Below are 58,459 nucleotides of genomic sequence, written 5' to 3' on the forward strand. Positions count from 1 at the left end.
AAAAAAAAAATGCAATACTTTTATAAATATTATGTTATATTATTGTTTCTAATGATCGAAATAATATAATTTTATTTCTTTACCTACTCTTTTTTGGGGTTTTTGCTATGTTTTTATTAATAAATGGTGAGCAATGAGGACGATATCCTGAAAGAAAGACTAATATGAACACCTAATACAGCGGCCCCATTATATTTAATTTGAATAAGGTGGTGAAGAAGAGACTAAACAATAGTAATTTTTTTCCTCCGTCTTAGTCTCTCTTTGGTTTGATTTATATTTATATTTATCTAACCTATTTCTATTTTATATGTATTTATTTTTATTTATTACAAATCAAAATAAATCACAAATCACAAATGGTTGAAAAGCTATTTGTAATTTGTGACCATAAATCATTTCTTTTGATTTGTGCCCTTGCTTTTAATTATGACGTGGAGTAATGGTTTAAAATAGAGGGTAAAAAGGTCTTTTGATCTTTATAAAATGAAAATATAATTAAAACTCTTTTGATTCTTACCTATTTAACAAAAATCATTAATGAAAACCATTTTTATATTTTTAGAAAAATAGTTTTTTAACTACTTGACAAAAATGGTTTTTTGTGAGAAATAGTTTGGCATCTCTATGTGCAAAGGGGCCAAGGGGCTTGGATTTCTAATTACAATACAAATGACTACTTTACCCCTCCATATTAGGACTTTAAGCACGTGCTCATTAAAGTTCAGTGCAAAAATAACTGAAAATCAATTTTGATAAATGATTCTTGATCTCTTTTTGATTTTTGTGTTTTATCCATTTTTTTTTTTTTAAATAGATACTGATGCGGTAAAAATTGACCGGATGATCTTCCCTGTAGCTCCTGGTGCTTTGGTCGACCTGCACAGAAGAGATGACAGGGAAGAGCCGGGCTGACCCAATGGGGGACTCTCCGATGCCTAAGTCAGATCTTTCCACAACAGATGCTCAAGAGAGTTTTTCTAGTAAAAAGAGTGATTGATCCTTTCCCTATGAAGGCTTAGGAGTGATTGATCCCTCCCCTATGATGGAGGCTTACCTTGGTATTTATAGGCTACTGATGTAGAGAGAAGGAGGGGCATTTGTGAAGAGTCCAGTTTAGGCATAGAGTCCATGAGGAGAGTGTCACTATGATTCTTGGAATATTCCAGGTTCCAGGTCATATTCTCCATTGATCTCGGAGGTGCAAGTAGGGGTGGACGCCTTTGATGACGTGTAGTGGATAGAGTTCTACTACCCCATGATCAGGGATCAAGTCCTTTGAATGTAGGAGTGGATGTGTGCACGTTTCTGGGTGCATTACTTGACTATGCCGAACCGAGGTGACTGGTAGCACGACCTGATGGAGGGCCAAGGTGGCAGGACAGCCTGATGAGATGCCAAGGTGGCATCATGGCTTGATGGAGGGCCGAGGTGGCAGTACGGCCTGATGGAGGGCCGAGGTAGTGGGTCAGTTCTGTTCAGGTTTGCATACACGCTTCAACCGTGCTGAGGAAGGGGACATATTTTGCCTCATCAGATAAAAACTTCATAAATGATATCAAATGCAGCCAAAGCCATTTGTGTGAACAAAAATAAAAAATAAAAAATTATACAAAATAGGGTCTTATTCTTTCCTCTCCGCCATTGCCCAATGATTTCTCCCATTATCCGAACCCCTACTATTTCACAAAGATCTCTTGGTTCACTACGTAATATATCCCAAATTTTGTTTTACTTCTTTATTTCTAGAGTTTGAAATTGAATCAATAAATTTAAGGTTAGGGGTTTTAGTTGACTTCTATGGCTCGTATGAGAGGCTCTGTTTTCAGCTCAGATTGTTGCATTTTTATTGTAATGAAAGAATTTTCAGTGACAATATGATGGTGGTATTGTTTGAGTGGACACATTCCTATCTTTCCTTTGTTTCGAGAGGTTTAAACTCAAGAAATTTTCTGGGTTCATGAGTGGGCTTGGAGAGCACCATTTTAACAGTAGTTGCTCTCAACTCTGATTCTCTACTATGTACAGCGAATTGGAAGGGAAAAACTTCAAGCTGATAGTTTAAGTTTATAACTTCTATTCTTGCTCCTACTGAAATGTGATGATTGCTGTCACTTTTTGAATCAAAGCGATGGTCATTGGTTTGTAATACGCGATGGCAAGAGGGCCGATGCACTTGCTGGACTGTGGCGATGGACCAGTGTGATTGAAACAGTGAACGACGGATGGGTATGCAGGATTGGCTAGCAGAATGCTTGCAGTAGTGGGAAGGTTGTGATAGTCAAGGACAAGGAGTGCTGTAGCAGTATTGAGCAAGTGGAGTACGTCCACTGCTTGAGTGCTGAAGCAGCCGTGAGGGTGATAGTGAGGTTTGATGGGACAGCCATGGCTTGCACTCATGGTTTTAAAACTCGTACAGTTTTCCTGGATCGATTAGGTGGTGGGTTGAAATCGTCTGTAATTCCGATCTCGTATAATTTTGTGTAATACCATCTTCAAGCGGTGACACGTGTATTGATACCAATACAATGGTCCAGATCTAGTACAACTAATAAAATATTAAATCAGTGAAGAGACATTTAAATCAGATCTAGACCATTGCATTGGTATCAATACACATGTCACCCCCTGAAGGTAGTATTTTACGGAATTGTACGAGATCGGAATTGCAGACGATTTTTTTCCATTAGATGGTATTTGGTTCGGTAAATCAAATGGTGTATGTATCCGATATGAATGTCAATCTTTTGATAGACATTCTTCTGAATTTTATTTTTTTCTGAAAAATCGTTTGGTTGCCTTAAGGCTAGTACATGTTTCTCACAGGTTGAGATATTGGCTTTCGTAGAGAACGACTTTTCGCTTTCTCCTTTTATACTAGATGGTAAAAAGGTTGCTCAAATTTGAGTTTAAGTGTTAAGGTAAACTCAGATTTGGAATACATTCTTTGTAATATGGTCATTCATGGGAAGTAGGATGTTCACTTATGAAGGTCATCCTAGTAGAACCAAACAACTCCAAAATTAAGAATTGTCATTTTAAAGAATGTCATCCCAAAGATTTACTGAACCAAACACCCCCTTATGGTATCGGCTAGGATCGGCCTTTTTTTTTTTTTTAATTAAAAAAATTTAGAAAAATGAAAGAAGGAATTAAATTCCCATCTCTGAATTCACCCAACCCTACACCTTGATGGGGCGATTATGCCGGTTGAACAAAACACAGCAATGGGGCGTCCAAAAGCTAGTGAACTAAACTGCATCTTTTATGAGGCGATTATTCCGGTTGTAATGCCTCTATAAAGACCTTTGAAGCACCTTCCACCGTTTTAGTCTTCTCAATTGCTCGAGAGACTTGTTCCTGATCATATCCCTCACTCTGTGCTGTGATCTCGTGATTCCAATCTGCAAGTGTCGATTTCCTCATCACGGCTCGGGGTAGAAGAGATCTTCATTCTACCAAGCTGCTATTGTCACTGTTCTTTGATGGACTCTCACAATTTTCTGAATCTTCATCGCCTTTCCTTCTCAATCTTCTGGCGTTTCGGCACTCGTGGATCATCTGAAGCTGCGAATTTCCTCAGCAATTGATTATGAAGATGCCTTCGTTACGTGCTGCACCACGTTAGGTTCTATTACAACTAAGTTTAATTCGTTCGAAGAACCCTCGATTTCCGCTTGAGCTGTGGTGATTTCCATTCTTCAATCTCTCTCTCTCTCTCTCTCTCTCTCTCTCTCTCTCTCTCTCTCTTGTTCGTCCTTTATGGATTTTAAGTTTTAAAAAATATTTTTTAACGGATCGGGTAGGATCGGCCGATCCTAATCGGTATCCAATACCCAAGACGATACTGATACCCATTGCAGGATCGATCAGGTATCGGGATCGGTCTCATCCGATACTGATCTGATACCGATACTTGATTCCATGCTTGCACTTCAAGGGCTGGTATGCATTGCATAGTGACATCTCACACCCTTGATAAAACTACTGAAATAGAGGAATCAAAAATTAAAAATTAATTCCGCAAATAGGCATACCAAACTCATTTGTTATTTGATAATCTATTATATATATATAGGGAGAGGGATAGGTCTGCTAGCATAGTACCTAGGAATTAGGAATGTTAGCGGGATATTCTCCACAGGATTTGATCAACTTGAATTAAACAATTGGATGGAGAGAAGATATACAAACTTTCAATCCACTATTGCTACACCTTTCCTCTCCCTCTTTCTCTCTCTTCTCTCACTCTGAGTCGGAAAAGCCATTCCTTTTACTAGATCCAGTTGGAGAAAGCAAACTCCGGTGGGATCTCCAGACAAAGAGATCAGGCGAAGTTCTTCTGTCCCTGAAAGCCTCTCACCATTATCTGAGATGAAAGCTTTGTTAGAGCGTGAATGAAGCTCCTGTTCTCCATTTAACTAAAAGCCGAACCTCCATTATTTCTCTCTCAAGTTGGGGAACGAAGACTAAAATCGTTCAGCCTCAAGTGTTTACGGTTTAGGGTTTAGTCTTTCTCCCTAAAATCGTTTTACGTGAATGAAGTAATAGAGGATGAATACAAACAAAAGCTTTTTTGTTCAAAGAATCAACCCTGAACGGATGAGGATGAACCCACTCTGAAAAATAACGATTTTATTTTTTCTTTCTCGTTCTCTAATCTCTATTCAATCCTTTTTTGAAAGGTTAGAAATCGAGTAAAAGGAGTGGTTCAGATCTTCTCTGCCTATTATCTGCGTTTTGTCTGCTCCAATAATTCTACCATTGAAGAAGCTATCATACCTTCCTTGTCATCGTCTTCGTCGATCCGTTCTCCACCTCCACCAACTGTGTTTTTGACTCACGAGGAGTTGAAAAAAATCGCTGCCTACAAAGCCATGGAGTTAATTTTTGAGTCAGGGATTGTTTTGGGGCTTGGAACTGGCTCGACGGCCAAGTGTGTGGTTGAGGGGATAGGGGAGCTACTGCGAGGGGAAGCCGGAGATAGTGAGGGAGAAGAAGAGTGACGGTAGAGCATCGGTGCTGGGTAGGTTAGGTAAGTGATATGCTCAAATTAGCCACCCAATGAAGCAAGAACATGTGACATCCAAGGGAGGGACACATGACGCCCAACCGAGAGATACCCACTATGACCATGACTCCGAAGATCAGAAGAAGGAGGGGGCTTGAGTCCCCCTCAACTGATAGAGGCACGCAAGGACTCTAACCACGTGAGGAGAAGGAGATACTTGAATAGGAAATATTTCCCACGAAGATAGGAAGACGTATCCCAGAAGGACTCGAAAGAGATAATCCTATAAGAAGGAACGCCAAAGGACATAACAGGTAGAAGGACTCGAAAGAGGTAATCCTATAAGAAGGAACCCCAAAGGACAGAACGGGTAATTCAATACACTCGCACCATTACTCCTGAAAACATTGTTCTGCGAGTCTCTAACTTGGGCATCGGAGGACTAATCCTAGAGCCACCTCCTAGCCTCTGCCTTCTGTGCTTGTGCAGGATCGACGCTCAGCCTCATACAAATTCTCGGTAGTAACAGATTGGTGCCGTCAGTGGGAACCGATAGGGTAATGGTGGATATACCTACAATCGTAAGAAAACAAGAGCAGCACCGAGCATAAATATGAACGAGGGAGAGCCTTCAAAGTCTCTCCCCCCTAGACGACCATCGGTGAGGAACGGAGAAACAATGACCGAGAAGGTTCGACGAGGGACTAGTGCTCGGCCAGACATTTGGTGCGTAGAGACAGTAATCCCCCACCCCCTCCTAGGGCGCAAGAATATGTGACTAAGGAGTAGTTCGATGCCCTTCAAGAGAAGTATGAACGAATGGCTGAGGCAATGAAGGAGGTCTCCAAGGCCATCTCTCAAAAGACCAATGGAGCAGCGAGAGGCTCCCATGTCTAGCTAGAGCGAGTTCAAGACGAAGACCGAAGTAGCTCAAGGTCGATAAGATCCTATAGGAATCCTTGAAATTGAGCGACAAGGGAAAGCCCTGCACCCAAAGAAAGGATGCGGCGTGCCACAGGGGCCAGGCATGAAGAACCACGTCAAGGAGACGGTCAGAGACATGAAACCATAGGGTTGAAGCAGATGATCCTAGACTTGAAGGACGAAATTCAAAAAGTAGTAGAAAACCAGACAGGCACTCGTGAGCCGGACCTTACTAATGACACGGCTTTAGCTGATGAGGTCGTGAGGGATCCGTTCCCGGTTGGGTTTCATCTGCCCAAGTACGACATGTACGACGGGTCTGGGGACCCCATCGATCATCTGGAAGGATTCAAGGTCGCGATGCAATTCCATCGGGTCTCGAAAAACATCATGTGTCACACATTGCCTTTGATATTTAGAGGAGCGGCAAGCCTATGGTACAATCGCCTGCCAACGAAATCAATTCATAGCTTCAGTGATTTGAGCTACTTCTTCGTGAAGGGATTCTCCAATAGCCAACCCCTTCAAAATACCACACTGAACTTGACCAATGTCAAGCAGTATGAAGGGGATTCACTGTGAAATTACATAAAGCACTTCCAGTAGGAAAAGATCATGATCAGAGGTTTGGACCCAAAGGAAGAGTTTACGGCCCTGTTGGGCGGTGTCAAAGACAAAGAGCTAAAAATGTCTCTGGCGAAGCATACATCAAGGAATCTAGCTGAGTTGAGGGCTCAGTGCGATAAGTACATTTCGATGGAAGAAACCCTTCAAGCTGACCAAGAAGCTGAAAGGAAGACGGGGGGAAAAGGACCTCAAGAGGTGATGATAAGCCATCCGAGAGCAAGAGACGAAAGTCCAAACGTGACCAGACAACCAGTCCACCGAAGAAGTTTGAAAGGTACGAGCCCCTAAATCGAAGGAGGACGGACATGCTAACGCAGATAAAAGACTCCCCGGACGTCAGAGCCATGAAGTGGCCGAGAAGATGGGACGACATCCCGAGAGACGCAATATTTGCCACTTCCACAGAGACCACGGCCACGACACCCAAGATTGTTGGTACCTGAAGGGAGAAATAAAAGGAATGATCCAAAGAGGATATCTGGGCCACTTGTAGATCGTAAAAAGGAAGACACCCAAGATGGCAATGACCGTAAGGATAATCGCCAAAGGGATGACAGAGGCCGCCGTGAAAGAACGGGGCCAGCCCACAGAGGCAACCAGGAACTGCAAAGGGACCAGACACCGAAGGAAGCTGACTGTCGCCCCCAAGATGATTATAAAATCTCAACCAGGGTTATAGCCACTATCAGCGGAGGCTTGGCCACTGGAGAAAGTTCTATCTCCATCTGGAAAGCAAAGGCCTATACGAGAAGCGTGCATATGGCCGAATGGTCAAACAAGAAGGCAAAGACAGGGACAGTTATCTCCTTCTCGGATGATGATCTGGAAGGGGTGCAGTTGCCGCATGATGACATCCTGGTAATCACCATGACTCTAGCCCACTGTAGAGTAACAAGGATCTTGGTGGATAATGGTAGTTCAGCTGAAATCCTATTCCTCAAAGCTTTCATGAAGATGGGTTTGGACAAAGAAAAGTTGAAGAAGGTTGAACATCAATTGCAAAGGTTCTCGGGTGCCCCAGTCAAGGTAGAAGGATCATTCGAATTACCAGTAAGAGCCGGCATAGGGGACCGCCAAATAACAATTATGATAAACTTCCTAGTAGTAGACATCACTTTCGCGTACAACGCCATCCTAGGAAGAGTCGGCTTAAACCTGCTAAAAGCTATTGTCTCCACACCACACCTTAAGATGAAGTTCCTAACCAAAAATGGGGTTGACAAATGCCGAGGAGATCAAGAAGCATCCTGGAAGTGTAATGCCACAACCTTGTGGGGAAAAGAAAAGGCAGGCGAGGCGCTCCCGATAGAAGATCTGCATGATGACACCAACTATCAATGGGGAGAACTGGCTGAGGAGCTGATCCAAGTCGACGTCTAAGAAGGGGATAATACTTGCCAATTCCAAGTTAGGGCCTTAATGCCAAGGCAACAACGAGAAAAGGTTATCTCATTCCTCCAAGACAATTTTGAAGTCTTCGCTTGGTCAGCCTCGGACATGCCTGGAATAGCCGAGAGGTAATAGGCATCGTCTGAGTGTCGACTCGACTAAGAAGTCGGTACAGCAGAAGAAAAGGACCTTTGCCCCTGAGAGTCAGTAGAAGATAGATGAAGAGGTAGAGAAGTTACTGAAGACCAAGTTCACCCGTGAAATCCGATACCCCGAATGGATATCCAATGTGGTGATGGTCCCGAAGGCACATGGGAAGTGAAGGATCTGCATCGACTTTACGGATTTAAACAAGGCCTGCCCAAAGGACAGCTACCCCCTACCCAAGATAGACCCGCTCATCAATGCCACTTTAGGACATGAGGCTTTGAGCTTCATGGATGCATACTCAGGATACAATCAGATCAAGATGTGTGAGGTTGATGTCCCGAAGACATCCTTCGTAACCGAAGGAGGGCTATACTGCTATGAAGTAATACCCTTCGGGCTAAAAAACGCAGGAGCCACTTACTAAAGGTTAGTAAACAAGATCTTTAAGGAGATGATCGGCAAGACTATGAAGGTGTACGTGGATGACATACTTGTGAAAATCCAGAAGGTAGAACACCATATCTGAGACTTAGAGCAGGCATTCTAAGTATTGAGCAATACAGCATGAAGTTGAACCCAATAAAGTGCACATTCGAAGTAGCGTCGGAAAAGTTCCTCAGCTTCATCGTCTCGAAAAGGGGGATCGAAGCCAACCCAATGAAAATACAAGCCATCTGAGATATGAGATCACTGCAGAATGTAAAGCAAGTCCAGGAGCTGACAGGCAGAGTCACCGCCTTAGGACGGTTCATGTCTCGGTCAGCTAATAAGGGCATTCCTTTCTTTAAAACCTTGAAGGGATCCAAAAAGTTTGAGTGGACGGATGAATGCAAGAAGTCCTTCGAACAGCTGAAGGAGTAATTAGTGATGCCCTCGCTACTGACAAAGCCAAACACTAGGGATACCTTACAGTTATACCTAGTTGTATCAGCAGTGGCGGTAAGTGCGGTACTGATAAAGGAAGAAGGAAGACAGCAGCGACCAATATACTATGTTAGTCGAACCCTTTTGGATGCAGAAACAAGATACAGAAAGATGGAGAAGGTGGGATACGCCCTTGTGATAGCAGCAAGAAAGTGAAGGCCCTATTTTCAATCACACACGGTATGTGTGCTCAATGACCAACCCCTGAAGAAGATACTACAGAAGCTAGATATGTCTGGCCGATTGGTAAATTGGGCCATAAAGTTGGGAGAATTTGATATCCAATATAAACCGAGGACCGCAATAAAAGTATAGGCCCAAGCGGATTTCATAGCGGAGACAACGCTCCCAGATGAACCCCAGGAGCTTGTCGATGCTCGGATAGAAAAGACTTGGACATTGTATGTGGATGGTACGTCTAACAGAACGAGAAGCGGCGTGGGGATCATACTAATCAGTCCTAAAGGATTCAAGGTCGAATATGCCCTACGGTTAGAGTTCAGTGCCTCTAATAATGAAGCTGAAAACGAAGCACTGATAGCCAAAATTAATCTGGCATGGGCTTTGATGGTATAAGAGTTTGTGGTACACAGTGACTCGTAGCTCATGGTGCGACAAGTGAATGGAGATTATAAACCAAAGGAACAAAGGATGGCCAAATACCTGAAGATAGTGTGAGAGAAAGTGGCAGCCTTCAAGGAGTTCAAGGCAAAGCAGGTGCCATAGGTGGAGAATGCTAATGTAGATGCATTGTCCCAATTGACCACCTTTGACTTCATGGACCTCATACGTTCAGTATATTACGAGGTCTTACCTCAACCAAGCACTAAAAGTGCCTAAGAGGTGTTACCCGTTAGTAAGAACGGCCCTAGCTGGATGGATCCCATAGTTAAGTACTTGAAGGATGGAGTGCTCCCTGAGGAAGGGGACGAGGCGAGGAATGTACGAATGAGGTCAACACGGTTCCTATTGAAGGACGAGACACTGTACAAGATAGGGTTCCTCACATCATACCTCAAGTGCTTGGACCTTGTCGATGCCGAATATGCTCTTTGAAAGGTGCACGAAGGGATATGTGGGCAACATTTGGGAGCCCGGGCCTTGGCCCACAAAGTGTTGAGGCAGGGCCTATTCTGGCCGACCATAAGGAAAGATGCGAAGGAGTTCGTCAAGAAGTGCATTAAGTGTCAAATGTTCACCCCCATCCCTCAGCAGCATGCCACCGAGCTTTCCTCCCTGTGAAGCCTGATACCGTTTACCATATGGGGAATGGACATCCTGGGCCTGTTCCTCCTAGCCATAAGGCAAAGAAAGTTTGTTATGGTGACCATAGACTACTTCACAAAGTGGACAGAAGCTGAAGCACTGGCTATGATATCCAAAAAGAATATAACAGACTTCTTTAAGAGGGCGGTGGTCTATCGATTCGGGATCCCCCGGGTGATAGTAACAGATAATGAAACTCAATTCGCTAACCCAAATTTTGGTTTGTTCTGTGAGGCCCTCAGCATTGACCACAGAAAAACATCTTTCAATTATCCATAGACCAACGGATTGACAGAGGTAACCAACCGTACCCTGCTTCAAGGAATAAAGAAAATACTGGATGATGCCAAGGGGTTATGGGTAGATGAGCTACACATCATCCTTTGGGCCTACTACACAACTGAAAGATCAGCCACCGGAGAAACACCCTTTAATTTAACTTACGACACCGAAGTTGTACTCCCAGTTGAGGTAGGAGCCATGACCTATCGAGTTCAGTACTATGATGAAGAAGAAAATAACAAAGGGCTTCGAGCTAATCTGGACCTCCTGAATGAAGTACGAGAAGTCTTGCAGAAAAGGATCGCAGCCTACCAGCGGAAGATTGCAAGGCATTACAATTCTAAAGTCTAAAGGAACGAGTTCAGAATGGGCGACCTCATCCTAAGAAGGGTGGAGATATCTAACCTGAAGCGTTGAGGAAAGTTAGCTCCAAACTGGGAAGGGCCTTATAGAGTCACCAGGGTAATACGACAAGGATCCTATCACCTAGAAACTACGGGGGGATGTATACCCCGATCGTGGAACTCGAAGAACCTAAGAAAATTTTATCAATAGTAATAGCGTACACATTTACTTAGAGATTTTTTATTTTCTTAATATTTGTTGCTTCTTAAAGTAGTCTCAATTTGTAGTTTTCCACCCCCAAGCATTTCGGAGGATTTTTATTACGAAAGATATATAATATGGTTTACGGAAATTGATTTTGGACAACGGTTTCAGTAAAAAACATACCTTGGTTGGGGGCTCAGGTTAAGACCGAGCGAACCCAATCAAAGGTCCATACCTCGGTTGGGGGCTTAGGCTAAGGCCGAGCTGACCCAACCGAAGGTCCATACCTCGGTTGGGGGCTCAGGCCAAGGCCGAAAGGACTCGATTGAAGGTCCCTACCTAGGTTGAGAGCTCGGTCCAAGGCCAAACAGATCGTCAACAACACCCCCAAACGTTCGCACATAAAGAAAGCTCCCTCGGCTGGAGCTGAAGAGATATACAACACTTATGAAATTCTACTTGTGTAAGAGCTCCCTTTAAGGCTCCCGCCATCAGACCAAAAACGCAATACGGCCATCCCTCGTACCTAAGATCGGCCGAAGCATATATTACACTTAGGAAAAAAGTACTTGCATAAGGGTTTTTGACCTTTACACAGCCACTCGCTGGCTGAAGATCCCTTAGCGGTCCCTCGGATTCGAGATGCAAAGAAGAAAAAAGGCACAAACAATGCAAGGAGTAAGAGGATCCAAACAAGAGGCATTCATTCATTGAAAATCCCGAAGGCCGAAATTACATTAGAAAAGGCTTGAAGGCCACGGACAAAAGAAGAAGAGGGCCAAAAACCTCCAAATACAAAGTTGGGCCCGAAGGCCGAAAGAAGTATTGCAGAAGAAGCCTCATGGGGCATCCGTCGGGTTTAAGGCCTCGTCCTCAGCAAGGTGGAGAGTCTCTCGATCAGAACCATCGTGGTTGGGGGTCAGAGGCACCTCGCGTTGTAGCTGAACCTCTTCTTCCTCGCTACCGTTCTCGTCATCGGTCAACTCGGAGCAGTTGGGGCCACCTCAATACCCTCCTTCTCAAAAATGAGCCGCTTGTCTTTAAAAGAGACCTTTGGGTAATGTTCGAGGATCCAGTCTCGGACCTCGGTGGCACCCATCATAAACCCAGGAGCAATGGTATGCTTGACTTCCTCCCGAAAGTCCTCAAAGGCCTTGTACCTATCGGCCCTCAGACCTCAGCCTACTGAAGCCTCACAGCTATCTGTGACTTCAGCTCCGTGAGCTTCCGATCACATTCCTGGCAAGTGTAGAGAAGATCGGCCTCCAGATGCTCCACCTTCTCAAGGAGGACAAAACGCTCATTTTCAAGGGTAGACTTCTCACGTTGGGAAGCCTCGAGGTCTCGGGTCAGGGCCTCGGCCCGGATCATCAGTTGACCCACTTGGTTCTGAGCCTGGGAAAAACACTAACGATCAGTGCAAAGCAATAATAGTAAGTACGAGGCCGAAGGCAGAAGCTTACCCCCGCCATAAAGATGCAGATGCTAGTGATTATGGCTACGGTCCCCTAGATTTGAGCCTCAGTAGCATCTTTGGGAAGGCTGCCCTTCTGCACCAACTCTTGGGCTACACGCCCGACAGACAGAGTATCGTCCTCCTTTATAGACCATCGGGGGAAGAAGCCAACCTCGGCTTGAACCTAGTTCACCCTTGGACTTCCAAAGTCGGCCACCGGGGAAACAGCTCGGGCAGACGACACATTATGGCCCGAAACAGCGAGGCCCTGAACTGCATTGGAGGTAGGACCTTCAGCCGTAGCTCTCTTCTTGGACGGGGGGCCTCGGAGGTAGAAACCCCCTTCTCCTTCTCCTTCTTCTTTTGATACTACTGCTGCTGCTATGCCTCAGGAGCCCTGGCCTCCTTTATTTGGGCCTACCTCTTTGCGGCAGCGACCCTTGCTTCGGCCCTTGAAATTTGCACTGTAAAAGGAAACAAAGAGAGTTAGTACGAAGGACGAAGATCCAAATCCAAATGCACTTTGACAGGCCTAAGACTCACTCAGGCTAAGCCCAAATCTGAACAAGACGGCGTTCGATTTAAGACTATCAAACTCAACCGGAGGACAAGTGTCCTGATGCCTCGCCATTGCCATCGACTCCACGTCTGTCCCAAGAAGGGTAGGAGCATAGTTCACCATCCTCAAATCAGGGATGTCCCAGACAGTGCTGAAGGGAACCCCTCTGATGACCTCACAAAGAAGAATTTCTCCTTCCAACCATGGATCGACATAGGATAATCATTCAGCAGCCAAAGGTCTTTCCAAGGGCTGAAATAATACTAGCTCGAAAACCCCTTACTAGCTTGAAGGAGGAAGCAATTGACAAAGAGGGGGAGGGAGAGGGGCCTTTAATGCCTAGAAAAGAGGACGATAAAACTTAGCATCTGCCGCCATCCGTTCGACGTCAGTTGGGTCGGACAAATCCCGTAGTGCCGAAACACTCGGGCAAAGAAAGGGTGGAAAGGAAGCCAAAGGCCAGCCTTAAAAGCCTCCCTACATAAGTACAGATCTTTGGGATTCCTATAGCTGGCTCGGTCTATTGGTTTATGTAGTCAAAGCATGAAGGCATCCGAAATGCTACAGGAGGCCCTCAGTTCCCCCAACTCAAGCTCGTCCATGGTGGAAACGACGTTGCGAGCTTCCACCTCAAGGGAGTCCTGGGTTTGGGCACGGGGACTTAGCACCCTTTCTCTAAACCCCTCACCATTTGAGCCGCCCTCAGACCCAGATGATGAGGTCACGGACAATGAGTTACGGTGCGAGGGCAAGTCTGGGGAAGAGCCCAAGGACATCCCTCGGATCCCCCCATGGCTTCGACCCCTTCCGTTAGACATAGTCCTCTCGGAGGACAAGGAACTGTACCCAAACGAACTGGACATGGCACTTACTTATGAACAGGACGACGAAAAGGCAAAGAAAACTAAGACCGAGGGGAAACTCTCCAAAGGAAACACCGAAACCGAAGGAAGGCTCTTCGAAGGAAAAACAAAAGTGGCCCACAAATGGACTCCCACTCCTTATAAACGGAAGAAAAACTGTACAACTACTCGAGCATTAATGGCTTCACCACATCATCAATAGTGATTCTCGAGGTTTGCACGAGTCAAGGGTAGGACCGAAGGTCCCCACCTCGGTCGAGGGCTCAGGCCAAGGTCGAGCGGACCTAACCGAAGGTCCCCACCTCAGACAGGGGCTCAGGCCAAGGTTGAGCAGACCTGACCAAAGGTACACACCTTAGTCAGGGGCTTGGGCTAAGGCCGAGCGGACCTGACCGAAGGAATACACCTTGGTTGGGGGCTCAGGCCAAGGCCGAGCGGACCTGACTGAAGGTACACACCTTGGTTGGAAGCTCAGGCTAAGGCCGAATGGACATGATCAAAGGTGTCGGGGCTCAGGCCAAGGCCGAGCTAACCTGAACGAAGGTCCCCACCTCAGTTTGGGCCTCAGGCCAAGGCCGAGGGGACCTGACCGAAGGTACACACCACAGATGGGGGCTCAGGCCAAGGCCGAGTGGACCTGACCAAAGGTACACACCTCAGTTGGGGGCTCCGACAAAGGCCGAGCAGACCTAACCGAAGGTACACACCTCGGTTAGGAACTCATGCCAAGGCCAAGGAGACCTGACCGAGGGTACACACCTTGGTTGGGGGCTCAGGCCAAGGCCGAGCAGACCTGACCGAAGGTCTTTGCCTCGGACAGGACGAAGGCTGAAGCCGAAGGAAGAAGACCGAAGGAGCATTAAAAAAAAAAAAGTGGGGGAAAGGACATGGTTACTCCCACTAGAAGGGTTTCCTAGTGGCAGTAAAGGGGCTTCTGATATGCTCAAATTAATTACCCAATGAAGCAAGAACATGTGGCATCCAAGGGAGGGACACTTGGCGCCCAACCGAGAGATACCCACTACGACCATGACTCCGAAGATCAGAAGAATGAGGGGACTTGAGTCCCCCTCAACTGAGGTGCACAAGGACTCTAACTACGTGAGGAGGAGGAGATACCTGAATAGGAAGTATTCCCCACGAAGATAGAAAGACGTATCCCAGAAGGACTTGAAAGAGGTAATCCTATAAGGAACCCCAAAGGACAGAACAGGTAGGTCAATACACTCACACTATTACTCCTGAAAACATTGTTCTGCGAGTCTCTAACTTGGGCGTCGGAGGACTAATCCCGGAGCCACCTCTGGGCCTCTGCCTTCTGTGCTTGTGCAGGATCGGCGCTCAGCCTCATACAAATTCTCGGTAGTAACAGACAACAAGTATCCAATGATATTGATGTAATCTATCTAATCCAATGGTCTACATTCGCTAGTATACCCAATTCTTGCTTAACTTGCTAGTATTCCTGTCATTTTCCCATATATATATATATATATATAGTAACCAAATGATTATTATTTGTAATCTATAATTTATTAACACAAATGGTTATACAAATATAAATCATATCAAAGAGAAACTTAGTAGGTTAGTTTGTATTTTAGTTTTAAGGGAATTCTTCACGTTGCAGTGACAGGTCCAATTTGTCATGGGGTCACCAATTTGTGGATCACATGGGTCTCTCCTTCGTCTTTCAATGGCAACTTGGTAGCCTTTAGGAACTCTTCACTAACTCAATGTTCAACTTCCCAATTAATTCACCGATTCAAACGTTCGTCAACTTCGATCATGGTTGGGTCTTGGGGACTTGAAAAGAAGTGACCAATATCTTCTAGATTTTGTCCCGACAAAACAATCTTTTAAGATGCAAAAGCCTCAAATATTTTTAGGAGAGGAACAAAAATTCCTTCTTTCTTCTTAGGTGAAGAGAAACTAAAGAAATCTAAATTCCTAAAAAAATGATAACCACAAATAACTGAGTGCAAGTTAAAAGATTATTAATTGGATTTGACCATAACTACTAGCTTTACTAGAGAGAGCCCACATGAGGGACTGGGGAAAGATTTAAGCCCCATTTCAGTATTTCATTTCATTAGTTTTTTTTTTTTTGCCTCATCTATCTTCATCATGTGTATGTCAGGCAAATGGTTGCATGGTGATAAAGATTAAGGCTGTGTTTGATATGTATTCTTGAAATGCATTCTAGGTCAATAACGTATTTTGAAATGCTGAAAACAGTATTTTTAGGGTTCAACTTTGAAATCTAAGCACGTATCTTTAGGTAATTAAACAACAATTTACTGATTTGATTAAGTCGATCGATAAATTCATATTATGTAACAAAAAAGGAAGGTCCTTGCAGTATATGTCAATCTTCTCTTCTGTGTAATGAATTAAAATTATCACTAGCTGAATTCAATGGTCACACTAGTGAAGCAAAAAGTGAAAACTGGAGAGTGATTACTAGTGAGTAAAATTAAGATTATGATTAAGGCATAAGTGGGAATATAATGTTACATGCCATCCATACATAAAGAGAGCATAGCATTATTAGTTTATTACCCAAAAAGGAGAAAGGCTGACGCAGCTCAATAGTGGGCATTTCTTTCCCCTTAAAAAAGTATATGAAGAATTCGAAAGTGCTTTAATTAAGTGATATTTATCAATTTAGTTAATCTTTAACAATTAAGCATGAAGTGACTGGCATAGGAAAAGATCAAGTAATCCAGGGGGAATCAAAATCAATAATTAAATATAGTATTTATATGGAAGAGAGAACATTATCCGATGGCATGTACCTGCACTAAGACACGGCCGGTGAAAAAGGATTCCGTTGAAGATGCTCATATGTACTCTTCTATTGGCCGCAAATGCTGGTGTGTATGTGCACTATCATGTAGCATTCTCTTACCCTATTTTTGTATACAGAAAAATAAGAACTGTACTGCAACTATATATGTATAAGGCAAGGGAACCTTGTTCGTCTTGTGTTCCCATGCTTAGACACACCCAACTGGATACTCCGCAGCAGAATAGCGATTTACAAAAGAAAACAAAGAAGAATCTCACACACACATAAATTTACGTGGTTCACCCAAGGTGGACCGCATCCATGGTGGAGTGATAATAGAGCTTTCACTATTTCAATGAAGAATTACAAAAAACCCTCACAACTCTACCTTCTTATGAGATGACCCCTTATATATATATATATATATTGCGTCTTGCACATTACTTAGAGCCCTAATCTCAAAAAGTACAAAAATATCCCCAATAAACGCTCGATTCCTAGTAAAAATTTCTAGTGTGAGATTGTCGTTATTTGGGAAAAATTACCAATACTCACTGGATTAAATTGAGATCAGGCTTCACCAATAACAGACTGGGCAGGGTTCTTTTCTCCATATGCCTGTATATGTACGTAGCTAATCATTCTGGAGGAACATATCCATCCATCCATGTCGGCTGCAAGCACTGCCTACTCTTTTGTTGTTTAATGTTTGGGAAAAAGTTAGGTATGCTGCCGGTATACCCAGATGTGTCTCTCTCCTCCTCCCCTTTGAAAGTCCCTTATGCCCCTCCCATCCTAGCTCTCCCATTGGTTGAGCTGCTAGCTTCAGGTAATTTGGCGGCATACCTAAACCTCTTCGCTATATTTGTATTACCAATATAAAATAAAATGTTTATCTATATCTCTCCCAAAAAAAAAAAAAAAAATGATTCCAAGAAGTTTATTCATCCACAAAGGGCAAAAATGATTTTACGATAGGCATCTCTCAAATTGATCTCTTTAAATAAGAATGGAAATCAAGAGGCAAGATGTCGAGTCCACATCCTCTGCAGTGAACGGTGAGGTTCGATGAGTATAAAATACTTGAGAGCATCTAGACACGTATCCCAAGAGATACCTTATGACACAGTCAAAAAATCATTTTTTTTTATCAGGAATTCGACTGAGATGGACCCATTCAACCAATGTGTATTAGTATCAATCGAGAGTGATTGATACACCCGATATCATGTTCTGCCTCTCTCTCTCTGTATGTGTGTATCGCTATACAAACCAAATATTGTTCTTTAATTCTGGTTGACGTAAAAAAGATCTTTGTTGAACAATAATCTAATCTATTTGTTCTTTATCATTTTCTTTATTTTAATTTATTTTATTAAATGATATGTGGTAGTGTGCTACCTAGTTAGTACACCAGCCCAGGTCATCTACACTAATTTCTTAGGTGTTTATGCTTTCTCTTTGTATTTATTCAAGTAGATATCGATCATCACCAAACAAAATATTGAATGACCTTATTCTATTTTAAATTTTCAAATGTCCTACCTTATACACGTGTGTTTTCTTAGATTAGCTAAAAGGATGCGATTCTAGATGGATTAATAGTTGAAGAATAAATTACACTTCAATTCCTATTATCTGTATGTTGCAAAATGTTTTCTGTGAGAGAATGTGGCTTCTGTTCACGCACAGATCAATAGGGGCACATGAAGAAACATCAATATGGATGCCATTTTAAATTTCATAGTGGCAAGGTGATCATTTCGCCCCTCATATATATATATATATATATTTGGGCAAAGGGGTCGCACTCCTCCTCACTTCACAGAAACCATTTTCCGACATATATCAATTCCAATAAGGCCCTTACCAAAAAAAAAATCCAATTGGACAAACCCTAAAAGATTGAAGGCACATCAGATGGATCGATATTCTTTATTCTTTTTCCATTTTGTGGTGATCAGATATAGCAACAGCTATTTATAAGTATGCTTTTGTAGTGGAAACCATCTTACCGGTGGAGTTAATTGAGAGTTGTAACTTGTTCAGTGGAGGAGGAGAAGAAGAATAATAAGCTTCCACAGTTCCACCTACGGAACAATCTTACCAAATAAGTATAATGAGAGATTCAATAATTGAAACCATTTATTTATCTATTTATATGTCTTTACCCCATCTTTGTCCATCAACCAAACAAAAATATTGTATTAGCTAGTATTGGGAAAATGATTAAACGCTATTGATATTGATAAATTTTTGGGTTAATTACAATAGCCTCTCCTCTTTCGGAGAGCTGACAATTACATTATACCTCCTACAGTTGACGATATTAAGTCAGAAGATGTAAATGACAATTTTATCCCTATAAAAAGAACACATCTAAATGGAATATAGCCGTTGGATCTGAGATAGAGATATTGTGTGATCTTCACCGTTAATACTAGGGTTTCATCATTATGGGAAACAACATAAGGGCTTCAATGGAGTTTTTACACCTCTCGGGGAAGAAGCAAACGAGTAATTAAAGGGAACAATTTATTAAAGATTTGTATTGATCCCTGAACCAAACGCAGATAGGTGATCCAAAATTCTAAACCCTACACTCAAGAGGAAGGAGAGAGAGAGAGAGAGAGAGAGAGAGTTTACATTCTCAGTTATTCAGGTTCTTACACCATTGTCGGACCTCTCTAGAGTGTTGACGATTGTTGTCGGAGGCTTCGTTTACTGCCATTGGAGTGACGGTTCGAAGAATGCATGTACTTAGGGTTATTCAGTGATTGGGGAAAAGGGAAGTTTAGTTACATCGTTGAACCTCTCCAGAGTGTTATGGAAGGTCAACTGAGGCTTCGTGGTTGGGAAAAAAAAGGTAGAATCTTCGATTTGGATTGAAAGGGTAAAATAGGTAGTTTAGGTATCTAAAAGAGTACTTTTATCTTTTTAAAAAAAAAAAAAAATCTACCACATGACATTAGTCTTAACTGTTTATGACTAATAGAATTGATGCACCGTCAAATACAGCGGTACAAAGTAATTGTTCAGGAACTGTTATAACATTTAAGTTAAACTGCAGGGGAGGTTATTGTAATTAACCCTAATTTTTTTTCTTTGTAACATTTTTTGATACACTTTCTTCTCTCTAATTATGTGGGTCACATCTATATGAATCATGAGACATCCATATTATGTATCTACTATCTTGACGTTAATAATATAATATTGTGTAGATCCTTCCCCGTTATATTTGCAGAGATAATAAGTAGTGGTAGAATAAGGAGAAGAAAAATTTGGGATATAGCATGGGAGTTTAGAGTTTGGAGTATGAAGTTTGACAAACGATTCCGGAAGAGCTGTCAGGGAGTCAGGACTCGGGGGCCTCCTCGTGATCCATTGGTGGGTGGGTCTTGGTGAACCAAATGGCACTGATGGTGACATAAAACAGCCACCATCATGGGCGTCCAAGTTGGACTTCACATGTTGGATCTTAATTTCCAATATCTCCCAAACAAATATTATAAGTAGAAGCTCTCTCGTCCAAATTGGACTTCACATGTTGGACCTTTCCAACATCAAATATGGTATGTGCTCTCTCTCTCCCTCTCACAGAATTATCGTACCAAAAAAAAAAAGATACACTAGCATTATGTATGGTTAAAATGTCTAGTGATCCTTTGTATGTCTCTTGTGTGACTTGACAATATATAATTTGACTGTCCAGGCCCGGATTTCAAAATGGATCGACTCCTCAATCGTTGGAGAATTGACGGATCCAAGAAAATATGAGTTTTAGTTAATAAGGTATAACAATAATTTTAACTCCTCACTCAACAATGACTAATGGTAAGGAGTCTGAGTATAATTTGGTGAAACAGAGGAATTGGTCTTATAATTGTGATATTCTCCAAGGGGTAGCGTAGTAAATTTTTCAATTTAGTATTATGTAGGGGATGCCTCTCTAATAGTGGCATTCTCTAGGGGGTAACGTTGTAAATTACCCTTAAAATAATGGAAAAAAAAATGTTGTCTAGTCATGTTCCCTTGTGCTCACACACAAGGAGGTGAAATGGCTACTTCATTCCTCCTATTGGATGCCCTTGTGTGCCCCTCATTGTCCCCCACACTGATATAAGAATCACACAACCGGATAACAAAGGGTTTCTTAGCCTTAGGATTTTCTCTATGCCTTCTCACATAGATATTGTTTATTGTTTTCTCTCTCTCAAAAATATAAATACAAAATTATAATGTGTCTTGGCAATATTGATTTTTCATGTACGGTCAACCTCTTTTCAGCATTGGTTTCGAGTCTTTCAACGTTGGAACAGTGAATGCTTGCTGAGTTTGCTGTTTTGTAACTTAAGCAGTATAGTTAAACAATAACAAATTCAGCTTTATCCTAATTTAATAAGATTGGTTACTTTAATTCATTAAAAATATATATATATATATATATATATATGAAAAATGAGAATAAGAAGAAAGTAGCAGAGCACACCATCATCACACAATCTCAATTACATGAGATCAATTACATAGATCTTTATTCTTCAATAGGCCATATCCAATATCATACTTGAGATGAGACCGAGACTATACATGACATTCTTCACCACTTTACCTATTGTCTAGGCATACCCCTAACTCTCTCATCATGTTACATGTACACTACCTACCTCTCTTTCTTCTCACAATATCAATATTGATATCGCCAACCGACTTTGATTTTTATCAAATACTGTTTTTTTTATTATCTAGAATTGGACTGATGTGGACACATTCAACTAATGTGTATTGCTATTGACAGTGCATGATATGGCACCCTTTTTTTCTTTTTTTCTTTTTTTCTTTTTTTTTTTTTTTTTTTCTAGGATTGGACTGATGTGGACCCATTCAACTAATGTGTATTGATATCGACAATAATTGATATGGCACCCGATACCAATAATCTAATACTTTTCTTTTATTTTGGTTGACATGCAAAAATCTTTGTTGAACAATAATCTAATTGTTCTATATCATTTCTTCTTTTCTATTTTACTTAAATTATTATTTTATTGAATATAACATGGTACCTAATTAGTACACCAGTCCATGCTATCTACATTAATCTATTGTTTTTAATCCAGTGGTTATGCTTTCTCTTTGTAGTTTTTTCAAATAGATATCATCACCAAACAAGATATTGAAGGACCTTAATTATTATATTTCAAATTTTCAATTGTCTTATACAACCTATTTGTTATTTAGATTGGCAAAAAGGATGTGAGTCTAAACGGATTAGTAGTTGGAGAATTAATACACTTCACTTCAATTACCACTATAAATATGTCAATACCAATCCCTTAAGGATTGAGGGCACATCAGATATGAATCAATTATTTGTTCTTTTGCCCCTTTAGTGGTAATCAGATATGGCAACAATTATTTATAAGCATACTTTTAGTGGAGACCTGATTGGTGTAACTCCCTCAGTGGAGAAAAAAAAAATTATAAGTCTCTTTTTTCTTTTTTAAGAAAATATTAAAAAAGAAAAATCTTGTCAATCTGATACAACAAACCCATAGGCACAGTCCAATGTGAAATGATCATGCTTCCTCCCTGTTGTGTGCACTGAAGATGATCCCACATATGCATGCTCTCATTGGCTCACGCATTAGACATTTCTTATGCCAAATCGACAATTTTCTTTTGCTCTAAAAAAAAATTAAGATAATTAAGAGAAAGTATCAGAAAGGGTAATGTGATCAACATATGGAACCTTTTATTTAATATTTTGTAAATAGGTGGATCTCTTTATTAATGGGTAAGATTCTACTCCACCCATAGAGAATCTTACATAATAACAATAAGGGGACCATAGAATAAGAGATTCAATAATTGAAACCATCTAAGTTATCTATCAACATGTCCAATTATTTCCATCACTTCATCTTAATCGTTCAACTAAAAAATAAAAAATAAAAAATATATAATGCATTTTTTTGGTAAATAAAAAATATATAGTATTACTATTGGGAAAATGATTAAGCATTTCTTGTAAAATAAGGAGAAGGATTTGGACTTGGCTCTGAATGACAAACGAACAAATCCCCAAAAGATCTACAAGCAATGATAGAAAGAGTTTAGTCAGACCTGCTACTTCTTGAAACTGAGCAGAGAGGAGGTTGAGTCAGGCATGGGCCTGCTTAATCAACCTATCGCTTCTCTCGGATGTTGTCTCATAGCGTAAGGATGGAGTCTCGCTCAGTCAGAAAGATTTCTACCCCAAAAAACAAGAAGCATGTTGCGTGGGTCTGGTCACGGGAGGTGACCTAAACCATTCACCATCATGGGCGTCCAAGTTAGACTTGACCAGTCGGCGACCTTTCCCTCATTTAATCAAATCAAATATAGTACATAGTTGAACTTTTTCCACATTTAATCAAATCAAATATAGTATGTATCCTCTCTCTCTCTCTCTCTCTCAAAAAGTATATGTAATTTTGGGCTAAATCTCATGGTGGATGTGTATAGTAGATACTAGATAGAGTCTGTCTGATTTACCAATATTCAATTCTTTAAAAAAAACTTTACCCAAAAACAAAAAAAAAAAGATTGACAAATATTTAGTTTGAGTGTTTTAATTTATGAGTTAGGGATTTCGAAATGGACAAAGCTTTCCTCGCGGAGGAGTAGAGAATTCTCTTCTTCAGTGGTAATGTGACCATGTGACTGGACTCTTAGGATGTCATTAGTCATTATACCCCCATCACGTATTGATAAAGTTCGAAAATATTTCTCCCTAATGCAATTCAATGGTGCTGATGGGAGTTGATGTAGAGATTCCCTCCACACCTACAATGTAGAAAATTTAGTCATTTCAGTATCCAAATTCGAAGCAATCTACATTATGAAAATATAAATATGTTAAAAAGGCTAGGGTTCCTCACGCTGCTAGTGGGGGGATCTCCCATACTCTACCATTGGTGACGTAGGGAATGGTATCATTAACAACAGACCCACAAGATTAGAAAAATAGGCAAAGTAATTAAAAAAAACATCTAAGAAGGTTTACGGTACATTTGCTGCTAAGAAACGTTTTCCTATATAATGTATAATACATATTAAATTTATGAATGGTTAGACAATCAAGGTACACCCGGACATACACAAGAGACGCATTTTCAATCTAAGATCATTCACTACATAATGGTCAAAATAATTATATCATCTTTTCATGTGGTATGATTAGGGTATTTTTCTTTACTTACGACTAATCGAAAGAAATTTTTTCTAATCTAATATTATAATCTAAAATGCATCAATATCCCAATTCTAATTCCATATCTAACTTTGTATTCCTTATCGATTCAATTATATGAAACGAACATGTCGAAAAAAACTTTTTGCCAATCTAATATTATAATCTAGATGGATACATCAATATCTCAATTCTTCCATAACTAATCACATATTCTTTATCGATCCAATTATTTGATTGGATGCAAACATGAGCCATGTGCTCCCCCCCCCCTTTTTTTTTTAACAATCTATTTACATCTCTAATGAGGGCTCATCTTCAATAAAATAATCATTTTACATACTTCTAGTTGTTGAAAGATAGATTTGATGAAAGATTTGTTAGGAAACTAGAAAACATGTCTAAGAGAGTAAGAGATGTGGAAGGTCATTGTTTCCTCATTTTCTTGGCAACTCATAGTAGTCACAGTCCAGGGCATTGTAGACTTGTCTAAAGTCACAACCATTCAGAAAAAGCTACTTCTCTAATATTAATCATGAAGAGAGAAGGATATCCAACAGTTGAGTGGAAGGGGCATGATCATTTCACCTCACCTGTGTCTAGGCATAGAAGCATGATCGGATAGCATTCTTTTCTCCAACTAATAATATCTCCAAGAATTCAGCTCAAAAACGTATGTTGTAGTTTAGTTGGTTTCAGAAATCAGATCGGAATCGGCTGATTCGAATTTATGCCTGATTTTTTTTACCTTTTTTTTCCCTCTCATCATCTTGGTCAATAAAATTACAAATGTGTGAAAATCTTTGCTTCTTCGCAATTTTATTTTCTAAGGTTCCATTCGATTGTGGTCAATTCTAGATTAATTCTGACAAATTCTAGCCCACTTCAAATCAAAATCAATGGACACTGATCCCATGTTGAATTCCAAATTTTGAAACCTTACTTTCTTTCACTTCTTACCCTTTCCATGTCAAGAGTAGGTGAAACGACATACAATGTATTAAATTAAGCCGACACTTAAATCCAAACACAATATACCATTTAATTAATTTTAAACTAATTTAGACCAGTGGAAGGGTAAACTTTTAAACTTCTCGACATATCACATTGGGGACACCTCACTATGCTTAGACTAGAAAGGAACATTTTGCTTTTGTGATTGTAAAGTTTTGTGTTCCTTTTATGATCATTGGATCTTTTATTTTCTCATCCTTCTCTTATAATTAAGAATCTAGAAAGAAAGGGAAAGAAAAACTGTCTTTAAATGGGAAATGATTATTATAAGAACATAGGTAGATGCTATGAGGTTTTCATCAATTGTGAGATTGGTGCCTATGATTGAACCGACAATGTAATCCATTTTATTTAGATTGTCACTCCTTGAATTATTTTCCAACCTATTTGAAACCTTGCTAGCTTCCTCTTTTCTAAACCATTATTCCTTTCAAAATTGTGGAAAGAGTTTCTTCCACTCATCCTTTATCCTAGGTATTAGGTATTAATGGGTGGGATGAGGATCATAATGATGTTAGGGGAATTTTTGAAGTTTCAGGGAAATTTATATCACGGGTTTTTCTTCACCCATAGTGGAGCTTCCTCCTAAAATTATCATGAGGAATCTTGTCACAAGGTCAGATAAAGCATGTTTTCTTAGGTAATTAAATAAAGGAAAAATCTTGTTAATTATATCTAAGATTGGTGAAAAAGAAATTGTAACCTTATGTTTTGTCCCTTTAATATAACAATTTTTTTTTCTATGAAGATAAATCATGTCATTCACATGTGTGTTCATAATATGTGCTAGACAATGACAACCTTTGATAATGATACACCGATGAGTTTTTTTTCAAAATAAAGTAACATGAATCAAGAAAGAAAAGAAATAAAAAGGGGAAAGCATAAAAATGATATTTTCATCATAACATTGTTGTGCGTTTTCTTGTTGCTAATTATTAGTGTCATTTTTTCATTTTTCCTTTTCTTTTGGGGAGGATCACATAACTATTATGGGGGATGGTTTTCAATAGTGGGTACTAAGAAAACTCCTCCATCTTGAGCTATGTGAAAGACTGATTTACATTTGGATCGATAAGAAAACTTTAAATTGCACAATTGTCAAATTTGATATTCCAAGTCAACCTTCTTGAAATTAATATGCATTGTGTTTACCATAAAAAAAAAAATATATATATATATATATATATTTTTTTTATAGTATCTTTTTGTCCTCAATATCTTAAGAGCATCTTATAAACCGAATTCTTTTATAAGATTTCTGTTTTAGGTAAACAATTCTCCTATAAGATTAGTTAAAAAATGTTTTTTACTAGCGTTTGCTACAATTGGTCATGTGAACGAAAAACCTATTAGGAGATACTGTCGGAAAAATTTAAGAAAAATTGTTGGTAAACAACTTATTGACATGATGATCAGTTAGTTGGGATGAACCCATGAGGCAAAGATATTCTCTCCTTCTAATAGGCACATTAGCCATAGATGGTTAACCTAACCACCAAACCCTCAAAAAAAAAAAAAAAAAAAAAAAAATCATCTACAAACTAATAAGGGTTAGTGACATGGAGAGAAAAAAAAAATATATCCACTACACTGTTGGAAAAATAGTACATATTTTATGAACTCATAACATATAAAAATTTCATTTTTTTTTCCTTCCTTTTAATTTCTTTTGCAACCAAACAAGTCCAAAATAGTAGCATTTTTTTGTACTTTTATATGTAAACAGTTTTTTTTTTTTAATCAAAACTTACATGAAAACATATAGGATTATTAAGAAGCACAGTCCAAATGGAAATGGCAGAAGTTTTAGCAAGCAAAATAACCTTAACTGAAAAATAGTTCTCTTACTAAATTGGTAATTATTTTCTGTCTACTGAAGTAATTAAAAGAACCTACCCCCCCCCCACCCACAATCCACTCCTAAAGGAAATTTGGTTCAAGCAAATCAAAGAGGATCAATATGACATTGCAACATTGGTTATCATAGACTTGTCCCAATGAAATTAAGGTAGGTACATATATCTAATGTGGAGTATGGAACTGAACACATGGAAAGTTCATATATATATGGTTGATTAAATCCATGGATGTTTGAATTGGACATGTCATCCTTTTACCTGAATCAATGACTAATACGAAAGCCCGATTCTTTTGATAAGGAAGGAATTCATAAAATCCATCTTTTCTTGTTCTATTAGAGAAAGGAAGGAGTTTCATTGATGCAATCTCCAACAAAAATACAACTTTTACTAGGACAATGCATGTGGGGGTGAAAACATAATATCTCCACATAGATATGAAATAAAATAAAATAACATAAAATTTCTTTTTCTTTAAGAAAGAGCAAAGACTTTATTTTCGTTTAGAAGTTAAGACTTGGGCCAAGCCATAAATTCTGAGGCAGAATTATAACAACAAAAAATTAGCCTGCCCTAAAAATATCATTCATTTGCCCATCATGTTCAACCCAAAGGAGGATAAATGAAAGTTAGGCCTTTAACTTAAAGTCTCAATATTTTACCAAATCGTCCGGGCTAAATTTGTTTCATATCGGCTGGAATTAGTTTAAATCAGCTATAATCTGCCCTAACCCTAGTTTTCAGACATGGATCATCTTATTCAAAATTGGTTAAAATCGTGATCAATCTTGGCTATTTTGATCAAATCGTTGATCCAATTACGATTTTTGAATCCATGTTCTACTATATATCAATCAATGACAAAATTAAATACTCATTTGGGTGTTACCTACTAAATTCAAAAAATGAATTTGCATTTGATTAATGTGAGCACCTGACGCTGAGGTTGTTATCAGTCTCCGACTGTGGTTAATTTGTTGGTGATGAACTGGGAAGTAGTAGGTAGGTAAGTTGTGACTTGTGACCTGTGACTTGTTAGATTGAGAACAATCAGTAACACCTTAAGACAACATGTGTATTGGACTTTGCAGACACATCTAACTTTTTTTCTTCTTCCCTTTTTCCTTTTCTTTGGGGGAAAATAATCCTCTGTTTTTCTCATCCCTGTTTTTCCTTGTTTTGTTACTTGCAGAACGCGACACGTGGACAACTTTAAGACCAACGCACCGGATGTAATAATCCTCATCCAATCTTGACCGTTGGTCTCCTTATTGTCCACGTGTCGCATTCTACAGGTAGAAAAACAAGGAAAAACATGGATGGGAAAAATAGAGTATTTTGATCCTTCTTTGGGTGGGGTTACAGTGCAAGATTTCACTTTCTTAATCCAAAATAAATGGAAAAAGTTTTCCTTCTTCTATGATGAAGTGTTTACTTTCTTACCAAACAAAGATTAAGGGTCTATTTAAGAATGTATCGTCATAAGTACATGTTGGAGATCTAAAATGTCTTTAAATGTTTCAATCACCCATCCAAATCCAATAATGGTTATTGGTGGAAGAATTCTTCCTTCATGTAGCTTAAAGAAAACTCAGTCTTAAATAAATAAAATTAAATATTCCTTCACTCGAGAGAAGAAAGAATTCCTCCTTCACCCATTAGTGATGTGATCCTTTGATTAAACTTGTGTCGCTTCTCCGGTGGTCGGTCACATTTATTACATCAGATTGATATGTATTTAGCTATATCCAATCCGGTTAAGATCCATCTGATTATTATTTCCCACACATATAAAAAATGGAGAGTGTTTTTCTCCAAAAGCATATGCTATGCCGTTAGGAAATACCTGTTTAGAGCTCTCCTTTTGGTATAATTAAATGGGGCCAGGGAAGTCATAACACGGGATAGAAGAGAGAGATAAACATAGCTACATGAGGGTGTAGGCGCATCGTAGGGTACATTACCAAAGATAAAACATTGTCCCATGTAAAAAGGCAAAACCTATATGGAATAGCTCACCTTGACACATGGTAGATTCAAGTGGAAAATATGTTGGAGATAGGCAAACCTGATGGTCCCCCACTCATAGAAGTAAATTTTCAACCAAACATAGTGTACCAAGTGGCAAAATAGAAATTTGAAAATCAGAACTATGAAAAAGAGTATATAGTGGCCGTTAGAGTACCATAATCATATAGGTAAGGGAAGGGTAATTGATTGAACTAGACATTGGAATGAAAATTAACACAATATTGCTAATCCAAGACTTCTATTAGGTAATCATCGGTTATAATTATGTCAAATCATCACTTTACATGGCACAATGAGACACCATGATAATTAAGTTTATTTGGCGTAATTCTTCACATGATGTTGAACTAATTATCTGCCATATTCTTGTTAAATCACTATTTTTGGTTTTTTTCAAGTTAAAATCTAAAAGCAAAATCTTGTTCATCGGCTACAATAAAATTGTTACTTAACCTTTTTACTCTTCTAGCATGACACGCTTATTATTCCTTTAGTGAGGATAAGTCCCGTTATTTCATATAAAAACTATCTTAAATTACTTTCAATTTTTTTGAAGACCTTTATTTACTGTTTTATCAAATAACTTTTGAGAATAAGACAATGGATTATTCAAAAATTTACAAAAAATAAAAAGACAATTAAAAGAAAGTTATAATTTCTTTTTTTATTCACCACTTTGATGGCAACGACACATTCCCAAAACCCAAATCACTATCCATAATTTGTTTTTTCTTTTTTGGCCCCACCCATGTTGATAGTATGGACCATGTGCCCAAACACATAAGGATGAGACAAATGCCTTCCCCTCATGATTCCCCACCCATGTTGACTCTCGTGTTAGTGCAAAGGCCATGCTACTTTTCAGGGATCTCTCTCCCATAAATATGGCAAAAGGTTTTATACACGATTGTGTCTTCAACCATTGAATAAAAGAGAAAGAAATATATAATTATATTTATGCCCCCTACCCTCATCCAATGTTTTTTTTTTTTATTTCTGTTAAATCACTTCTAATGGTTGAAAGCATGTACACAATTGTACATAAAACTGGGTCGAATAAATAAAAAAGGAAAGATGTATTGATCGTTTCTAGTAGGGATTTTTTTGTTGGGGCACTTGTTAATTACTATTACTATAGTTCTCCTACTACTTTACTAAGTATATATTTGTTACTATTACTACAGTACTACTAGTTGAGACTTGGGATTGCTTTTGCGGTACTTAGATACTATATATTGTATTCTTATAAAAAAAAAAAAAAAATACTATATAGAGTATTACTACTTTACCGGCTAACCATCTTTGTTGGGAAAAAAGAAAGAAATAAAGCAGGGTCAGTATTACTCTTCCTATTAATTGAAAGATCTTTAATATTCTTCCCTCAGTGTTCCTTGGAAACATCATCCTAACCCTCTAATTTACGAGAGTGTATCAAGTCATCTCAAGAGAATCATTTTCGTATGAGGCTGATCCACATTAATAGAAGTTACCTAAGAACCAACTCTATGGTGGATTTCATCTGTGTAGGTAAGTCCTTGTATGAGAACCTGATCCTCACTCCTAATGTACGTACATAGTAAAGTAAAACTCTAAATCGAACGGTTTTCATCTTGAGATCATTATTATGAAAACGCTTAGATTGACTAGTCAAGTCATTATGGAAGAAATCTAACAAGGAAAGCAACCAACAACTGTAGAGAATGGGGGAAGGACTAGACCCGAAATTATAGGAAATCATCACTGATTACCATGTCACCTTTTTTTTCATTCTTTCTCTTTTCAGCTTTCCCTTTAAGTTTATTCGACTTCATCTCTTACATTATCCATTAGTAGATTCCACTTATTAAACATTTCCCTACAAATAATAACATGGAAGAAGAGGGAAGAAAATGTAATGGTTAAAATAAGGGGAAAAAATTGTTCCTTGATCGTGTGGTCCTTGCCATAGTGTCGAAGCCAATCGAAAATCTGAATTTGATTCACATCTATATCTAATTAGGGGTATCCATATATGATTAGGGATTCTGATCCATATTCTAGTTTGTGTCTAATTCATTTATAGTTCTATCATCCAGACGGGTAAGATTTTTTTTTTTTGACATAAAGGTGGAAACATTAATGAAGCCTGAAAGGTGATATGAATCCTACACCCAGAAATAGAGGGGTGATCCCCTCTCATGAAAAATGAAAATTTTATTTCTATTATACTTTTGTACATCTCCCATTGCCCCACCTTGCACAGAGTTGAAATCGTATGTAATTCCGATCTCGTACAATTCCGTACAATAACACCTTCAGGCGGTGACACGTGTATTGATACCAATACAATGGTCAAGATCTGGTACAACTAATAAAACATTAAATCAGTGAAGAGACATTTAAATCAGATCTGGACCATTGTATTGGTATCAATACATGTGTCACCGTCTGAAGGTAGTATTACATAGAATTGTACGAAATCGGAATTACAGACGATTTTTTTCCCTTTGCACAAGGCCTCGTTGGTATTTACGAAACCGTCTCTTAATTAATTAATTGATAAATTGGTAAGAGTCAAGTTTGGTCTTGACAAGTGTTGAAGGACCTCACGTGGGTAACGCAACTCATAATAGATTGCCACGTGGTCCTACCCAAAAGGAAAAAGATCATTATTATCACACCATTCAGATTAACTGAAACGTTATCTCGAATCTCATTGAAATTCGTGATGAGTAACCTTTTCGACCGTCCAGATGAGTGGTGGACCCCACCCAACTTATCATTAGACACGTGGAGAATTAATACTCGTTAATCCTTTTCGAACCGTCATATTATGGGCTCAGTCTTCATTCTCCAAAAGACCGGAGTCAAAGTGTCAAACTACGTTGACGACGACGGTGTATTTCATATTTGTTGGAATAAGAAAAAAAAAAACAGAGAATAATCTTTCGTGGCCACCAAACAGAAAGAAGTGATTCTGCCTCTAAGAATAGAAAGCAGAACGGAAAAGAAAAGAAAAGAAATTTTAGAAAGCTCGGGAAAGAAACAGGACGAGAATAAATAAGAAAATCTGAGTGGAGTGTGGAGTTGTACCTGCCAAGTACATGTTCCATTTTGTGCTGTTTATCCGGGAAGTTGCCTTTCGTGCCTCAACCTCATTTCCGAGGCCCTAGATAAATTGCAGAGTTAGCGAAAGACGAAGAACTGGTTCACTGGTGAGCCTCTCTCTCTGCTGGTACTGTTTCTTCTCTTTTCATCTACTTCTTTTTCTTCTCATTTCGATGTTGTTGGCCAACGAATAATCATCCTCTGTGTATCTTGTTCATGGTTTGGTTTTTGTTGTTTTAGGTTTCTTGGATTCTCTTTGAGTTCTTCATTTCTGACACTGTAGAAGTAGAGATGGCGGATAAAACTGAAGTTTTGGAAGCTGTGGTGAAGGAAGCAGTGGATTTGGTACTAGATCTGAACTTTAGGACTCTTGGTTGTTTTGGTTATGATGATTGGAGGTTGTTTTTCGGTTTTTGGATGATATCTTGACGGATTTGGATTTCCTGAGTGCAGGAGAACTTACCACTGGAAGAAGTTTTTCAGAATTTAAGATGTACCGAACAAGGTCTCACCACTGAGGCTGCTCAGGAGAGATTAGCGATTTTTGGACACAACAAGCTTGAAGAGAAGAAGGTTTTGTTCTATGTTTTTACTCTACTTCTAATGCTTCTTCTCTTTCTAAGAATTGTCGGCATTTTCTGACTGTGATTTGAGATTTTACCTTTCTTTCAAGTATTGGTGCTATGATTTTTCTTTCCTTCTCAATTTTATCTTTCTGGTTTTTGTTTTTTCAGGAAAGTAAATTCTTGAAGTTCTTGGGGTTTATGTGGAACCCTTTATCATGGGTTATGGAAGCAGCTGCGATTATGGCCATCGCCCTTGCTAATGGAGGAGTTAGCACTGACATTTTGCTTTGTGTGCTCTTTTTGGTTTGGGGTTTCGAGGGGGTGGGCTTTGATAGTTTACTTAGTGACTCTCTTTATTTTTGTTTCTTTTTCTTTGTTTGTCCCGCAGGGAAAACCTCCAGACTGGCAAGATTTCGTCGGTATCATTACTCTGCTAGTTATCAATTCGACTATAAGTTTTATTGAGGAGAACAATGCTGGTAATGCTGCTGCTGCTCTCATGGCGCGGCTTGCTCCCAAGGCTAAGGTAGTAGATAGAAGCCACATCTTTCGTTCCAAGTAGTTCTGCTCTGATCTATTTTGTCTACACTGTTGGTTATTTGAGGTTTCCAGTTCAAATGGGCTGGAGTACACCTCTTCACTCTAAGTTAGTTGGCTTTCTTGTAATGTAAAATACAGGTCCTCCGAGATGGACGGTGGAGCGAGGAGGATGCTGCTGTTCTTGTCCCTGGCGACGTAGTCAGTATTAAGCTCGGGGATATAATTCCAGCAGATGCTCGGCTCCTTGACGGTGATCCGTTAAAAATTGATCAGGTTCCCAGAAGTAGAACCTTGCTTTCTTGTCCTCGATGTCATTATCAGTTTGATCAAAACAATCTTCCTTACAAATCTCCTCCTGTTGGTTTTGCAGTCTGCCCTGACAGGGGAGTCCCTGCCTGTGACGAAAGGCCCGGGTGATGGTGTTTACTCTGGTTCAACATGCAAGCAGGGAGAGATTGAAGCTGTGGTCATTGCCACTGGTGTGCATACTTTCTTTGGAAAGGCTGCTCACCTCGTGGACTCTACAAACCAAGTTGGCCATTTCCAAAAAGTAAGCAGATGTCTGACTGTGTAGTTCCCACCAATCTGCTATTTGCAGTCTATCACTGGGTTTAGTCTCATCCTTTTATTTATATTTCATAGGTCTTGACTGCAATCGGGAACTTCTGCATTTGTTCAATTGCTGTTGGAATGTTGGTGGAGATTATTGTTATGTATCCCATTCAGCACCGGAAGTATCGTCCAGGAATCGACAATCTACTTGTACTTCTGATAGGAGGGATTCCCATTGCCATGCCTACAGTTCTTTCAGTAACAATGGCAATTGGTTCCCATCGCTTAGCTCAGCAGGTAGGATGGGTAGACATTTGAGGATTTAATTGTCCATAACCCATTGTGGGTTCACTGTCCTGAATAGATGAGATATTCTGTTACTTGATCAATGCAGGGAGCCATCACAAAAAGAATGACAGCTATAGAAGAAATGGCGGGCATGGATGTGCTTTGCAGTGACAAAACTGGAACTTTGACACTGAACAAGCTCAGTGTTGACAAGAATCTTATTGAGGTTGGTTGATGGGTGATGCTTGCTGTGGTGTAGTTCTGACTGATGGTGTACTTTAAATTATTCCCTAATCCATTGTGGTCATGGATGGCACCTAGGCGTGCCAAGGCAATTGCCAGCCCCCTAGGTGGGGGCCAAGGCGAGCACCGCATTTCACATCCAGACCATATTAATAGTTGGTTATATGTTCGATATTTTTATAAGGTAGTAAAGTTTTATTCTACGGCTTATAGTTGTTTTGTAATATGTTCTGTGTTTTTTCTTGTTTTATCATTTTGTAGTTATTTGGTATGACACTTATTTAGTACATTATTTTATAGTTCTTCTATTCCTGTGTTTAGGCACCTTGATACTCAACGGGGTCCGGAGGCCTCGAGCATCAAGGAGTCAATAGTAGCCACTAGCTACATGGGTGATGCCTTGACAATAAATGTCTAAACCTGAATTACATTTACTCAGGTCTTTGCAAAAGGAATTGATGCAGATACTGTTGTTCTGATGGCGGCCCGGGCCTCCAGAATAGAAAACCAGGATGCCATAGATGCTGCAATAGTTGGGATGCTTGCTGACCCTAAGGAGGTGAAATTATTAATCATCTGGATTTTCTTTGAATATCAGGGATAATCAGTTCTGCTTAGCATTTACATCTTTCTACTTTTATCATCAAAAGGCACGTGCTGGCATTCAAGAGGTCCACTTCCTTCCATTTAACCCAACAGATAAGCGGACAGCGTTGACATATATTGACAGTGAAGGTAAAATGCATCGGGTCAGCAAAGGTGCACCGGAACAGGTAAAAACTTTCCTACTGATGAGAATTCCGTCCTAGTTTATTGGTTCTTCATCCCTGTTTATGATATGGTTTCCAGATTCTGAATCTTAGTCATAATAAGTCGGATATTGAGCGGAGAGTGCATTCTGTGATTGATAAGTTCGCTGAGCGTGGATTACGATCACTTGCAGTAGCATACCAGGTGATAATCTTTTCTGTCTATTTCCTATTTCTTATTTGATACGTATTACCTTATTCTGTTTTTCATACTGTATAGTCTATGTGTTTCATTGATGTATAGGAAGTTCCAGAGGGAAGAAAAGAAAGCCTAGGAGGTCCATGGCAGTTCATTGGTCTTATGCCTCTCTTTGACCCTCCTCGACATGATAGCGCAGAGACCATAAGGAGGGCTCTAAACCTTGGAGTAAATGTTAAGATGATCACAGGTGTGTTTTATCCCCCAGCATTTTGACACCTGGAGTGACCATGTAAAAGAGAGTGAAATGATATATCACCTGATTGCATTATCTGGGGAAATTAACGTTCATGGTGCTTTTTAAATCAAGGTTACTAGCTTCATTGAATGGGTGAGTGCTGTTCATAGTTCATACCCGTATTTGGACTCCCCTTGGATATCTCAACCTGGATATGTCAGAAATGCTGAATGGCTCTTTGTTTTTTTTTTAAGCCACACATAGCAAATAGAAAGTTGAATATATGACTTTCAAAAAATTGATGCCTTGTATCGCAAACTCCTATTGTTTAGTACTGAATGATAACACTATTCAGAATAAATGAACTTAATACTTAATAGTGCAGAAAGAATTTGCAGACAAGGTAATTTTTATGTTCCAGAGGTCTTTCCTTCTCTCTTGTGATTGATCTGCTTTTGGAGTTCTGCCAAATATTGGAGCATAGTTTAAAATGTTGACAGCGTTTTGTGGGATTTTACCAATTGTTGTGGTTTACATAGACATAACTCCTAATAGAAGAAAAGGGGTGGCAGGTGGGTGGGGTGGCGTGGGGTTGGGGGGGTGGGGAGACAGTAACGTGAGTAGTTCAGGTGTCACCTAAAATGCATCTCATGAAACTTTCTGTTCTAACAACAAGATTAAGGTGCTTTTCATTACAAATAGTCAAACCATTTGCCTTCTTGGGATCATGCATTGAAGATTTATAATAATGACCCCCTCAAAAATCCTTTTATCTGCACTGATTAGAAATAACTGTTTGTGTCTGTATTGGTCATGATGTGTTAACTTGGAAGTGTTTTGACCTTTGATTCATTTGGACTGTCTCTTTGATTATGGATGACTCTATACATATGATTTTTTGGGGAAAACCCATTCTCTTTCCTGAAAATTTCATACTTGATGTAAATTTTAAAAGTTAAGTATTGTACTTGATAAAGATTGATTAAATAAATTTGAACTTTTTGGGTTGACTAAATAAAGTTGAACTCGAAACGGTTCTTTTTTACATTTTATTGAACAAATTTGTAATATTAAAATATCAGTGAAAGTGAGGGTAAGGATAAACTTTGTGATTTTCTGTGACATTATTAGGCCCAGTCTACAACTAGGCTGAATTGTGGCATTTTTGTCAGTAAACAAAATTTTATTTAAATTTAGGGGGAAGATTTTATAGCTTCATGTATCTGACAGCTTTCGTGAGCCGTCAACATTGTAACCATTCGTTAGGACTCATCAAACCGGTTTGTTGATTTAGAATCTTACTTGGAAGAGAAATCTCCCTTTATTTGTGTAATGTATCTATCAACCCAACTTCATATTTCATTCTCGAGCAACTAGTTTAGATACTGTTTTTTTTAGGCGGCAGAACTTCTCGATCAAATACTCTTCCCCCATTCGTGCATTCCCTATCTTCTTCAACTCTTTCGGCGGCTTGCCACTACACACAGTTCCGTGAGTGCTCAAATGGTGAGTACGGCTTCTGACATTAGGTTCACCTGTGGTCATTATGTCCATCCCTCCCTTTCATCCCATCTCTAATCCTATCTGCACCCTTCCTTCTTCTACTCTTCTGGAGGGCTTGCCACTATTATTTATTTGAATTTACTCCTCCATAACTTCTACTGTACATGAAACATTTTGCCTTAAATTTATGTTAAAATGTATACCTTTTGGGTTGTATCACATTTAAGGACTGTTTGTGATGTTTCACATTTGTCATCAATTGGCACACTTACAAGTCCATGAAAGTAGGGGCATCTTTCCTATCTCATCAGTCAAGTTTCAGTTCAAAATAATAGAGAAGGCGTCTTAAAGTGAGTTTTGAAGTTACAGAAAATTATCGAAATGCCATATGATTTCATTACAGTGAAATGGCATCGTCATAATTTCATGGTACTTTAAACCTACTTGTCTTCCGGGTTCCAGCACTTGTTTCAGGTTGAAATTTGAATATTGATATGGGTTTGGGGTACCTTATCACATGGGCCCACCCATGACCATCAAAGTCTGCCATGTGGCAAGAAAAACATGGCCATGTGACAAATCGGACCTCATTAAGGGTTGTATAATTCCCCCCCCCCCTTCTCGTTTAATTTTTGAGCTTTGTATGGAAACCTTTTGGAAGTTGAGATTTTTTGCCATGGTTTTCTATAGATCTCTTGAGGGTAAAAATTTAAAAAGCTGTCTGAGCTCATTAAAGTATCGGTGGGCACCTAGTTAAACCTGTGATTTCACGGACCAGATGGTTGGACAGCAGTTGGACCGTTGCCCCACAGGCCTGGGCGCTCCATCTCAACTTCCTGAAGGAGGCCTTTGAAAACCATTGAATGATCAACTGACCATCCAATCCAGATGATTGGACCATTGATATCATTCTGACTGGAGGTTTGACAGGCAGACTGCTGCTGCTGTTTAAACCGTATTTCATTTTGTGAAGAATTGAGCTAACTACCACCTGACAGTACAATGACATCTTATCCACTGCTCGTGCTAACATTTTGGTTCATTTGTCAGTGCATGTCATATATCTGATTAATTTTGGAACACATTTGGCTTGACCCGACTGGGACTGCTATGCGCCAGGCTTGTCCCTTTTTACAAACAATGATCTGGTGTCTGCCTAGATATTTTCCTCTCTATACCTTGCCTAGGTTGGTATGGACTTGAACCTTGAGGCTGTCTGATGCCTCGGCCGACAATACTGCTTGAAGCTAATAGCTGACGTCATTGAATAATAACATTATGGCATAACCTGGTCGATTCATATTTGTAAAGCATGTGACTGATGATCATCTGTCCATTGTATGACTGGTCGATTCATATTCGTAATGCATGTGACTGATGATCATCTGTCCATTTCCTTGTGATGCTTGTCCACGTATACTTCCCGTACTTTCAAATTAGTGGATTTTTGATAGTTCTCCACAGGTGGGGAATGCCCCAACTTCAAGTGCGGTTTTGCATATTGGTTGATTTTTTAATTTTTTTGGGGATTCCTATCAGGTGATCAACTAGCAATAGCAAAGGAAACAGGACGACGTTTGGGAATGGGAACCAACATGTACCCCTCATCTGCTTTGCTAGGTCAGAACAAGGACGAGTCAATTGCTGCTTTGCCAGTGGATGAATTGATAGAGAAAGCTGATGGTTTTGCTGGGGTCTTCCCTGGTAATATTTCAATCCGTTCCTGCATTTGGATTATAATACTTTCACTTGGCATGTAAACTTTTAGTTGTTAATTTTGAGTGCCCAAGGCTTATTTATTTGCATGTCCTTGCTTTGTTTGACCTCATGATTTATGTTTTTTTAGAGCATAAATATGAGATTGTAAAACGCTTACAAGCGAGGAAACATATATGTGGAATGACTGGTGATGGAGTCAATGATGCTCCTGCTCTTAAGAAGGCTGACATTGGGATAGCAGTTGCTGATGCAACTGATGCCGCTCGTAGTGCTTCTGACATTGTACTGACAGAACCTGGTCTTAGTGTTATCATCAGTGCGGTATTGACTAGTAGAGCAATCTTCCAGAGAATGAAAAATTACACGGTAAATTTCTGCTATAGCCATGCCCAACATGATTTCGCCTGCTTGACTCTTTTTTCTCCTTTGTCATCTTGATTATAACAATTCTCTCAATAAAAAGAGATTAGCTCTGGCTTAATATAAGGGTTGTTCTTAATTGATGTGGTTTTTTCCTTTATCTTTCTGCAGATTTATGCTGTTTCTATCACGATACGTATTGTGGTAAGTTTATCGCAGTTGTTTAAGATTCATTTGATTGGATTTTTAGACATTCTATTCCTGCATGTCTGGTGTAAAGGTTTGTGAGCTGACCAGTTGGCTGGGCTTTTCTGGAATTTGATCCCTCCCCCAACCCAATAGCTTGGTTTCATGCTGCTGGCACTCATATGGCAATTTGACTTCCCACCTTTCATGGTGCTCATCATTGCGATTCTCAATGACGGTTAGTTTGTCATCCCCAGTATCCTTCCTCCACAAGGCATCATTGTGATGTTTACATTCTACAAAATTTCATTGCAAGAAGCTTCTTCTTGTACCAGCGGGTGTGTGTATTTTTTGGTCTCTGTCTATTTTGTTATTTGCATGCTAACTTCTTGCTTTTTATGATTGATCAGGTACCATAATGACAATTTCTAAGGATAGGGTAAAGCCTTCTCCTCTGCCAGACAGCTGGAAGTTGGCTGAAATATTTGCAACAGGCATAGTTCTTGGTAGTTACTTGGCAATGATGACAGTAATTTTCTTTTGGGCTGCATACAAGACTGATTTCTTCCCGGTATGATGACTTCTCCGTAGATAACATAAAATCTGTTATGTTGAGCTATTAAATATAAGGCAGACTTTGATTTTCTAGATAATGGATGAAATTTATTACTGCACCTCCTAGAGGCTTCTCCCCCCCCCCTTTGTTTGATGGATATGTTGGAAAACTTGATGGTAACTTCTTCCCTTTGGACAGAAAGTGATGCTGTAAAGCCTAGGTGGCGTTGCATCATACAATGTTGTTTATAGGTAGGATTAGAGTGGCTTGAATTTATAAAAATTTTATACAACAACTACTCAAGCCTTATCCCAACTAAAAGGGGTCGTCTGCACTCTACAGAGATTCTTCCCCTCCAAAAGAAAAAAAAACAGTAAAGAATACTAAAAGCTGCCATGATCCCATCCATATGCATCCAGAAATATCATAAACATTGTAGTAAGCTAATACCACCAACCTTGACAAAATATTATAAAGGTTTAGTAATGCGGGATGATGATATAAGCTGATAGAATACAACCCAGAAAGCAAGAATCCTAGAGAAGGAACTACACATCTAGTCCGGTTAACCCCAATAGGATCTAGGCAATACTTTTGATGTGGCATAGCTGCTATTCTCGTGACTGCACCTACCAAGGTTGGGAATGAAAATCGGCTTTCTTCAAAGATGCCTACCAAGAAACTTTCAACTTAATCCATCTAGGCTCAGTATGCATGTATACCCCCATTGATTGGAAACATGCCTATTTTCTTCAGAAGCACCTACCAGGTAGCCTTCATCATAATCCAACTAGGCTAAATTTGTATGTATACCCCCGTGGGCAGAGATTTGTTATAGAGAATATCATTGCCAGATTGCAAATGTTCCCCTTTTCTTTAGGCTAAAAATCTGTTATTTATTTATGTTTATCTTTGTTGTTCTACTGCCATATTAGTTTACTGCAAGCAGTTTATGAGGATCTACCTAATAACACATTTATCATGGCGTCTAGGTGAGGCCTGGACACAAGGCGCTCGCCTAGGCCACACCTTGACAACTATTCCTATAACTTGTCTTTCTTTTTTTGTAAAATTTTCTAGAGAACATTTGGGGTTTCTAGTCTTCAGCAAAGTGCTCGAGATGATTTCAGAAAACTTGCCTCAGCCATATATCTTCAAGTGAGCACCATCAGTCAGGCCCTCATATTTGTTACACGAGCTCGGAGTTGGTCTTTTGTGGAGCGCCCAGGGTTATTGCTTGTAGTGGCTTTCGTGGTTGCCCAACTGGTTGGCAATCTTCCCTCCCTTTCTTTGCAAGCTCCTCATTACCTTCATCATGGTGAGTAAAAATGAAAGAAAAGCTAAACCTTCACTTGTTTTTTGACAGATAGCTACACTTATTGCAGTCTATGCAAACTGGGGGTTTGCAGCAATTGAGGGAATCGGATGGGGTTGGGCTGGTGTGGTTTGGCTTTATAATATTATCTTCTACTTCCCTCTTGATTTCATTAAGTTTGTCATCCGATATGCTCTGAGTGGAAGAGCTTGGGATCTTGTTATTGAGCAGAGGGTATGAATCCTGTTTCCTGTTCCTTGTTAGCATTTAACCTGCCAGGATTTCTTCTTAATGTTTTGTAGTGGATTCCTCTTTGCAGATTGCCTTTACAAGGCAAAAAGATTTCGGGAAGGAAGCTCGTGAACTAAAGTGGGCACACGCTCAGAGGACTCTTCACGGTTTGCACCCACCTGAGACCAAGATGTTCAATGACCGCTCCAGTTTCACAGATCTTAATCAGATAGCTGAAGAAGCCAGAAGGAGAGCTGAAATTGCAAGGTATCAAACTGATTATTTGCATTGTTAAAGAAATGGAAAAGAAGAGGCAGCCGGGGAGAATAAGAAAAATGAAAATAAACTTTTTATCTTTTCCAAGGCATGAGAATCAGAAGCACCAACTATTTAGTTGGGATTGTCATTTTGTCTTAGAATGTTTTTAAGTCGTTACATTGGCTGGCTAATATGGCAATGCATGTTAATTATGTGATTGCCCACCGATGTTAATATGGCTCTTGGGGTTGATATTTCAACTACTCTCATTTCTTCTTTCCGCCCCGGGGGTTGGGGGGGTGTTGAGTATGAAGTGATGTGAGTCATCATTCCTCATGCCTTAGTAGCGTCACTTTTTTTTGGGGAGGGGGGGGTGGTTTGGTCTTAGAAAAGCATTCAAGGTTCTAAATCAAAATAGAATCGGGTCGGACTGACTTGGCCAGACACGGTCTAACTTGATGTGCTATGAATCGGGTTTATTGGAATTGGCGTTTGTTAATTCTGAGGCATATCAGCCGATTCCACCAATTTCGGTCCGCTTTTTAAACATGATAGTATTGGTACTCTTTCACAATTGGAAGGAAAGACTGAAAAGGGGGGTGGGGGTTAAAGAGAACGTGATAACTAAAGATCATTAATGTAGTTGGGGTGCTCCTACTGGTGTACACTGATTGGTACAGCAATTTATAATATCTAACGTATCTTTGTAGACATTGAATCACTTGAGCTTTTGTAGACTCGATGTCTCTGATCTTAACATGGCATGAATGCAGGTTGCGAGAACTCCACACATTGAAAGGACACGTTGAATCAGTGGTGAGATTGAAGGGGCTAGACATTGACACAATCCAGCAAGCATACACCGTGTAACAGCAGCCCATCTGTCTGATTCGGTATGATATAATTATCCTTATTATGGGTGCTGGGTGCATGCGAAGTTTTTCTTACAGTTGTGCATATGCACTGCCCCTCTTATTTCAACACCCCCAGTGCCCTGTACCCCCTTTTCTGTAATCTGTTTCAACTTTTCTTTGTTCATATAGCTTTATATCCCACCCCAGAAAAAGAATGTGCCGGAGGAGGGGGATGTGGATCGGAATTGTACGTCTATACCCTATAGTGAGATTTTTTCTTTGCTGCTCTAGGTTTATCTCTCAAACTTTCATGTGAATGTGGTGTGAGCCAGCTCATTGGGCGTAATGTGTTTTGGGGATTTTAGGATAATGTTTTCTTTGTGTTCCCTGAAACTAATGTGAACAATGCTGTCCACTTTTTTTTTGTTTTCAAGTCAAGCCCCAAGGAGGGTTGAACTCGTCACCTCTTAATTCTGTGGTGTTTGTCTTTGCCAACTGAGCAACACCCCTTGGGGTTATTGTCGTCCACTTAAAATAATCCTCAAACTACCACCAGGTAGCAGGATGATTTCTGTTGAATCAGATTGATTTGCTCGCTATGTAGGCATTAAATGCTTCTGATCTCTCAAATCTGACTTGTTATTGGTATTAGAAGCTCCCAGGTCGGGTCACAATGGCTCAGATGAGGCTGGCTTGGCTGCATTGATGGTAGCTAAGAGAACCTTTCCTGTTATATTGATTCTTGCGGAGAAAGTAATTCGGTTGCCGGCTGAGTAAGGTGGCCAGTTTTCTTAGCGAATGGTGGGTTGTGCCGTTGTGGACTGGATAAGATGCATGGGTGAGTGCTGATTGTCTGGCTCGACACCCATCTGGTTGTAATAAGATGTCAATCTGTATCTGGAACAGCAGGTTTTGTGAGGGATCGTGCGTTTTGCTTTTTTGCTTTTGCTGAAGTTATGTGGAAAATCTCATGGAATTGTACTTGGAGTTCTAACAGATAAATAGTCACTCATATGGGTGTTTAGTGCTTTTCACTATTTACAGTGAAAGTTGAATGATTCTTATTCAATCTTGGTATGATTCAATTTATGCGATTGTGGGGTTAGTCTGGATTATAGACCCATGGGACTAGTCAATACCCATCGTTAAAAGAAAAAAAAAGAAAGTAAAATTATGCTTCTATGAGAAGGAACCCCATGCATCAACTCCATAATGAGGTCTCTGATTTTGGTTCTCCATAAAGTATGCTAGTGTCATACCTTCGTCGTTGCTCCTGACTTATGGGGGCCATCGCACGGGAGTTTTCGGGTCAAAGATCTGAAAAAAAAAAAAAAGTCATGATCTCTTCGCATAATTTTGTGTTACTAGAGCTGTTGATAGACATTTTCTGATCTCGAAGGTCAGTGATTTCGGTTGTCTATAAGTTGTGTGCCTCCTTGTAGTGTTCATGTTATTATGAAGTGCCCTTTATGTACTTCACCATTTCATGGTCTATGGTTCTGTCGTTTATCAATCCCTCTAAAATTGCGGCTGCTTTTCGTCAAGAGAATGGAGACTTGGATCTTCTACTTCTAGGGCTCCTTTTGAGATGGTGGAAATTCATGTAAAAATCATGTTGGGTTTATTGATTTTTATTTAGACCGGTTTAGTGGATTGGTTCAATAGTTTAGATAGACTAATGAAAAAAGAAAATAAGTGAAGTATTTATCAAAGAAGAAGTTAGTTGTTGAAGCAAGGTGGAGTGTGATCAACAAAGAAAAGTTGAAGTCATATAATGTTTTTAAAGAGACACTTTGTCAAGTGTGTAGTTGATGTTTCTTCTAAAAGAAGAAAGGAAGAGATATAATGAATAGGTTTTCTCTACAACAAAGAGAGAAAACAAGTATGAGTCTACAAAATGGGTGTTTAGAGAGTTTGAGGATGATAGAGGAAGAGGGAAGGTCAGTGAGTGAACAAGTGAGAAAATGGAAGAGAGAGGTGTACAAGGGACTTAGGATTGGGGGACAAATTGCAAGCTTGTAAGCTTTCTCTTTTCTTGTTTTTGGTGGAAAATTGATCTCACTTCGTGGATATAAGCGGTTTTATTGAACCGGGTAAATCTCTTGTCCCTTGATTTTTTTTTTTTTTTTTTTTTTTTTTTGTTGATTTTCAAATTCATGAGTTACTCAAATCAGAAGTAGAAAGTTCCTTCGAATCCCAACAAATTGAATATTCACCCCAAGTTCAAGATTTTCTTTTGGATGTTTATGCCTAATTGCCTCCCTTTCACATATTGTATGTCCAAGTGGTTCAATCTTGAGGTTGATTGTGCTTTCTATAACCATAGTAATGACACCTTATCTTTGAAGGAATAATAGCTATCTCATCATGGTTTAAAGTATCTCCGATACCGATACAATACTCTTCGATACGTATCTTAAATTTATCCAATCGATACGATACACACCGATACGATACATGTAATTTTTAAAATCTTTTCGTATCGATATATATCCTACGATACATACCGATATGCACCAATACACTATCGATACATACTGATACTCTATGGAAAATATAAAATCGAGGTGAAATATATATTTCGGTATGTATCGGTGAGTATTTGTATGTATTGATCGGTACGTATCGATGAGTATCAGTACGTATCGGTGAGTATCGATATGTATCGATTAGTACATATCGATGAGTATTGGTACGTATCGGCGAGTACCGATACAATGCGCTATGGTTATATAATGGCCAAGATGGGTATTTTTTCAGAAAACACGATTTTTTGAGAGGTTTTTGTTCCAAAGTTGCTACCAGTCATATTTCTCTCTAATTAAAGTGAAAATCAAGGTTGGGAATAAGGATTTTACATTTATGGGACAACTACAAACCTTGAATTCTTAGTGCGATACCCTCAATTTAGTGTTTATGCATAATACATGTTATCAATAGCTTTTTTCAACAAATTTTTTGTGCAAAAGTGTTTAACAAGGTGTTTCATATCCATTTATGTGCGTATCTTTAATGTATCTTACCGTATCTCCGATACGATACGATACCCTCCGATACGTATCTTAATTTTGGTCGACCGATACGGTGACCGATACCGATACTTTAATCCTTGTATCTCATTATATTTTCTTTGGTATCATAGGACTCAAATTATTCATAGAAAATTTAAACATGACCTTTCTTGGTTTTACATGATATATCTCGTTGGATTTCTAATCTTAAATTGTCTCCAATGTCAACTGTTGATTTTGTTATGGGTTAAACATTTAAGCCATGCCTTTGATGGATCATTTTGTTATATATATTTTGGGTGAATAATCATATTTTTTTATATTGTTTGCAAAAAACCCTTTAATCCCCTTACTAACGAGGCTAGTTGGGCTTCTTCTATAATGGTTCAACGTCATTTTTATCTTGTTGGCCTACATTATGGTATGATTGGGAGTGAGATTGAAGCAAAGACCAATGGCCTTCATCAAGGAATCACTGTAGCAGTATAGATGGGATGCCAATCCATAAAGGCTTGGTTTCTCAATGTGGTGGACAATTTTATTCCTCTATTAATTTATTGATTTTTTTTTTCATGAGAAAAAGCAAAGGATGGTCCTTTTAATTTAATAATCAGGAGAAGGAATCATACGATGCCAGAGTGCAGTTTTGCACCAATAAAATTAGGACATTTATCGAGAAGAGAGTGGATGGAGTCGATGGGTGAGATGTGAGAGGGCATGCGCAGAATTATGTACACTAACGTTGCCATGTGCTTCAACATAAGCTTTCAGATCCTCTTATCCTTAATTCCCACCCTAACCAGAGGAAACAAGGTTTCATGGTTGGAATTTCATAATTCCTTGAGACCATCTCTTGTCTTCTTCGCATTGAGAATTTCAGGTGGCTTGGTTTGGTGTCGGGGTTTAAAAATCCAGAATCAAATCCAATCCCAGATTCATTAGATATGTTCTTGAGATTTTGATGTTTCGATCATCCGAGAGGTCAGGGGGAGGTATATGGGTCAGGCAGGGCCAACTTAACCAACCAATCACTCACTTCTCTCAGATGCTGTCTTGGAGGGTTAATGATGAGGTCTTCTTCTAAAAAGAGAGTTGTAGATTCATAAGATCATGATAGAGTTTCATCGAGAAGTTGATCGTTGAAATAATAATTGATACGAAAAACACAAGCTGTCAATTTTTTTTTTCCAAACCAGAATCCTTAGAAAGAGACCTATGACTATAAGCTTATATGGCTACTTGTCCCTATTTTTCCAAACCAGAATCACAATAGGGGTATTGGTTACTGTGTGGTTAGAAAGAGAAATATCATTGGGAATACAACAACTTATTGGACCAGAATATGTCAATTCCTCGGGAATTCTTCAAACCCTAGCAGATGGAACCAAATTATTCCCCTCTAGCAAACCTTCCAGCTAGAGGGGATACTCGTCTATTCAATTTTTTGACCATCCATGTAGCCCACTAGTAGAGCAGCCATAGAAATTATTTTTTTATTTTATTTTTATTTTTTTAAGAAGAAGTAAGCCCAAAAGTACAGTAGATGAGAAGTCAAATTAAAGGAAACGTGAAGCTCTAATTTTGAGCAAAGAGACCTCCAGAATCCAGATCCCTATTATGAAAGTTAAGAAACTAAACAAAAAAGTAGCAATTCTACTACCCATGAAACGATTTAGAGCTTTATTCTAAGCCTGATACATTTAAGGAAATCCAAACCCTTTTCAGAAAATGAGAAAGATGATCATATGGTGGAGGTGAGAGCAGTAGGGAGATGCTTGAGGATCTTCTTCTCGAGTTCATCCTTTTTGGCACCAACAACCTTGTCCACTTCCTTCCCTTCTTTAATCAGAATGAAGGTTGGCATCGCCTGAACTGCAAATTCCTGTGCCACATCCTGTGTACATAGAAGCCATAATAGAATATTTCAGGAATTGAATTCAATTAACTTGAAACTTAATTTGAGTTGTTCTATAGGGTAAGATTGGATTCGATACGATACCACCAACTCATCAACATCGATCTTGACGAACTCGACGTCTGTGTATTTGTTGGCCATGTCAACGACGGCTGGTTCGATTAATTTGCAGGGGCCACACCACGATGCCGAGAAATCGATCACCAGCTTCACAATCAATGATAAATTTCAGTAACAAACATCGACAGAAATCATCATTTCACAATATTAAACAAGCCCAGTTGGGGAAAAATTTAATCTTGATTGAGGAAATTGGTAAACGAAATATCCTAACCCTAATCGAGAGAGAAAAGGAAATGGTTGGATAATCGAGGGTTTACCAGTTTAGATGAAGCAGTGAAGGCATCAAAGTGAGCCTTCCATCGAGCTGCGGAGTGGAATGAGATAACGCGAGACGGCTGCGATGAGCCATCGTCGGTAGGAGGGTTGTGCCGCATTGAGAAATTCGCTCCCATCTCTGTTCGAATTTCGATTTGCAGGAGAAACAAGAACCACACTGAAGATTGAATTGATGGGTTGATGGGTTGATGGGTAGATTATCACCTTAGCTCAGTTGCCCTTTTAAGGATTAGAAATTGATGACAGAGGAGGAGGAAGAAGAAGAAGAAATGTTTCCCCCTATTCCTTCTTCTTGCCTTGACGACGGAAGCGTGTTCCTCCAACCCTTCACGGGTCACGACCCAAGAAAGTCAAATTATTTGATCTCTGACTCCTCTCTCTCGACTATTTCGCAGGGCATACCAGTTGCCTTCGTACCGTTTTATACAGGCTAATCCCAGCATCAGTGAGCAACTGATCATTAAAAGGAAGAAGGAATAATCTATTGATGGTTCCATTCACCAATCCAGAACTCCAAAGATCGGATTCCTCACTCCTACCCCACGTCTCTTCACGCGTCATCGCCACTATTAAATAAGTTTCAAAAATTTGAAGCGAAAGAGAAAGAAATTAAAAAGGATTTTTTTTTTTCTTTTTCTCTTTTTCTCTTTTTCTGCCCACCAAGCATGAATCAATCAATCAATATAGGGGCCGTCGACCTCAGGACAAGCATGAATCAATCAATCAATATAGGGGCCGTCGACCTCAGGACATCATCAGATAAAGATGTTGTCGGCCGCATGTTCAATTCATTCATTCATTGGTCATGACCCTATTTCACCGCCATCATCATCAACCATTTCAAAGAAGAGGTTTATGAGAAATACTTTTCTTAGAGTCGTAGTCATATACATGGATTCTATCAAAAAAAAAAAACATATGCCTTTCTTTTTGGTCGAACCTTTCACACATTTCATATGTATTTAAGATGCCTCATCAGCTGTACCCTCGATTTTGTAATGCATATAGAAGGTTCGTGATCAAATCAGCTTCAGCCTCTATTCCCTATAACCATAAAATGTGTTGCTTTACTTTCCTTAATGCCATTTATAGGAAAATTGAACTCTATATATTTATGTTTTTGGAATGATGGCCTAGACGAAACTAAGAAATCTCATCTCTTTGAATGGTATAAAGTATATTTATCAAAATCACAAGGTAGCTTAGGTATCAAAGGCTCGATCGGGTGGTCGTAGATCAGTCCCCTCTCTGCGCGTTTTGATGGAAGCTGAACTTGAAGAAGCAGAATGGGTGAGAGCACGATATGACCAGCTTAATCTGATCGAGGAAAAGTGCCTAAACACGATTTGCCATGGCCAGTGTTATCCAAGAAGAATAGCACGGGCTTATGACAAGAAAGTTCGACCTTGAAGTTTCAAAATTGGGGATTTAGTGCTCAAGAAGATCCTAGGAAGAGCCACGGGGAAAATTCAAGCCAAACTACGAAGGTCTCTATTTTTTGGTAAAAAAGGTATTTTCTGGAGACGCGCTTATTCTTACCTATACGGATGGATATGAACTTCCTGAGCCAGTAAACTCCACTCCATGATGGTAAAAAAACTATGCTTGAATATTTTAGGAGTTTCGAGATGTACCGATCAATCTTGAAATGAAGAGAGGCCATTTTTAAAATAAAGCTCATTTCTTGAAACTGAACTGGCATCTCATAAATGAAGAAAATTCTCTTTGGGCATAAACCTTAAAAGGAAATACTTTTCAAAGAGATCTATTCTCAACCATGGCACCATTAAAGATAAGGGATCAACCACTTAAAACAACATTGTGAGTATTCTCCCTTCACTTAAGAAGATGGTGGATTAAGAGAATTGAAAATGGATCTAATACTTTCTTTTGGACCGACCCCTGGATCCCATCATATTGCAATTTAACTCTATCATCTATACTTCAGGTCTAACACCTCCTTTAAATTGGGTTAGTGATTTTATCTGTTGGAATGGATGGAATGCTGGATTATTATCTTCCATGCTCCCGCTCCCAGTAGCCAATGACATCTTAAAAATTCAAATTTCCTTTAACAATGATTTTTTTATGGTGCCACTTTTCAGAAAATGGTGTATTCACCACCAAATTGGCGACTAGTTTCTTAACACATACACGTCTACTAACCCAATTGGATTTTTAAACTGATTTACTTGCTTATTTCTTTGCTCTAATTGGTGGTGATTCTTTTGAAAACTACAAATCCATCCAAAAATTAAATTTTCTTCTAGAGAGTTGCAAAGGATTCCCTACAAAAGTTATTATTGGAAAATGGGTTGAGAAGGATCAATCTTGTGTTTTGTGTCACAACCAACATGAATCATTATGACATATCTTCTTCTCTTGCGAGTTTACCAAAAGGATATGGGTTGCTAACTCTTTGGGGCTTAGAACTGAATTCCTCTCTGCTTCCTCTTTTTGATCACTCATAACGTACTTGTTCAATTCTAAGATTGTACTTGTTGATGACTTAAACAATTTATTTAATTATTTTTTATTACATGCTACTTTTTATGGTCACTCCGAAATCAGGTTATCTTTACCAAAGTAAAGTCAAACCCCTTTTTTATTATAAATCCGGTACATGAGTGGATCTCTCACTTGGTATCGTTATACGAGACCCTACACCTATTAAAAATAATAAGAACTTCCATACTTTGTTGATACGGAACAACATAGCAACATTGCTAATATGTTCGGCCCTAGGAAAAATATTATTGGATGGATCATTGTTAGTAAAAATGGGAACTGCAAAAAAATGGAAACGGACGGTATGAGTTTGAAATAATAAAAATTTTCAAATGATACGGTAAACAAAACAGAGAACAGTAAAAATAAAAAAAACGGATGGTACAAGGTTTAAACGTGTAGATTTCAAACAAATGAGACTAAAAAAAGGGTAGTATACTCATATAAATTAAGGAATTGTTATATAAATATCTACATCTAGTGTTCAAAACAATTACAATATCTAACATTAATGCCTATACATCTCATGTCTCATTATAAGTTTTAAGATATATCATTGAATATCATCCAACACTCATTCTAAATTCATACACCACACATGCCCAAAGTCTAATTGAGCAATGTAACTAGGTTATGGTGTTGTTCATTGTTGTCAACATAGTCAACATACTCTCGAAGTGATATATGTTCAGTTAGAGTTAAAAGTCATCACTTTAGAAAAAAATTTCAGCAAATACGGCAGTTTATAGCTCAATTTCAGGGTCCGTGAATTGAATTTGAGTAAAGGGTAATATCATGAGAAATATAGTCCATTGTGTTAACTTCAAGTTGGTGAAAGAATCAAGTCGATCAGAGTTTGGGCGAGAGATATATGGTCAATTAAGTAGACATTATATTCAAAAATCAAGTCTTAAAAAACACCATAAAAATGAAACGTGTTTAGAACGGGAATGCTTGAAGTTTGTTGCTTTTTTAAGTATCTTTGGGAAGCATATAGTAAAACGTGTTTTAAAAGGTAAAAAATAGAAACATGTTTAAAACGTGTTTTTGCTAACAGTGGGATATATTACTTACATTTAAAAATAAAGGAAAGTGTGTTTCATTATATGCCAACTATATGATGACAGGACAAGCTTGGAGTCAACGTGGCCTTGAGCTCGCTATCACTTTTTCTAGATGTCCATAATGTTTTGTTCAAAATTTTTTTTGGCTCAGGCCTAATGAGGCATGGTCCTCCTTATGCATAGGTTTTACATTAACAACATCTTTCTCCTGATATTAATGTTCTATATTTCCTTCTTAATTAATGGAGTTTTGATTTCCATAAAAAAATGGCTCAACTATAACAAAAGAAAAAAAAAAAAAAGCCTCATTAATAAACCATCATTTTTTTTTTTTTTTAAAGGATAGAGGATAAAAGATATGCACACTCCTAGTTAAAATTTGAAAATGAATGTGAACATCTCTATGAAGACCTAGAGTATTGCAATAACTCCCTTAACCCCATTTAGTTCAGAAAAGGCTGAGTTGTTGCAATATTGCAGTGACTTCCTGTAAAATGACTTATATACCACCCCTCCCCTTATTTTAGTGTTTTCCTATAATACCTTCTCTCTAAAGTAGGCCCAAAATTACACACGAGTACTGGAGGGAGTCCTCCCTTTAGTTTAAAATAACTAGGGAAATACACAACAACAACAATAATAATTCAGCCTTATCCCAACTAAATACGGTTTGCCACATTGATCCTTGCTCTCCAATCATTTCTATTCGAAGTCATACTTGTACAAAGCCTAATTATGTATGTCTTTTCTCACCATTTCTCCTAGTATTATTTTAGGTCTGGTCTTGACTCTTTTAGTTCCTTCAATTTGAAAATGCTATTAAACTATCTAACATTCAAATTAACAATCCACAATCCACACTGCAAAAATGCCTCATTAATTAGCTTCTCCAAGCACTCTAGAAAATCTTTCTCCTTTGGTTTATGTTTTAAGAGTCACTTCCCTTGATTATGTTCTCCTTTGTCACCTTCGTAGATTTTTTAACATGCCTTATGGGAATGGGGTGCCTTAAGGCACAAGGTGAAGTGAGACACCAACCAATTGCGCCAATAATTGTCCCCTTCTCCTTGGCCTTTTGGAGCGTGTTATCTAAAAGAATTTTCTTTCATATAAGGCTAGCTATAGTTGATTAATACACGCATGTCCATATATTAATATGGGGAGAAGAATAAAAAGTGACATACGGAAGAGAAAATTATAATACTGGATTTAAGTAATTTAAATGATAATTAATTCGCATGATATTATTGGGCACTTTTTTGTAGTGAGGTGTAAACTGTTTTCAATTAGGGATAGAATTTGAGAATTTGTTCATAAGGAAGTCATACTATGTCTTCTTGTGAATGGAGATTTCAGGCACCAAGTATGAGTGTGCATATGTATGTACACATGACCAGATTGCTTGAGAATCATAAATGGAATATTGTCAGTTGTATATATTAAGAACAATATTGTAATTGATAGTTTATGAATACTTCTTTGATCGAAGAGTTCCTTATCATTATGGTTGATTATTATAGATTTTGGTGTTCTAATAAGTAACACATACAGGCTACATATAAGTATGTTGGTTTCATGACGCTTGCCTATAAATTTTTTTGTTTTTTTTTATTAACCAAGGTGTCCAGGCCAGCTTACGCATACTTCGACTAATCTTTAAGGAGACTAGCGCAACAACCCACCGCCAAGCTTGCCCATGAATGAAAAAAACGCCCAATAAGGGATCCACTTCACATATTGTAAATATATCAAGAAAGAAATATCTAATCAAATTGGACAGAAATTCCGAGCTCGGTGGTGTACTTTTAAAATAGTTTGCAAAATGATTAAATAATTATTTATTAATACTTATTTGAAAATTTATTATTCTCATAAAGGTCCATTATTTTTTTAAATGTCACACGGTATCTATTTTGCCACGTGAATCGATGATATGTTAATTTTGATTTTTTTTTTTTTTTTTTGAGAAAGAAAAATTCCATTGATAGAAAGGTTATATGATATATTCATTCCGACTGTTGAATAGAGAAGACATGGTCTAAATTAGTCATGTACCAAATTCATAGCACAATCAATCATGTATCCACTTTTGTATTGCCATACACCTCATGTGTGTCCATGCATGTGTATCAATACTCTACGTATTATTGTACGTTCATTCTCCCAACTTTGAGTGGGAATAGACAATTTAAACTATAAAAGAAAAAGTGAAAAAATGGATAGCTAAGATTTCTTCTGACCCTAATTATTTATTTAAATATTATTTAAACTATTTTATTCTAATAAGTTATTAAGATTATTATTATTATTATTATTATTATTATTATTATTATTATTATTAATTTTTTTTTTTGGTTGAAGTGCTTAAGATTCAGTGTATAACATTTTGACGGACTGGGTGGTAACAAAAATTAATTCCATGTCTGTGGGTTTGCTATAAGATATTTTAAAGTCACTAAATCAAAATGATACTATTAACTTTAGGGACTTATATGTTATATCCAATTTTAAGTGTCTTTCTAAGTAAATATCTTTAACGACAAAGTTTTTGTCCGAGAGATCCCATTGTGGCACAGATACATAGGAGGATGAAATGATCACCTTGGCCTCCTAGTGGCACGTGCCCCTGTGTCTGAGTGAGGGGGAGCTATAAGACAGAATACATTTGCCCATATCTTTATTTACCAAAAAAAAGTTGGCATCACATAAGATATAGCTCATCCAATTTGATAACACCACTTGGTACACTTATACTTGGATTTTAGCAATAAAGTGTTATACAATAGTTGGTACACCTACTTGTACATAAGCTCTTTCTCTCTCTATTGATGTTCAATATGCTAGAAATATGATTCATTATCTTTGTTGATGTTAAACATGTCAAAGGTATAATCATTACATCAATCATGGTAAAGCAAAGGACTGCCATGAATATAAACTGAGAAAATCATGATCAAAACACGGGCCGTCATGGTCTTGGCTAAGAAATAAAACTGATCTGTTAAGAAAATATAAAGAATAGACTAATCTTCTAAGGAAATGTAATACAGAGAAAGAAAAGATCAAGACTAAAACTAGTCTACTTGAAAAGGAAAAGATAACTGATGCATTGTGTTTTTTCTTGATCTGTTCATGATTTCCTTTTTCTTTCACCATAGTTTCTTTTATAGTTTTATTTGAAAGATCCTGCTCATTTGGAAGTTTCGTAACTAGATGAACCCATCTGCCATGTCCTTAGTGGGATAATTATTAGAATTACACTCCCTTAATTGATTGTAACTGTCTCAACCACTTAAGCCATATGTTTTCCCTGAAACTAAACCGTGTTTGTGCTAATTATTTTGATTAACAATCAGTTAACTGATCGTAAAAACTTGCAATGGGTTAGCTGACTGTAAAAATTTACAATCGATCAGCTGACCGTAAAATGTCACAATTAGTCGGCTGACCGTAGTTAAAAATGGTCAATTCATGATACAAGTTTCTCATTGTCGGTCAAGCTGATCAAAATTTTATTTAGAACCAATTCGTGTTGATATGAATTCTATCTTCAAGACATTTTCGTGCAATGATCAATCTTTTAATTGGTTAATTGCCTTGTGCATTGACCATGAATCATCTAATTCATAGAATTTTCAGATTATGATACCAAAAGTATGAGAAACAAAAAGGTTAGAACTCCACCAAAGTTTATCTGCAACTTACAGGTAGATTATGTCTTTAGTTCTTCTTGACTCTCTAGTTCATTTCCTTGGCATGTATCGAAGTTATGTGCTATAAGACCCCGGTTTAGGAAAGACAGCAGGAATAGAAGATCCAATTCTACAGGTAAGGCTTCCACTACTCTCTTTTTCCACTTTTCTTTTGGAATATTGGATAAATTAACTTATTCTGATTATGAGACCTGAAATGATGTGACTATCCTAATCACATAGGAGAATGTTTTCCGTGCAATTATTATGGAAAATGTAAAAGTCAAAGATGTAAGGAGGAATAACAGAACCTTGTTCCTTATGGCCATTGTTGGAGTTTTACAATTTCTACAGTCTGTATCAAATTCGCTTTATTCCCCTTCTGTTTTTTGTTCTCTCTCTCTCCTTCGATTCCCTTTGGCAAAAACAACGTTCCAGACTCCACAGCCGGAATTTAAATCCCTTGGCACCTTCCAATGTGCTTTCCTGAAAGGAAAAGATGAAAACAATACAGCTAGAGATTCATTCTTTATAGGCCAAAATTTTCTCTTTGTGGGGAAATTAGGCAATGGTTGCTGATCACAGTTGGCAAGTTTACGTAATCATATATTATTATAGATAAAGATTTCCTAGAAGGTAGTGTGGCCCGCATCAGTGTGGGGATTAATGGAAGGACACGTGAAAACATCAATATACAACAAAATGTAAAAACACAACCCTAAAAGATGCAGAAGATAATAGAAAAATAAGAGTAAACAATGCACATAGATTTACGAGCTTCAGCAAGATTGCCTACGTCCTCGATGAGATGAGATCTTACTTCACTATCAGTAGAGAATAAGGTTACAACGATCGTCCTCACACCTCTCAGTATTGGCTGCTTTACAGAGAAAGAAACCATCGCTACAAAGGACTGCCGTCCTACCTGTCGAGGCGCCTGTACCAATACTCCTTCGATTAAATTAGGACAGAATACAAGACATCGTACACCAACACAGAAAGATTTGACTTTCCATGGGGTAGACAGTCATTTTGCCTATCTTGTGTCTAAGAAAAGGGAGCACACTGCCTTTTAGGTATCTTTTTCCAAAGATCACCTTTCTCATAGAAAAACTCCCACTCCCAGTCTAACAAAAAGAGAACTGCAAAGGTGGCTAATCCATGATATGGATTGAAGTAAAATTGAGAGCGGACCTCAGTGCAATGATAATGTTGCTCCGTTGTGATCCAGTGGCCATGGGTTCGAGTAAAAAAAAACCTCTCCATATGTGAGAGTAAGATTGTACATTATGACCCTCCCCTAACCCCAGTGATGGAGCCTCTTCACGGATACACCCTTTTTACGGACTGAAGTAAATTAAACCACAAATAGAATGGGAAAATGGTTTCCAAAATCAATAATGTAACCAACTCAAAACAAATAAAAGGGTACTTTGCCATGAACAAGTCTCGACCTTCGTTGAGATTTTACATTGGAGAGGGCCTCCGACCCCCTTTCCTGATATAGCTTCATTAACGGAACAAGAAATTGAGTAGATCTTTAGACCACAAACCATTTAGGCATAGAAGAGGTTTGTAATCATAAAATTGTTAATAGTTCATTGAGGTGGATTTTCCTTCCAACAATTTTAATGCGTTTTCAGCAAGCCAAACAGAAGAAAGTAGGGGTGGAAAAAACACCTAAGGGTATGAAATTGGAGACTGGGAAGTATCTTATGTCACGATATTTTCAACCTCTATCGTATTTGATACATGTATTGGTATCAGTCAGATGTAACCAATACGCATCAACCAATACAGCCAAAAATTGGAATTTTCTTTTTGACGAAAGTGGCGTTCTCAACCAGTACAATTTTCTTATCTCGAATCGGTCACATACGGTTGATCCAACCAGTATGATCACTGACCGATACTGCACCCAATACCATTATTGAAATCCCTGTATTGAGTTGCAATGTCCCAGATAAATTGCAAACAAACAAATTGGCAGGTGTAATAGGGTGATTTGACTCCATATGCCAGGCTACACCTTAAATGACCTCTAATGATGTGAGTCAAAGTCAAATTGACTAATTTCTCCCAATCCCCAGTAGTTACCTTATAACTACTAGAGCTCCCCTGCCAAGGAGAAGGTTGATCTGCGCAGGGGAGTTCCAGTACTTGTAAGACAAATATAAGAGGGAGAGAGAAATTAGATTTAAAGAAAGAAAAAACCCATACAGCACTAGCTCGGTAAGGCATCAAATTTCATGAATTTTTCAACCCTGCTTCCAATCTTTTGATTAATTGCAGACACAACATCAAATGATGGTGAGGTCCAAATTGTTAATTAGAAGGTCTTGCCAAGTTCTTTTCACATGAAACCCCCTTGACCTAACTACAAAATGCACTAGGGAGGGTACATTAATCCACAGTACCTTCTATATAATCCACAGTTTTTCTTTCAGATGCAATACGACCCCCTCAAAACCAGAAAGCAGACAAGATAAAATTATCTACCAGCTCGATCATGAACCCAAATCAGCATCAGCCTGGGTGCGACTGCCATGAGCTGCTGATCCATGATTGTTGTAATTGTTCCCACCAGAACCTCTTGCTCCCCTTCCCCTGCTGTTGTAATAGTTTTTAGAATAATAGTTCCCGGGTTGCTCATAGTATTGGTTCTGACCATTCTGATACCCTGCACCACCTCTGCCACTTCGACCCCCACGACCATTACCGTAACCCCTACGCCCACCACCACCACCATTACCACCACGGTTGCCTCTCTGATTCTGATATGTCCTTCGAGGAATGTACTGTTGCTCCTTTGACTCCACCTCCCTCTGACTCTGATCCTCCACTTCTTGTGCTTTTTGTTCCTGTTGAGCTGATGTAATAACTTCCACAGTATTTGCCACCACTGTTTCATCCTATGAAATGAAAAAAAAATTCCGAATTTCCATCAGTATAAGAGGGCCAAAAGAATTTAATACTGTATCCTGTCCTTACCAGTGATACAAACATCCTCTATTAGCAATTAAAAGACCACCTTGGAAAGTTCCTCAACGGGACTTGATTCATCAGCACCAGTTTCCTGTCCTTCAAAGCTTGCTGGCTCTTCATCCTATCAGAAAATGCAAGAGTCAGGAAAAATGTAGAACATAGAAGTCATATTTCCCCTTATTCAAATAGAAAATAAAAAAAAGACAACTATAGCATAGCATGCTTCCATAATATATAGCTAGGCATCAACTGTGCATAAATTTAATGTTTTCTCAGCCCAAAATCCAGAATTTATGAAATCAGGTTCTGTAACAATAAAGTATATCATGAATAGATATTCTTCAATTTACCATTTCTGCATCGTGGTTCAACCACAAAGATGAATTTAAATGGGCATTGCTCATAAAACTGGAGGCAACTTTTATAAGCTTGCTATAAGAACAGCAATCGGTAGGAGCCCCAAACCACCCCACCACCACACACCACCCCCACCCCCACCCAAAAAA

General features: G+C 38.8%; 3 protein-coding genes across 7 annotated transcripts in view; 1 reads left to right on the forward strand and 2 right to left on the reverse strand.

Annotated features, from left to right (window-relative positions):
- The first annotated feature begins 31,973 nt into the window (after window positions 1–31,973).
- LOC122062861 (ATPase 4, plasma membrane-type) lies at window positions 31,974–43,448 on the forward strand. 5 transcript variants are annotated; one of them, XM_042626523.1, is made up of 23 exons: window positions 31,974–32,129; window positions 32,263–32,367; window positions 32,476–32,595; window positions 32,757–32,855; window positions 32,977–33,114; window positions 33,267–33,401; window positions 33,499–33,678; window positions 33,771–33,977; window positions 34,075–34,194; window positions 34,651–34,770; window positions 34,862–34,984; window positions 35,061–35,165; window positions 35,265–35,409; window positions 38,440–38,604; window positions 38,747–38,985; window positions 39,151–39,183; window positions 39,322–39,403; window positions 39,576–39,736; window positions 40,802–40,987; window positions 41,088–41,270; window positions 41,356–41,534; window positions 42,299–42,418; window positions 43,032–43,448. In XM_042626523.1, exons 2-22 carry the CDS (start codon window positions 32,314–32,316, stop codon window positions 42,393–42,395), a joined length of 2,871 nt encoding a protein of 956 aa, XP_042482457.1. In that variant the 5' UTR covers window positions 31,974–32,129; window positions 32,263–32,313; the 3' UTR covers window positions 42,396–42,418; window positions 43,032–43,448. The 5 variants fall into 5 exon arrangements, with proteins under 5 accessions (XP_042482457.1, XP_042482458.1, XP_042482456.1 ...); XM_042626524.1 differs by having other exon boundaries at window positions 31,991–32,149; window positions 43,035–43,448; XM_042626522.1 differs by having other exon boundaries at window positions 31,992–32,149.
- Window positions 43,449–46,946: 3,498 nt separating this feature from the next.
- LOC122062859 (thioredoxin H2-like) lies at window positions 46,947–48,233 on the reverse strand. The gene is made up of 3 exons (XM_042626521.1): window positions 47,686–48,233; window positions 47,390–47,512; window positions 46,947–47,284 (listed from the first exon to the last, which is right to left on the reverse strand). Exons 1-3 carry the CDS (start codon window positions 47,818–47,820, stop codon window positions 47,132–47,134), a joined length of 411 nt encoding a protein of 136 aa, XP_042482455.1. The 5' UTR covers window positions 47,821–48,233; the 3' UTR covers window positions 46,947–47,131.
- An 8,980-nt stretch (window positions 48,234–57,213) lies between these two features.
- Window positions 57,214–58,459, reverse strand: part of LOC122062866 — a 26,632-nt gene continuing 25,386 nt past the window's right edge. The window contains exons 3-4 of the mRNA XM_042626535.1: window positions 58,000–58,074; window positions 57,214–57,880 (exon numbers count right to left, since the gene is read on the reverse strand). Coding sequence (XP_042482469.1) covers window positions 57,476–57,880; window positions 58,000–58,074 — 480 coding nt within the window. The 3' untranslated portion in view covers window positions 57,214–57,475. The remainder of the gene's footprint in view (window positions 57,881–57,999; window positions 58,075–58,459) is intronic.

Source organism: Macadamia integrifolia, unplaced genomic scaffold, assembly GCF_013358625.1.
Source record: "Macadamia integrifolia cultivar HAES 741 unplaced genomic scaffold, SCU_Mint_v3 scaffold1130, whole genome shotgun sequence".
Taxonomy (NCBI): Eukaryota; Viridiplantae; Streptophyta; class Magnoliopsida; order Proteales; family Proteaceae; genus Macadamia; species Macadamia integrifolia.

Coding starts and splice junctions, on each gene's coding strand:
- LOC122062859 (XM_042626521.1), bottom strand. CDS start 47,820: ATGGGAGCGAATTTCTCAATGCGGCACAACCCTCCTACCGACGATGGC. Junction 47,513..47,685: donor TCACTGCTTCATCTAAACTG/GTAAACCCTCGA, acceptor TTGATTGTGAAG/CTGGTGATCGATTTCTCGGC. Junction 47,285..47,389: donor TCGATGTTGATGAGTTGGTG/GTATCGTATCGA, acceptor CTATGTACACAG/GATGTGGCACAGGAATTTGC.
- LOC122062861 (XM_042626523.1), top strand. CDS start 32,314: ATGGCGGATAAAACTGAAGTTTTGGAAGCTGTGGTGAAGGAAGCAGTG. Junction 38,986..39,150: donor AGAGAATGAAAAATTACACG/GTAAATTTCTGC, acceptor ATCTTTCTGCAG/ATTTATGCTGTTTCTATCAC. Junction 41,535..42,298: donor AGGAGAGCTGAAATTGCAAG/GTATCAAACTGA, acceptor GCATGAATGCAG/GTTGCGAGAACTCCACACAT.